This window comes from Aythya fuligula, chromosome 1 (assembly GCF_009819795.1).
Source record: "Aythya fuligula isolate bAytFul2 chromosome 1, bAytFul2.pri, whole genome shotgun sequence".
Taxonomy (NCBI): domain Eukaryota; kingdom Metazoa; phylum Chordata; class Aves; order Anseriformes; family Anatidae; genus Aythya; species Aythya fuligula.
The window spans coordinates 55,017,548-55,086,829 of NC_045559.1; the positions used below are offsets into that span (position 1 = coordinate 55,017,548).

The 69,282-nt window shown below is 44.8% G+C and overlaps 6 protein-coding genes across 11 annotated transcripts in view; 2 read left to right on the top strand and 4 right to left on the bottom strand.

Moving 5' to 3' along the window:
• The window catches only part of KCTD17 (potassium channel tetramerization domain containing 17), a 7,867-nt gene extending 5,367 nt beyond the window's left edge, over positions 1-2,500 (bottom strand). For 2 of the 3 annotated variants that reach the window (XR_004254546.1, XR_004254547.1), the window contains exons 1-2: positions 2,046-2,500; positions 1,001-1,109 (exon numbers count right to left, since the gene is read on the bottom strand). Coding sequence is in view for 1 of the 3 variants with exons in the window: in XM_032207963.1 (XP_032063854.1) it covers positions 1,001-1,109; positions 2,046-2,252 (316 nt within the window). In the remaining 2 variants the exon portion in view is untranslated. The remainder of the gene's footprint in view (positions 1-1,000; positions 1,110-2,045) is intronic. The other variant, XM_032207963.1, reaches the window with a different exon arrangement.
• Positions 2,501-8,365: 5,865 nt separating this feature from the next.
• On the bottom strand, positions 8,366-11,111 carry MPST (mercaptopyruvate sulfurtransferase). Its single transcript, XM_032207681.1, has 3 exons — positions 11,052-11,111; positions 9,953-10,605; positions 8,366-9,350 (listed from the first exon to the last, which is right to left on the bottom strand). Exons 2-3 carry the CDS (start codon positions 10,545-10,547, stop codon positions 9,052-9,054), a joined length of 894 nt encoding a protein of 297 aa, XP_032063572.1. The 5' UTR covers positions 10,548-10,605; positions 11,052-11,111; the 3' UTR covers positions 8,366-9,051.
• A 180-nt stretch (positions 11,112-11,291) lies between these two features.
• On the top strand, positions 11,292-18,612 carry TST (thiosulfate sulfurtransferase). The gene is made up of 2 exons (XM_032196447.1): positions 11,292-12,004; positions 18,144-18,612. Exons 1-2 carry the CDS (start codon positions 11,419-11,421, stop codon positions 18,440-18,442), a joined length of 885 nt encoding a protein of 294 aa, XP_032052338.1. The 5' UTR covers positions 11,292-11,418; the 3' UTR covers positions 18,443-18,612.
• Positions 18,613-19,275: 663 nt separating this feature from the next.
• Positions 19,276-24,517, top strand: TEX33 (testis expressed 33). The gene is made up of 6 exons (XM_032207889.1): positions 19,276-19,293; positions 21,080-21,155; positions 21,757-22,403; positions 22,904-23,051; positions 24,109-24,219; positions 24,432-24,517. The coding sequence occupies exons 1-6, from the start codon at positions 19,276-19,278 to the stop codon at positions 24,515-24,517; spliced, it is 1,086 nt and encodes a 361-aa protein (XP_032063780.1).
• Positions 24,518-27,414: 2,897 nt separating this feature from the next.
• Positions 27,415-43,532, bottom strand: LOC116502140 (cytokine receptor common subunit beta-like; the record flags this gene model as incomplete). Its single annotated transcript, XM_032207893.1, is given in 15 exon segments — positions 27,415-27,436; positions 29,419-29,702; positions 29,704-30,061; positions 31,559-31,656; positions 34,072-34,201; positions 34,485-34,575; positions 35,432-35,585; positions 35,673-35,815; positions 38,036-38,196; positions 38,298-38,436; positions 38,717-38,882; positions 39,434-39,579; positions 40,389-40,561; positions 41,986-42,115; positions 43,445-43,532. Coding segments are annotated over 15 exon segments (2,283 nt in total), but the record flags the coding sequence as incomplete, so codon positions are not given.
• Positions 43,533-53,047: 9,515 nt separating this feature from the next.
• On the bottom strand, positions 53,048-68,807 carry LOC116502317 (cytokine receptor common subunit beta-like). 4 transcript variants are annotated; one of them, XM_032208173.1, is made up of 15 exons: positions 68,768-68,807; positions 68,568-68,682; positions 67,505-67,657; positions 66,887-67,016; positions 64,713-64,894; positions 64,255-64,400; positions 61,242-61,407; positions 60,358-60,496; positions 60,096-60,256; positions 59,108-59,253; positions 58,833-59,004; positions 57,696-57,786; positions 56,573-56,642; positions 55,455-55,555; positions 53,048-55,162 (listed from the first exon to the last, which is right to left on the bottom strand). In XM_032208173.1, exons 3-15 carry the CDS (start codon positions 67,572-67,574, stop codon positions 53,959-53,961), a joined length of 2,778 nt encoding a protein of 925 aa, XP_032064064.1. In that variant the 5' UTR covers positions 67,575-67,657; positions 68,568-68,682; positions 68,768-68,807; the 3' UTR covers positions 53,048-53,958. The 4 variants fall into 4 exon arrangements, with proteins under 4 accessions (XP_032064064.1, XP_032064065.1, XP_032064063.1 ...); XM_032208174.1 differs by having other exon boundaries at positions 68,759-68,796; XM_032208172.1 differs by lacking the exon at positions 68,768-68,807 and having other exon boundaries at positions 67,505-67,600; positions 68,568-68,766.
• Between the last annotated feature and the right edge of the window lie 475 nt (positions 68,808-69,282).

A 69,282-nucleotide genomic window follows, 5' to 3' on the forward strand; every position in this document is an offset into this window, starting at 1 on the left:
TCTGAGCACTCAGACCCCTTCAGAGTTACCTCATTCAACCATGAACCCTCTAATGGGTTAGTTTTATACCAGCCTGTCTGAGCAGGAACAAAAGGCAACATTAAGCTGTGAACAAGACTCCTGTTAACACTTCAGATCTGGTGCTAAAAGCTGTGGCTGAACTCTGTCTGACCTGAGGATTACAAGCAGGAAACATCTCTGAATCACGTTGATTACAATTCTGTACCATTGCTTATAAATATTTTCTTTTTGAATTATAACTCATGAAATGATTCTGAAGAAAACATTCCTTGGTAAAAATATGTAAGAGAGAGGGACAAGAAGGCTAATGAACCTGCAGAAACTGTGGTTGGCAAGGGATGGACAGCACAGCCTGCCTTTGAAATTGGCTGCTTGTTAGACCCAAACATCCAAAAAAAATAACGAGGCATTGGGGATCATTGGCTCGTAACACCATGACGATGTTACTGAGTTATCCTATTGGACTCCCTGTCAACATTACATGAGGGATTGGTTTGTCTGGCTTGCTCCGCTGGAGCTGCTGCAGTCCACAACCCAACAGAGCACTAGCAGCATGCATCACATATCGCTGATGAATGATGGTTTTTATTAGTCAGTAGAAGAGACAAGCCTGGTCTGTTTGGTCTTCTGGGTTTTCGATCCAAATTAGAAACAGGCATTAACAGAAAGCTCAGTCACAAAGCCTGATCAGGAAAGTCTACAAGGAATAGGCAATAAAACAGTTTATTGATGCTGGTAAACCTTGCCTACTTCTGTCTCAGTGACACCTCTCCTCAACTAACAGTCACAAAGCTGCAACACGTGCAGGATGCTCCATACCCCTTTAGTCAAGGAATTACTGGTATGTTTTCCAAGAGCTGCAGTGAAGACCCGCTTAAGTGCCCCACACCAACCTTCAGAAGGACAACGAGAGAGAAGAAGGCCAAGTCCAGTGCTCTGGCTGCCTCCGCCACATTAAGTGGGAAGTTTCAAGACTCACCCTCTTCTGCCATATCTTTATCCAGGACCAGCTTCCCATGACGGAGGAAATTCAGGATGGGTCCAAAGTAAGTGGGGTCCCGGTCTATTAGGTATGCACCAGTCTCATCCTAGCAACAGAGACAGACCATGCGGTGAAAAAATGGATGGTAAATGTGTCACCAACCCTCTAATGCTCCAGACTAGAATTAAATACACAGCCAAGTAAAAATGTTAACTTTTCTAAAACTCCTTGGAAACCATGGGCCCTCGGTGTAGCTCCTCTCTGGTATGATCAGTTAGAGAGTGCACATAGCAAAGTTCTCCAGCTGAAGCAGATACCACCCCCTTGTGAGATGATCCAGAGCATAAGGATCCCAAAGCACATGCACACAGAAGCATTTGCGCAGGACAACAGCCAGGCACCGTGCAAAGCCACAGCCAGGCAGGGGGACATCCTGTCCTGCACCCACAGGTGAGGTGGAGAGCAAGTTCACCACAGCACCACAGGGTTTGGGGTAATGAGCCACAGATTTTTAAGTTTTGGTGGATCTCTGACTTTCTAAAGGTTTTATCCCCGTGGAATGAACACCTGCAATTCACTCTCCTGAGATATACAATGGAGAGACCATAGTCACGTCAGCCCTGCTTGGACCTTAACTCCTGCATTATGCTGCCCAGCATATTTATTTCAACATGGACCAATCCAGCTGAGAATGCCAAAAAAACAGACCTCAGGCTCCTCCCGTAGCTGTGTGTGAGGCCTGGCGTGAGGGAGCAGAAAGGCCCCTTACAGGGCACAAGGCTGAGTCAGGCGGGTGCAGCTGGGAGGTAAACCCAGAGGATTGGCGTGATAGAGCAGCAGGGGAGCAGGGCTGGAGCAGAGATGGCCTCGCTTTTCGCCAGGCAGGGAAATGGGGTGCTGTGCTACGGGTAAGGCATTTGGAAAGGGTTACTCCTGCTGCTGTCGGGGTCTGGCTCCATCCCTGCATCCAGCCAGCCAGCCCTCCTGCCCTCCCCGTGCTCGGTGCAGGGGCACGGTGCAGGAGGCGACCCAGCTGCCTTACCCGGTCCGACTGCAGCTCCTCGCCCTGGCACAAGCGACAGAGGAAAGATTTCTGCTCCCGGCACAGGGTCTGCCTGGTGGTGAGGAAGACGGTGCCCCCCACATTGAGCCTCACCCACTTGGCCTGGGCGCCAGCTGGGGCTGGGATGTCCCAGCTGCAGCGCAGCCCCACGGCGCCCTGCATTTCTTCCCCGCCTTCCATCCTCATCCTCAACCCCCTCCAGGCACGCAGGGACTGCTGCAGGTACTGCCTGCCGGGGGATGCTGGGATCTGTAGTTTGGCTGCCTCTCCTTCCACTGCAGCCGTGGTTCCCTAGGGGCCAGGATCCTCCCTGGGACCACCAAAGAGGGTCCAGAAGGGAGGAAGGATCCTCCGTGCAGGAGGATTTGGCTGCAGCTACTAGAGGTGAGCAAAAGCACAGCCCCGACACTCCCTGGTTTCCCCCTCTTCCTGGTTTCACCGAGAGGCACGGAGCATTATGCAAAATTCCTCGGCATGTATTTCCATGTCCACCCTCTCCAGCTCGTGAAAAAGGTTCTGGGACCTGTAGTTCACAAGGATGTGCACAAAAGGGTGCTGGGAACTGTAGTTTTCCCAGCCTGCCCTCCCTGCATGAGAGGATGTTGGAAGGAAGGGGGCTGCCATACGTGGCCCCCGCCTTGCAGCCAGCAGTTTGCCTGCCTCCAGCCCTGGGTCTTGCAGGGAAGCTTCCCTGGAGTCGGAGAGAAGAACCTGCCCTCTGGCAGGCAGCAGATTAAGCCCGTCAGCACTGTACTCCACGGCTTTCCCTCCAGGAGATATATTACCCCAGGCTCGCAGCTCGGCGCTGCATCAGTCGCCACACTATTCTTGCTGCAAAATGTGCAGACAGCTGCCTGCTTGCTAACATATGTAGCGACACTTCTGGGAACTCTGTCTTGGATCTGCATGAAGTGCTGGCAGGGGGCAGGAATAATTTTTCTTCTGGCTCGGAGGAGCCGCTGATTCAGCAGATGTCCCCCCACGCTGTCCTAGCAGCACGAACCACACCAGGCAGAGCCCCCTGTCTCCTTCCCCTGTGCTCCCGCCACCCAAAATGCTGTTTGGGCAGCAAAGAGCTTCGGTTTTTACTCAGTTCTGTACAGTTTTACCTCTGCCCCAGGCACGTGTCGCCTGCTGAGGCCAGTCCCTCCTTGTGGAGTCCATTCCTGCCTTGGTCACCCCTCCTGCCAGACCGAGCCTGGAGCTCAGCAGCTCATACCCACGGGACTCTGTTCAAATGCAGTCCTTGGCATGGACACAACCTGAGCGAGAGCTCTCTCCAGCAGCTCCGCTTTTCCCACTCCCACCTAAAGACCGCCGGGCTTGCCAGCAGCTCAAGCAAATTGGGGATGGAAAGGAAAGGCTGATGTTTCGCCTGAACGTGGCCCAAAGTCTTCCTTCACCTAAAGCTGCTCTGTGGCTCTTCTTTGCCAGGGCAATGCAGCACTGCAGAGAGACTGTGGTGCCTTATTGACACGTTCTTGCACCTAGATCCTGGGTCTTTTGAGGTGGGACTTTACTAGGGAAGAGAAAGATGACATTTTACTCACATTCCTTCTTTGTCTTTTCTTCCTTCCCTCTTTCCTTTTGCTTAAAAATCACTCACATTTATCCTCATGGCACATGAAAGCAGTGTTACCCTTCCCCCAAACCATGCAGGACCTTCCTGACAAAGACAGTATAACTGTGTGTGTACTTTGCTCCTTGCATGGAGGAGTGCAAAGGGGAGGAAGGGAAGAGAGGGCAACACGGAAAAGGTTTTGAGATTGCTGACCTCCAGCTAATTTAAGCACAGGAACAATTTAGCTGCTGCAGGGTGTAAATTCAAATAACTCTGGATCTCCTTTAATTTATATCAGAAGCTTGGCAGCACTGTAGTGACCATTAATAGGGAAGAGGATGAAAAACTATTTTTTCTCCTACCTGTATGAAGCGTTAAATTAGTCCTGCATTATTAAATTAGTCCCCAGCCCTGAGACCACTCTCCACTGAGCAGAGGACATCAAGGATGTTCAGACTAACACTGGCCTGAGCTGAAGCATCACACAGAGCAGCACACTGTGGGACTGCTGCCTTTCTACTTCTGGCTCTGAGTCAACCCATGGCACATTCGAGAGCTCTGTCCTGCACCCTAGTGTGTAAGGGATGCAGGACCCTGCCACTGCTGGCTACAGCTCCAGCAGAGACACAGAGGGAGGACTGTGGCTCCCTGATATGAATGCAGCAGTTGAAGGTGTAGCCTATAGCCCCTTATCTTCCCCTCCAATAAATCTGCCCTGCCTTTGTTTTCTCTCTTCTTCTATCAAGGGTTTAACTTGCCTCCCTTTCCTTCAACCCTGTTTCACAGCCCCTCAGCCTCTCTCTCCATTTTAGGTCCAGCCTCTTGGTTTTGATGCCTTCTTCCCTCACCTCCTCCATGCCAATACTGCTTACAGTTCAGGGGCAGCCCGTATTCAGGGCACACCTTATTTCATCAACTCCAGCCTCCACCCGTGGCCAGCTCTTCAAGGCTTGCTCACCCCAGGAAAATGGGATTAAAGGCAAGTTGGCAAATCTGAAGAAATATCCTGCAAGTAAGAAAAGAGGTCAAAGTACACCACTCCCACTCCCCAGAGACTTGGTTTTTTTTGCAACATACAGCACCAGCTTTACTGGAACCCCCCCAGGTCAGGGAGTTTCCCATAGTAAGTAAAAATCATCTTTAGGAAGAAGCCAGTCCAAGGTGAGTTACCATCCTGCTTAGCTGGGCTAAATAAGAGCCTGATTTGCACCTCGTCACCAGACATAGCTCTGAGATGCCCTTGTTAAGGACCATTAAAATTACGCAATCGAACAGGGGAGAAATAAATTTCAATAATAAATGCCTGTTCTTCCTGCTTTGATGATAACTATATATAAAACACTCGCACAGAAACAGCGAGAGAGCAGCAAGCAAGAGCTGCCACAGGACAGCGTGACTGTGTATTGCCACACAGCCCCAGCGATTACCCGGCTGATTAAAGGGACGGGGCTAATTGCACGCACAGACCAGGGCTTGGAAAGCTGGGCAGCCACCTGGTAGATAGGTGGTGGGGCTGAACAAAGGCGGAGGAAATATGGGGAGGGGTAAAGGGCGAGCTCTTTGTTCAGCAGCCAGCAGGCCTGCTGCGTAAAGCTGCAGAAAGCTGCAGACACTGCAGCATTCGGCACGTACATCGCAGCCTGAAGAGCCCAGCTGGGTACACGGCGTGCAGCGTGCCACTGACGTTGCAGAGCTGCTCTTAGGGAGCTGCTGAATTTTGGAGCATCAGTGGGAGCAGGAGTGACCACGTGTTGGCAATGTCACCGCTCTGGCAGGCTGGGAACACATGCCTGTGTGGTCGTTTAGTTAATGAACATACAGTGACATGGGGCACTGGAGAAGAAACTGGCTCCTCTCTCTTTTCTACAAGAAGGGAAGGACAAGGTAATGCTCTGATATTTGCCACTAAGCCCACAGTGAACTGGGCAAAGAAAACTCCCTAGATGGGACACGGTGTTGGCAGTAGGACGGCTCCTGTGTAGCCAACCACCACCACACCCCTGCAGGCTGAGGGATGCTCACACTCTTAAAGCTGAGCTGTGCTCTGAAAAGAGGAACAGAGTTACCTTACCCGTTGACCAGACTGCTTTCATAAAGCCCCAAACTGCTTTTACTATCTCTAAAATGTAAGTACCAATAAAGCGATGAAGAGTTTACGTGTTGACTCAGGACTCTCAAATTTATATGGAGCTGGAAAAGCTCCAGTCTCAGCTTAGCCACAGGTCAATATGACCTTCCCACATCCGGACTGTTTTTTAGGCTACTTCTCATCCACCATGAGACCTATCCCACTCAAGATGCTATTTCCTAGTGGCAAATTCTCCACAGGAGAGTCGTGAACATCAGCGATTTGCACGCACATCCACTTCTCCCCTTCCTCATTTGCAGTTCCCATAGGAAACCCACCCACTGAGTCAGAGACATACAGATCTGCAGACCATTTATAGTCCTGGTGCAAGTCCCCTCAGCTGTTCCATATGTCCAGTAGCATCTGTTGTGGCTCAAAATAGGCTTTTGCAGTCTTCAGGCTTTGAAAACATTGTCTCAGTCCCCTCAGTGTTCCCAGTGCTTTGCCTGCAGCGTGTGAACAGATCTCAGCTGAAGGGAAGTAGAACATCAGAAGGCTCTCTCTCGGACAGATTTTTGATACATAACAGGGCATACACCACAAAGACAAAACACCTTGGCATGGGGAAATCAAGGCAAAGCTAAGTGCCTTGTAAAAGACTTGCTGAAAGCTGGGAAACCAAAGAACTGCTGGGAAGATTCTGTGATTCAAAAGGCAGCAGGGAAAAGGGTAGTTGAGTACTGCCAGCCTTAGCGCACACAGCACAGGAGGGAAGGGCCCTGCTGGATGCCGTCGAGTCACTCAGTAAAAAAACACAGGGAGAAGGAAGTCTTTTTATTTTGCCATTCCCAGGTGGCTTGCTGGGCTGCACCAGATACCTTCCCCTGACACACGTGACAAAGGAAAGCAGCTCAGCCTCGACAAGAAGCAGAGAGATTCCTACTAACCCCAAGGACTGCTCTGTCCTAAAAAGAAGCAGTGCTTAGGCAGCACTGCAGTGTGCCAGATTCTCTGGGAGGATGAAAGCCCACGCCAGCCCTCCTGCATCCACTGAAAATGATGAATGAAGTCTGAAAGAATGTGTCCATTTTCACTAATAGCTAAATCTTCCTAGAGAAACAGGGCAGGCGCAGCATTCCTATTTGTCCATTTGTAAATATTGACAAAATCTGCCTCACCTCCCCACCACACCCAGGGTGTTAAGCCTCAGCGACCTACCACACATAAGCCTCTCAGCTTGCGTGATGGTGGGAGAAGCGAGAAATCCTGAACTGAAAAGATGTCACAGGTCAGATCCTGTTATAGGATCCCACACCAGCCAACACTGTCTGTACAAATATCTTTAAAGTGTCTTAAAAAGCAAGGCCCTGGTTGCTCACATTGGGAGTCCCCTCCACAGAGGGTTTAGAACCAGCTGCTGATCCCCACCTGGGCTTATCCTTTTATTTTCACACCACCAAACTTCAGCTAAAGAAGCATTTTTTAAGTGCCTTCAGTCACAGACCTCAATCAGATGTCCTACGTGAAACGTCGACCAGTTTCTCCCTTTCTACTGCAGGAAAGGCTTGTTAAAAAATCATCCCACTTGGAATAAAGCAAGGTGTTGCTACCAGTCTTTACAACACAGCGATTAGATGGGTGGGGAAAAGTCATAAAGCATGGGACTAGAAAATCTTTCCCTAGCCGGAAGAATAAAATCAATTAAACAGCCAATTACATCAGAAGCTGATCCAGAACGGAAAGCCTCCACAATTTGCAGGGTGTGATACAACCTGTGAAAAGAAGAGCTTTGGGGAAGTTCAATCCCAAAGAGCTAAATGGAAGCTGGCAAAGATAAAGCGTTGTTATTTTACCCAGATCTGTGTCCTGCACTGTCTACTAAAGGGTCACTCAGTTCAGACCCCTGTGCACTTCTGTATGCCAGAATCACAGATGCAGGGAATAAACCCTCTCCAATGGGATAAGATCCAGCCCTTGTAGGGGAACCTACGAATCTCTGATAGTAAGCATCCCCTAGAAAGGATGACTGCATCACCCCCTGATGTCCACAGGTACGTGTTGCTGCATGCCCAAGAGCAAAAGCTGTCTCATTACCTTTCTAAGTCACCAGTGAGCCAAAATAGGGGCAGGCATTCTTTTTTCCAAAGGAGAAAATCCTGGAGAAAACAAACAGTTGAACATCGGCAGGGATAACTAGGGAGATTTCAGCTCTGAAATAGAAGACGATGGTCTCAGGGAAAAAAAAGTCTTGCCATTTTGGGCTATTCCTCTTTATGTCTCAGTTCCCCTGCTTTTAGTTTAAGGTTAAAGGGTAAGTCTCAAGGACAGAATGGGAACACCCATGCAGTCCAATTTTCACCATGTGAACTGACATCCGCCCTTTGAAAAACAGAGCTGACACTGCCTAACACGGAGTTTTAAACCAAAAAGCAAACAGGCAAGGACTAAAAGTAGGAACACAGTGAAAAGTCCCAAGAGAGAGGCATGCCATTGTCTTTCGTCAGCTGAAGAGCTCGTTGAAGGTAAGAGAAGTAGTTCTGCTCATGAAAGAAGACTTCTCATTTGAATCATCTAGACAAATTGATCCTATAAAAATCGATTTCCTGGAAAGGACTCGCCCAAGCAACATTCACATAATCTCCATTCAGCAGAAAGACCTTGAAACAAATGTTTATTTAATTCTTTTTACTTCCAGAATCGTTTTTGTTTTTGTTTTAAGGGGGGATTTGGTGCCATGAGGGTACAAAATTGGCTAGGCACACATTGCAGTTAAGAGTCCAAGTGCAAGAAGAAATGCAAACTAAATCTCTAAACCCACAAAGTGCCAACCTCAAAGCCATATCTCCTTCATTAAGTGCTATATTTTTTCCTTGGGTTTTGCACCCAAAATAGCCCTAGTGTGCATGGCTGGCTTCTAGGATAGAGGCAGAGTAAGACCATGAGGCACAGTTATACAAGTATGACCATCCTGTGACTAAACATGGTGGAATGTCCTGAGTCATAAGCCTGGCTTGACTCAATTAACATCTCCACAGTGCCACCAGCACTCTCCCTTCCATCTGACACTGTAAAATGGTCACAGAATCACAGAACAGTTGAAGTTGGAAGGGAACTCTGGAGGTCATCTGTTCCAACCCACCTGCTCATGCATGGTCACCTAGAGCAGGCTGCCCAGGTCGTCTTTATGCTCCTAAGCAGCAGGGGTTGAGGAAGGAGAAGGTGCTGAAGCACCATGTGCCCATACTTGTTACCCAGCACCTTCACCTCATGATACTTGCCCAGGAACATTAAACCCATCTTTTCCAAACTCTGTTTCAAGGCAAATTATCTGTACGACTGGAAGATGAAGCAGCTCATTACATAGTCTTCCCCTTTCCATCAGAAACAATATTTTCAGGATCTGCCCGCATGTACCATTCCACCCAGGCCCCATCATACACGGCGACGTCTGGTTTGCCACAGAGGTATGCCCCCAGAGCCACGTGGCAGGCAGTGACCCCAGAGCCACACGTAGCTACCAGAGGCTTTGAGAGGTCCACTTTCTTCTCTTGGAACAGACTTTTGATCTGCTCAGGGGTCTTCTCTAAGCCGGACTCTGTGAGGAAACTGGTGAAGGGAATGTTCACGGAGCCAGGGATATGACCAGGCTCAATTCCTGAAAGAAAAGCAGTACAGATAGGAATTAACCTCTACTGTCCAGGACGAATCCATCACAAAACCCGTTATCTGTTTCTCTAGGAGGGGTATTTACTGTTTAGCGTATTTTGTTAAAACATATGCATTTATTTCTGTTAAAGCTTGCTTTACTAGATTACTGATTACTCAGGAAGGATGGCTGTAGCCTTCAGGCTATTACATGCACAGAAAATCCTGTTATTAAGTTCTATTCTTCCTCCCAGCTCCCTCCACCAGAGCAACCCACTCTGCAGAGTTGCTCATTGAAGCATTTCCACGGGTTCTTCTGATGGAAGAGAAGCCACTACATGGAGAGATTAATACACATCTTTGAGGTGTATGAAAGCTACTTACCTCACCCCAGCCCTTCATAAGAAAAAAATTCACAGTTTTCCCACCCCTGAGTTTTCAAACAAGCACTAGGCAGTCAGTGGGAGAGGAGAACAGGTGGATATATTGTATTAAGTTCCATCCCATAAAGGGCAACAATATATCCCATCACTACTTCCACAGGAGTCAAACTTACAGACAGGTTACATATAAGCCCTTGTAACTACCCCAATATCTCAGCAGGCACATTACCATCTCGGGGCTCTGGCTCTATACCCTGGAACCGTCCTGCAGCACGCGCATCCACTACTTGGAAGCGGTGGGAATCCAGGTTATCTAAGATGTCCTCATAGGTTTTCACCATGCCCTTGTCCAAGGTAGCGTGGAACTCAGAGTGAGCTACTGGGTTTTTCCCAGAGCTCAGCGGAAGTCCCTCTCGCAGCCAGTTCTTCAGGCCACCATCTAGTAGGGAAACTGCTTCATGTCCAAAGATCCTGAACATCCACCAAACTCGAGGTGCTGAGAAGAGGCCTTGGTCGCTGCCATCGTACACCACAACATGGGAATCATTCCCTACACCCAGCTTCCCCACGTACTCAGCAAAGTCACTGGCTTTAGGCAGCATATGATCGTAAGGTGAAGTACGATCGCTGCACTGGTCAATATCGAAGAAAACAGCACCGGGGATGTGGCGTTCCTCAAACTCCTGCTTCGGGTCACGCTTCATCTTCGGCAAATACCAAGATGCATCCACGACTTTCAAGGCCTGTCCAGCTTGCTGGGACTTGATGGCTTCTGAAAGCCATTTGGCAGACACTAGAGCACGGTAGAGGAGCTGTTGCGACATCGCTCCTGAATCCTGGCCAAGATTACCTGATCTCCGGGGTTTGCTTCAATCCACCTGTCTGCAAAAGGGAAGAAAGTCAGGAATTAGAGACCAGCCTCACAATAAGTGACCAGACAAAGATGTGTTTTGGAACCAGAGCACTGTACCCACACTGAAATGAGAACTTAAAGCCTCGAGTGAGGGGTTTGCAGTGCTACAGCCCTGAGAATAGGGATTTCATGGAGCTCAGCCTAAACCCTGCATGGAGAGGGGCAGCTATGGCAGAGCTCCACCCTACACCCAGCCACCACAGCCCACCAGCCCTTCCACACCCAGCACTGACAGCAACACGAGGACAGCAGGACAGCCTTGGGACCCCAAAAAATGAGGATTTGAGCACCCTGCTGCTCCCACACCCCCCTCCAGCCCACCTCCAGCCGAGGCCGCACCCGGCCACCACCGCACGCCCCAGACACCCCCCACCCCATGCAGGGGAAGGGAGGGGAAAGCCAGGGGGCCCCGTACCTCAGTGCCGAGCAGCACCAAGCCTCGGTCCCCTCCAGCCGGGCCCTACACCGCCTCCGGGGCCCTCCCAGCGGGCCGGTCCCGGGCGGTGCCGCCCGCCCCCGCGCCGCCCCTCGCCACCCCGGGTCCCCCTTGCTGCGGCGCGGGGCCGCCATTTTGTGTGTGTGTACAGGGTATTGGGGGGGCAGCCCATTTTCGGCTGTCCTTCGGCTTCCCCTCGCTATCAAGGGGGGATTTGGGGATCTCAGCCCCTTCCCCTCCGCCCAGCTCGGCAGCCCGAGGGGCCGGCACCGGCCTGCCCCGCCCGTACGGGCTGATTGGCCGTGTCCCGGCTCCGCCACCGCCTCGGCTCTCTGTGGCTTCCGAGATGGCGGCGCAGGTGCTGGGCAAGGCGCTGGTGTCCTCCAAATGGCTGGCCGAGGCCGTGAAAGCCGGGCGGGTCGGGGCCGGCTTGCGGGTGCTCGACGCCTCCTGGTACCCTCCGCAGGAGCGAAACGCCCGGCAGGAGTTCAGGGAGAGCCACATCCCCGGGGCGTCTTTCTTCGACATCGAGGAGTGCCGGGACAAGTCGTCCCCGTACGACTTCATGCTGCCCAGCGAGGCTGGCTTCGCCGACTACGTGGGGCAGCTGGGGATCGGCAACGACACCCACGTCGTGGTGTACGACGGGGACAAGCTGGGCACTTTCTACGCCCCCCGCGCCTGGTGGATGTTTCGGGTCTTCGGGCACCGCCAGGTGTCGGTGCTCAATGGTGGTTTCAAGAACTGGGTGAAGGAGGGCCACCCCGTGACGGCGGAGGTCAGCCAGCCCCCGCCGGCGGTCTTTAAGGCCAAGCTGGACAAGAGCCTGCTGAAGACCTTCGAGGAGATGATGGAGAACGTGGGGTCCAAGCGGTTCCAGGTGGTGGATTCCCGCCCCGAGGGCCGGTTTCGGGGGACTGAGCTGGACCAAGGTAAAGAAGGGGGAACAGCACCCGACCCCTGCGCTGGAGTAGGATGAGTGTTGATAGTCCGAGCATAATAACACCTCGCAGCCAGCGGGCATGCATCAGCCTAACTCATGGATTTACCTTAAGGCATATGCAGCTGAGCAGTCGGATCCCAGCACCCTCATGGGATGCTTTTCGTGTAATTCGTTGTAAAGCTGCAGGAGAAAATAGCAGACAAAGGAGCAGGAACACCTGGAGGTCTGCAGTCTGGCTCCAGGATCCTCTATCCCACATCCTGCAGAATTTAATCAAACAATGCAAACATGGGAGATGAGAGCTTCCAGGGGGTTCTTTAGGGCCCAGTCTAATAGTAACAGGCACATACAAGCAGTATTAGTACAGGCACCTCTCACAGAAGTGAACACACCAGCAAAAGCCGAGGTTGTTTTACATAGTGCTGTAACCCAAGAAACATTTACCTTTTTGCTCTGGTTCCCAACAAACAGAGAACTTGCTGGTCCTGATCAAAGGTCATTTGCTCTCTGCCGTAAATCTAGCAGGCTTAAATAAGGAAAGCCCCAAACCTTTCCCAAACGTTTGTGCTGTCACCCTGTCTCTTCTTGAGAGTAAAAGGAATAAAAATTGATTTAGTTACCTCAGTCCCATGCTGGATATGCAAGCAACAGAGGTGGGAGAAATACACATGCAGTGGGGACAGCTGGTACGGGAATGTGATTCAAATGAAATTCAAGTTGGTTGCTAAAGGAGGCCCATAGTGTGTAATTTAAGCCTTGGTATATTGCAGAATGTCTTCCCCTCCAAATCAGTATCAGAAATGGCTTTAAAAATCTGGACATTTAAAAACAATATGAAAAACTCAATAACAGGCTTGTCTTGAGTTATGATCCACTCCATCAGAGTGGGTGTGCAGCAGGTTTCTGTGGTCCTGGGGCTGTGCTGTGCCTCTGTGTTGCAGGTGCGCTGTTACTCTGCCCTGAACATTTCATTATGTACGTGCTGCTTCACAGCCATCAAGTGGGACACTGCGCCCCAAGCTCTGAGAAACCAATCCTGAAATAAATTCCCCCTGCCAAACCTCAGGACTGTTTGGCTGTAATGGCTTTGTGCACGTGGTTTGCCTATGTGTCTGTGGTGCACCCTAAACACTTGACCTGTGCTTGATGCTGCAGAAGGTGGGAGTGGATGGGAGTGATAGCAGATATTGTTGCAGGGAGAGAGTGGAGTTAGGCTTATCACTCATTCCGTTTCTTCCCCTATTGCAGCCCATCAAAGTGAAGGTGGAATTTTAATCTTAAGACGTGAATAAAGCCCTCCTTGCTGATAGAGCTGATGGATTTCACGTTCTCTTTTCCAAAGTGGAGTTGTCACCGGGTGACAAATACCGCAGCCCCTGACATCATCTTGAAAACAGATTTCTCCTTTGAAATGAATCAGCATGGAACAGTTTATTTGTGGTGGTCCAGTTTTGCTTCCCACAGCAGATCCAGCAGGGTAAGCACTCCAGCTGCAGCTGCTCGTTCTGCAAGAGCTCGACAGCTTTCTGAGCCAGGCCAGCCAATAGCTGTGCTACAGCCAGTGGTGGGTAAAAGGCAGTGCTTACACCTAAAAGAACAATTTGAAATCAATGCTGATTAATTACAGGGGTCATTCCATCAGGGAGAAGAAACATAGCCTGCAATTTAGAAAAGAAGAATGGTCTTGAGGTTAAGGAACTTAATGTGTTCTCAGGTGATTTCAGTTTAATTATTGCCTCAGCTCTTGACTTCTTAATTAAGTCCATTAATCTCTCCAGTTCCATGAACTCCATCACCAGAAGAGGCTAATTTCAGCTGATGCTTTTGTCTGCTTAGTTTTTCAGCTCCTTATGGTAGGAATTAGCTGCCCCTGCTTTATTTTTATGCAGCAGTCACCTTGGTGGTGACTTAGATCTTGTAATGTTTAATACAAGTCACGATACATACTTCATTTTCCGTTGCTGGTAGATATCTACACACATTGACAGGGTGGAGAAAGGTAGATGTGGTGTCTTCACGCTGGATCTCAGAGGTCTTAAATACAGATATGGCTTTGCATGAGAAAGAAACTCTGATGGTTGTGCTTGGTGTGCATCCCTGACCTGTGCACAGAGTGGGTAAAGTTATCTCTCCAGAGTGCTGTGTCCCTGGAGGAGCTGGCAGCTCAGGACTAGCTTGGCTCATGAGCTGTTTTCAGCAGCAGCCAAACCAGCATATTCACACAGGTGCTGCTGGGTGCAGATCCAGGGAACCAGCCTGAACAGAGGCCATCCAGGGACAGATGATAAAAATAATTGCAAGGTGGTTACCAGTGCTGATTCTCTCTATTTTTCACAAAAAGAAATGAGGAACAGGAATTGTGACTGAACAGAAGTATATAAAAAGAAGGGAAACTTGCCAGACAACAAAATCTGTTCTCTAAAACATAAAGTAAACCCTAAACTGCTTAATGAACATCCAGCCATTTTTATTTCTCATTCTCAGACATTGGGTAGTCAGTGTCTCCCTTGCTTCCATCTTCCGAGCTCTTATTTTGACCAGCTCCACACAAAAAGCTTTTGCTCAGCTTGAATGATCAGTAGCAGCGGGAGGGAGAATGAAATGTCGCTGCTCCTTCCTCTAAGTGGAGTCTGCAGCTTGGAGCAGACTGTCTGTATGTTGTCCGTGAAGTAAGTCTCAAGGCACAACATAGAGAGTGTGACTTTCAAAGTCTGTTTCATCCCTCAGGAGCTTACAGTCAGAGCTGTCCATCTTTGTGACAAGGTTGACAAACAGAAGATGCCAGGCTGGAGGTCGTGCCAGTTCTTAGAGTTGACTCTTCTGGCCACATACACACGCAGTATTTTGACATTGGTGGCAAAGGCTTATTGATCTGAAAATGAAGATCTGTCAGGCCTGGACAGAGCTTAAAGTGTTCTTCCAATGAGTTCGCAGTGGGTCAGATGAGATCTTTAATGGTCTGCTTGAAGACATACAGTTTTAATGAAAGAGAGAGGGAAAAAAGGCAACAGAGGAGGATTTGGGAGAGAACAGCTATTTGCAGTCAGCAAACTCCAAGACCACAGGGAGTTAAATGTGAACAAGGCACATCTTTTATCTTTTTGCCCTTAAGAAATTCCATTTGGAGCTTTTGTCACAAAGGGAAAGGCTGGAGAAAAGAAACTGTAGTCTTAGCTAGACAAATAGCCAATGAAAAAAAAAAAAAAGATGTTTAAGCAGAGAACCTAACAGATGTGGAAAAGGGGATTAAACAGTGAAGAAGATAACATATTACAGGTTACAGAGTGTGAGGGAGGATTGCCAGAAGCCCAGCTGAGTGAGACTTGGCAAAGGAAATTAAAACAAATAACAAAAACTGCTGGAGCAAAGTGTAAAAAGCGAACAAGGAGAGCAGGAGTGAATAAGGTCGCTATGCAGTTAGCAGGGGTTCTGGATGAAAGATCGTGTGCAGCCTCCGAATTGCAGCGAGTCAGTGCTGCTGGCTTTTTGTTTTTTCCTGAGGATAAAGTCTTACAGAGTGAGGGGTAGCAACAGGAAGGGGAAAGAGGAGGAAATGATCGTTTCTAAACAGGGAGTGTAACCAAAAGCTATCCATGTGCTCAGATCTGTGAGGCAGAAGATCTCTATCCCAAATACGTGTCAAAAATCAGTCGTGACATTGCAACTCCATGAAGCAAGACATTTACTAAGTAGATCGCATCAGAGCATGATTTTATAGGACCGAGACACTAGCAAAGCTTGTGTTTTTAATTTAGGATAGGAGGTACAACATAACCCGTGTGGCTTTTGATCTATTAGCATAACATCAATAGATTGGAAGGCTTTCCAAAGACTTTTCAAGAAAAAGTATTTGAATTGAGGGCGATATTGAATTAAATACCTTGATAAACTTGCGCTGCAACTAAGGACTCTGTTTCTTTGACAACAGAATTGATTTGCCAGATAAGAAGGAAGGGAACATTCATGCCTGGATGTTGTGCCTGTTTACTTTCTTCCAGCTATTGAAAGCAGCCACAAAGTAGATTTAATCCATTTGAACTTTGACCCACGCTTGGAAGCAACAGAAGAGGATGGCAAGAACCTCAGATGTAGTTTGGCCTTGACAGCAGCAGTTATTAACCTCCTGTTTATCAGTCGAGATGCTAGGAAATGACACTTTCTTATCTAGTAGACAAGGGAACCTATAAAGCGATTCTTGTAGTAGCTGGGAGTCAAGCTCTGTGATCCTAGGGTCCCTTCCTTGAGTTACAAGGGTGACTGCATGATTCTGGTGTGGAGTATGGCTTTGTGTCATCTGAGGCTCAAGTGGATGCATCTTCTCTTCTTCAGATCCTGCTCTGTCCAGCTTTGCCTTCTAGTGCTGATAAAACTTCCTCAGCCACTCCAGAGCACTTCGTAGGCAGTCCAAGGAGCTGTGGTTGTGCAGTGTCAGCTAGTTCTTTCCGCTCAACACCCACATACATGAGTAAATGCTGTTTCTACAGAATTCCCTGTCTTGAGCTCTGGTCTCTCTGACAAACTTCAGAATGTCTGGAGCAAGGAAATCTCGCTCTAGATGAAAGCCAAAATACTCAAATGAGACTGTTCTTTTCCGAGGCTGTTCTTCTCCTAACTAAAGATTCATTTAAGGGTGGTAAGTGTAGAACATGGAGGGATACAAAGCTGTGTATTGTGGACAATCACGACCATGGGGCCTGGAACGGCTAAGAATTGAATCAGCGACCTGGCAAGCTTCTTCGAGCAAGAGCTGGCTCCTCTTGTTCAGCCCCCAGGACTTCTTGACCTCAGCAGACTTCCCCAGTGTCCCCCTCCACTCAGGATGAATTAAGAGACAAAGATAATCCATCTCAGACAGAGAGGGATTTTGTGAAGCAGACTAGGGGCAGCTTTGCATGTCACTTTTGCCCAGTTGAGCAAAAATCCCCTCCTTGGCACCCCTCTGACATCCTGTTTTCCCCTCGTGGCATGTCTCATCACGTCATGACATCACTCGGCATGAGCGATGACATTGCGGTATCATCACGACGATGCCAATCTCTGACCAAGTGTTACTTTAATCATTTGGCCCTGACAAAGGCTCCCTGCCCCGATCTTTCCCCATCTCTTGGGATCAGCTACCCTGATGACTGAGGGAATTGGAAAGCTATAAATGAAACATTACCGTTTCTGTAACTTTCCCAGGGCTGACTTGTTAGAAATTCAAACCTAGCAAAGAGCCATTCCCTGAAATGCATTTTCAATGTAATATTTAATATTTCCTGCTCCGATGGGGCTCGATCTAAAGCCTCTCAAAGTCAGTGGAAAAACTCCAGTTGAGTGTAATGGATTTCAATTAAGCCTGTAGTGACAGAGATTGAATTTCAAGGATGTGATGAAAGTCTCATTCATCGTATCTTTATATCTGCTTCTCTCTAGAGACCTTGTTCGTGAGATGTAACTTTCAACTTAGCTGAAGTGGTCAGCTGTACCGGTAGAAAAACAGGACCCATGCTGAGTTTATCCCTGGAGTGGATAAGAAGTGTTACAGAATCTAAATTCTCACTTCCCTGACCCTATTGCCCTGGTGTGGCTGCCTCAGCAGTAATGCGCATGACGTTAAGGTCGCTGTACTTTCCTGAAGCGTGATTTTAATGTGGCACAGGAATGAGCTGTGAACAGAAAGCTACTTTCACAAATTTCACCTACAAGCCACAGCTCTTGCTTCTGAAAGCTGTCACTACACGCTGCTGGCATAGGTGGGTAAGGTCAGAAAGACGCTGCTATATTTCTCTTCACACAGATCCCCTTAATGCCTTTGCTAGGATCCGTCCTGTGGTGGCTCTTTGATTCTTGTCACATCCAGGGCTGCCAAAGCCTTCAGATTCCTACCTCCTATTGCTTTCAGGGCGGTAATAGCTTGCTAAAAATCCTGGAAGTTTTGACTTTAGCAAAGTTGAATAATCGTTGTCCTCCTCTTTTTAGCCCCCTGTTGCTTTGCATCATCGTCGTATCCTGAAACAAATGAGTATCCTGGAGAGACTGGGAGTGTCTGCGGTGATGTCTCTGCAGTGTCTCTTTTTGTAGGTGTCTTTCATCAGCTTCATTAACATCTCCCTGCTAAAACTTTCTTTTCTTGTTCCCTCTTGCAGGGCTGGAATCTGGTCACATCCCCGGTGCTGTGAACATACCCTTCCAATCATTCCTAACAGAAACTGGCCACGAGAAGAGTGTCGAGGAGATTCAACAGATGTTCCGTGACAAGAAAGTGGATCTCTCAAAGCCGCTGACGATCACGTGCCGTAAAGGCGTCACGGCGTGTCACATTGCCTTGGCTGCCTACCTGTGCGGCAAGCCTGACGTGTCCATTTATGATGGTTCTTGGTCGGAGTGGTTCCACCGTGCCCCACCTGAGTACAAGGTCTCTGAGATGAAGCGCAACAAGGCCTAGAGGGAGCCTTGTTTCTTGGGCAGCGAGATCCAGAAGCAATCTCCAGCCCAGGCGAGGGGGGAAAGTGGAAATAAAGAAAAATCATGCCGATTTGTATTTTGCCAATTTTTCTAAGAATAATTGTTATCACTTCTTACACTTTCTCACAATGAAATAAAATTTACTTCAAAGATGATGCGTTTATGAACACCTCTAATTATTCTCGGCTTCCCGTGACCTCTTTGTACTGGGTGGGGAAAACAGTTTTGCAGGATGAGGGAGAGTTGCACACTTCCCTTGGTGAGAGCTCAGGTCCATGGTACAGTGCAACAGATGAGAAGTCTGGAGCTAAAACACAGCACTGGATGCTGAACGCAGGAGGGCCAGGCTTTGGTTCAGCATGAGACCCTCTGCCAGCCAGCCATCTCCATTTTCTGTTATGGAAAATGGGTGCACCTCTGATGGGGGGTCAATGAGAGAATGTGAAACATTTGCAGATGCTAGAAGATCCCATTCTGCTGAAATACAATCTTGTTGATTATCGTTGTGTTATGGAAGTGTCCAAGAACTCATACACATGTGATGAGGACTTACGGGCACAGGCACTTCATGAGATGCGAGCCTTTTACTCTCTTTCCTGTTTCTTTTTTTTTTTTTTTTTTTCCTTTTTTTGATGAAGGATGACCCTGATCTCTGCCATGTTTCTTCTGGTTCCCATGGTGACTACAGCTCATAGAGGGAGGGATGTTCCCTAGCAACTGTCCCTGCCGTTCAGCCTTCACACCACCTCCGTACCTGGACTTCAGCAGGACCTGTCTGCTTGTAAGAATCACTGTGGCATCACGTCAGGGGCCATGGAGCAGGTGAGAGAGGTGGTTATGGAAGAGGCTTTGCCCCACGCTAAATCCTGGATCTTTTCTATATGAAAGAAAAAAAAGAGAAAATTTCATTTTAACCCAATTCATTTCATTTTAACCCAAAGGGGCTTCTCAGATCTGGAAAGTCATTAAAATATTCATATATTTTGGAGGTCCGATCAGATGTGGAAGGCATATGAGACCATTACTGATCGCATCTGGTCATACTAATCCGTATACCCGTCTCTCCTCCATGGCTGGTTGTCAGGAAAGTCAAGAGTGCTAGGGCTGTAGAAACACTTTGTTGGTGGTGTTTTTCAGAAAGAGGTATCAAGTTTAATCGTTTTTAGCTGTTTGATCAAGATAATGTCATTTCTGGTGTGTCATGTGTTGTCCCTTACAGAATTGGCTTAACAAAGGAGTAAGCAGGCATTGTTCTACAGCGTTTGTTACCCAGGAGGATGGTACAAAGATCTTTGAGTCCTTCTTTGTATTGAGATTCAGGCATCTCAGGGTGGAACTTTGGCTGCCTGAAAAGTGAAATGAGCAATAAGCACTAGCAATAACATCAAATCCAATTACAACCTAGAAAGTAGGGACAGTGGCAGGACTTCAGCGTCATTTTGTCCAGCGTGAATTGGGGAAATGATGGTTGTCATTGAATGGGATTTGGGAAATGAGCACTTTGCCTCTGTACGCAGAAATTCTGCTACACTGAGAGATGGGCATTGAGATGGGAAGGGAGGAGTCCAACAGCGGACTGGAAAGATGGTGTAAAACAAGCTGCTGGCTTAAATCAGCCCTGTTGGTTCTCACGAGCTAACTTTGAAGCTGTAGGCTCCCTGCCCCCTCGGCTGATATCTGTATTCCAATAACCAGCCTTCAGAGCAGAACCTAAGCACATAAATCATAGGCTGAGCTAATGTGACAAATGTAGACATATTTCTCTACCTGATCCAGATCACATTTGTGTTGCTGCTGGTGCCAGCGGGCTCACAAGTAACACATTCACCAGCACGTGTCGTGGCTTCAGCTGGAACCTGTCACAGGTTTCACTTGGGCTCAGCCTGCAGGGCCGCGTGAGGATGAGGAACAGACCAGCAGCGTGCCCAGCTGAGGGTTACACAGACAATCCCTGTGCAGGGAAGGCATGAGCTCCCTCCTAGTGGAGGAGGCAGGTTTCAGAGGCTGTGTGTCAGATCACCTCATCAGCCTGAATAGCAAAGTAAACCAGGGAAGAGTCTGGGCCAGAATTAGGGAAGAAACCCCTTCCTCAGCCCATCTCCTTCTGCAGAGCTATCTTTGCACGGGTGTTTTCTGGCCTTCCTTTAACACACCGAGGGAAGGAGCTATTGTAATTGCACAGCACATGACAGACCTGACATCTCTGGATGCTTCAGAATAAATTACGATGTTTTCACTGTGGTGTTGTTGGTTTCTTTTTTTTTTTTTTTTTTTTTTTTTTTTCTCTTCCATTTTGGCTTCTGTCTGCACCACTGCCTGTGAAAACTCTTGCATCTCAGTATTGTCCAGAGGCGCTGGCTGGCCATGTCCTAGTCGGGCTGCCCCATGTGAGCAGTTAGTGTGAAATCCTGCAGGATTTCCGTGCTTTTTTAATCTCAGAAGATCATGAGTTGTAGGACCGACCATCCAGTCAAGCATGGAAAGCTCTGTCATGATCTGGGGAGGTTTATTTGCTTGAGAAAAGTCTATGTCAATAGAAAGATGAGCAGGTGAGCAAGGCCACTGTCCCCTTCATTCACTTCTCTGGGCCTGACACAGCATTTGTTTCTCTTCCAAGGGGGTGCTAGAGGTCCCACCATCCCCTGCACCTGATGTGGCAGAAAGTGACCCTGTGCTGGCCAGCAATACATCAGGTAAGCAGGATGGCAGAGAAGCTATCCCTCCTTCAGAGCTTGCTTTGCAGTACAGCTTGTGATGCAGTGGGTGGTTCCCTCCCTCCTTCCTGAGAGAGCTGATGGGTTAAAATCCCCTCGGGTGTGTTTTCCCCCCACTGGAGCACCTGTCTCACCACCTCGCTGCACAACTGCAGGGAGCCACCAACAATTCTGTAAACTCACCAGCAAATAGCAGTGAGCCACAGAGGCTCTAATTGCATCTTCATGAGTGTGACGGTGCTCAGGGGTTGGAGGGGCCACCCACACATAGGAAAACACAGACCTTTGTGTGCATGTTTGACCACAAAGTTTTCACTTGCACATTTCTGTGCCTGTTCATGTGGCAGAGGCATGTAAGACTGCTTAGGAACTTTCATCTGGTCCTACAGGAAGTTTGGCATAAAGCTACAGGGTTGTTGTTCTTTACTGCTTTCTTTCCCACTTTGAGACTTTAATTCTTCTTTTGTTGTCTGCCAACAACACAGTGACCTATCAGGTTGTTTCCAGCTCCATTGAAGGTACCACCTATCAATCATCCAGACAGTATTGAAATCACTGAGCTGTTCTTTTTGTCTTTAAGTGAAACCTGAGGAAGAAAAAAAGGAGCATCTTCCAGCAGGCTTATGTCCCAGCAGACAGAGAACATCCCAAAGGAGCTCCAGCAGAGCCTCTTGGAAGACCTGCAAGAGCCCAGCAGCTCAGGGAACAGCAAAGACCTCCACATCTATTAAATGCCGGGCATCCTTTTCTGCAAAGTGTATTCAGATGAAAAGACAGAGCAAACAGAATCTCCATGCCAAAACTCCCCCCGTTCAGGGCCATCATTCAAGAAAACTTGAAGAGGAAAGAGAAGATGGCTCTGCCACCAAAGACCCCAAAGCAGGGCATGAGCCAACGAGGAGGAACAGCACTAACTGCCTGTGTGCAACACCCAGGCAGAGGGAGTCGGAGGACACCAAACCCATTTCAAATGCCAAAGAACCAGTAGCAAGCCAGCACCAAATGCCGGGCACTAGAGTGCCTGGATCTCCCCAGAAGACCACCAAAGCTAGCTGTGAAAAAGCCAAGGAGACCTCCAGCAGATTAAGTGCCAAAGAGTCCTTATCATCACTCGGGCCAGATATGAAAGCAGAGTGGAAGCTGCTTCTGCAGAAGAGAAACAGCTTGATCCATGAAAACAGCAAATATAAATTTTCCAGTGCAGATGAACTTGCCAGCAGTGAAGAGGTATTGGAGGAAGCTGTTTCATGTCTCCTTTGTGGCAGATTGGAGGATGTTTTCATGGTGTACTGGGGGGCTGAATGGGTGGGATATTAGCGGTTTAGAAGACACGTAGAGGGATGGATTTGGGCTTCACAGTACGAGGCAGTGACACACTCCACAGACAGCCTTTCCCATCTCTTTTCAGTTTGATTTTCCATCCCCCTTCCTTTTGTAAGGTTCCTGTAGCCAGGCAGAGTCTAGCTCAGCGAGGCAAAATGTGCAACCTGGACCTAATCCAGGGCATGACACCATCGTCCCTTTCTGATTTGCACCCTTTTTTACCAGTCCCAGTTGTTCTACACAATAATAATGACTACAGGACCTGCTGGGGGAGACTCAAGGACAGACCCAGTCCCCAGGGGTTAGTCGTAGCTCAAAGGTCTGTGCAGGGATGGAAATACCAGCAGTTTGCTGCACTCGGAGAGCACTGAATGAGAGTGGTTCCTTCTTGTTCATGTTTTCAGGAACGGCGAGCTCTGTGCAAGGCAGCGCTAATCATAGGACAGAAAAGACTCAGCGACCGCACCGAGATGCTAAAAAACCCCCTGGAGTCTTCGACATTTGCTGATTACAATGAGCTGGGTTTTAACCTGAGGTCAAACATCTTCCAAGGTGAGGGGATGCACGTGCCTGTACCTGACCTTCAAGCTTGTTCCATCTGCACTGTGCCTGGGCTCGCAGCAGCCACCTTAGTTTGGATAGAGGTCTGACTGTGGGTTACCCTCACTTCTCTTCTTACTCCTCCATCCACAGTCGCTCCAAGGCTGTGGTGTTCGAGGAGATGAAAGCCAGAGCCTCCCTTCCTACACGTGCTATCCCTTTCTCTTCTCTTCTTTCACTATTTTTTCTGAAACATGAAAAGCAAAGGTGTATCGTGACCCCTATCCTCCATGTGCAGAGCTGTCTAAATAGACACCATTTGGAATTCAGTGTCCCCTGTCATAGCCAGTCCCAAATTACCCCCAGGTCCAATACTGGCATTATTTCTCGTTAAGCCATTTAGAAATGCGGGCCTCTCAAATTTCTTCCCAAACCTCTATCAGGCATTGAAGATTGTGTTGTCCTGGTCCTTGTCACACAGAAAAGAGGGACATCTTAGCCCAGGGAGCTCAAAATCATTATTATCAAGGAGAAGGTACAATAAAAAGGAAGGTGAGGAGAAAAGGATGAGAGATGAAAATAAAGCACCCCCAAAATGGCTAGAAGTCAAGAGGGAATAAACAGAAAAGTCCCAGCTGGGAGCTAATTGTAAGTATCATGGCAGAGAAGAAGCTCAAGAAGGCCTGGAGTGGTAAGATGGTGCTTCTTGTGGAGCTGTACTGTTGAGTAGGAGGTTACTCAGATGGATGAGGAGATTCAAGGGGGCATCAAGTGAGCACATGAATAAAGGAAGGGCTGTGGGATACAAATAAAGGTGATACCCTTGCTGTACCCTTTACGTATGTCTCATGCTTGGGGATGAAAAGCAGATAAATTGGCAAACGAGCTCCCTCCTGGGTGATGATGAAGCTATTATTCAGCACCTAGCCACACACCTGATCAAAGGTATCGCGGTCAACGCATGACTTTTCCCGTGCCCTTGAAATTGCTGGTGGTGCTCCCTGCTTCAGTTCCAGGACTGCAGTAGGGTGTTTTCTGCATGCATTTTCTCATTCCCTCTTCCTTTCAGGTGGCCCACTGGAGACCAGGAGCTTGATGAAAGATTCCTACACCCCCGATGTAATTCAGAAGGCGATCAGGGATCCCAAAAATTGGCATGGAAGGAGGACTGATGAACTAGGTATGGCATCTGCTGGGAAAAGTATATTGCTGAATTCCTGAGAAAGATGCTGCTTCTGCCAAGGATAACGGATGAATCTGGACAAAGCGGGGGGAGGAGGAGGTGCTACAACTTGGCGTTTTCACAGGAGAGGAGTTCTACAGCTAGAAAAATCCCTGAGGGATAATAGTTTTAGAAGTGAGGCTGATGATTTTCTATGAACTTCTTTACAGGGAAATGGCATCAGAAAAATGCCCTAAATCTCAACTTGCAGAAAGCGTTGGAGGAGAAGTATGGGAAGAAAAAAGGCAAGCTTTAGAAGATGAAGGATAGGAATTGGAGTGCATTCAGCAGGGGATCTTCTTCCTCCGCCATCTAATAAACCTCCGTATAGAGCACCAGCTCATTGCTGTTGTCAACAACAGATTTGTTGCTGGTGCGCTGTTCCCTGCTCAATTAGGGTATCTTTGGGGAGAGCAATGCAAGATAAATCTGAATGCAAGAAAAGAAAAATCATTCTGTTGGTCACTGGTAAGATGGGCCTGCCTGGGGTGTGGAGCACACACCCTTGCTGAGGGTAGAAAGTCATGGTGGTGAGAGGAGGCCGTATAAGCACATAACAGGATTCCTGATGTGTTTTTCTCACTGTATATAATGGTCCCTATTGCAGGATCCTGCCTTCCAGCTCCATGAAGTGTACCAGTTTGGTGCAGCAACCATAAAGTACGTGTCTGGGAGCAGCAATGCCCTGAACCTTCCCCCCTGGTCCCAAGCTTTCATAGTTTTAAAAGACTGATGCTTTTCTCAGTGATATGAAGTGTTTGGAGGCAGAATTAGGATTGTTACTCCACCCTTCATTGGTTGGGGGTTAGGTAACAATATGCTGACTTCATAAAAGCAGTGAAGGATGTTAAAATATAACTGGCAGTAATCAAGTGATTATTTTCCACCAGCAATAATTAACCATTCGGAATTCAGATATTGCCAGGCACACGCTCAAGTCTTTCAGCTATGGAGAATGGCCAAATGGCAGCTTGTAGAAATCTCCCTGTAGGTTTTTTCCTTGTGCATCAGTACCAAGAGGCTCCTGCCTGAGCACACACTACTCAACTGCAGCTGAACAGCACGGCCCTGCAGGAACACCCTGTTCTGTTGCTGCTTCCAGCACTGATGACAAACATGTCTCCAGGTACATAATAAGTGCTGTCTTCTGAAACTGTGGCAAATCCTAATCCAGAAAACACGGAGATGAACAAAAATCTACTGATACTGTTTGGCATACTGAAAGCAGGCAGTTCAGGGCACAGTTAGCTAATATATACACCACATAACGTGGGCTGAATCAGCATCAGATTCACGGGTCTCTTTCTAATGTCTGGGCAGACAGACTGCAGAATTATGGTAAAGCTTGAAGCAAATGCCCTTTGCTACCCATGAGAGGCTAATGAAGAGACTAGATCAGAAGGGAAACAAACAGACTGTCAGGTCTTGCACCACTACATCCTGCCACAAACCATGATGTTTTTGCCTTCTGCAGTGAAGAGCCGTAAGGTCATTTTGCACATTTTTTACAAATTAAAATGCTTATAAGCACTTAAATAATACATAGCAGATTGAATTGTATAATAGCCTCAAATGAGTGACAGCCCATTGATGACAAATGAACACATACATGTGCAATCCCCCTTCATCTTCCTTTCTGCTATGCCAAATGACAGAGCACAGCCAGGGGCAAATGCTTTCTGATGGGCGGTACATTGAAAGCTGCAGAAATAACTGAGATAGCTTTCAAGGAGATGGCTCAGCTTCTGGAACTGATCAATACCTGAAGTCTCTGAGTGCTGAACAAACTAATTTAGACAGAACCTTGGCTAGGAACACCAACAAGTGGCACTCCATGATGACTTTGAGTATCCAAACATGCATATTTAAAGCCAGCTTTGAAATCTCCAAATAGCATGTCAGATACAGGTAGGCAAGAACTGGGCTGAAATGAGCACAAAATGCAGCTGGAAGTCTCCCTTCTGCTCATTCTTCTCCTCTCAGCTGTTTTTCGCTCCTGTTTGCTTACTTACCTGCCCACACTGAAATGATTCAACTTGATAAATCAGCAGAAATTCAATAAAGAAGAAAAAAGCAAAGTTAACAGGTTAACAAATGTCATTTGTTAAGTAAAAGACATTGCTACAGGCAAGGCAATGAGTGGTTGGCCCTGCAGATGTTGGGGAAGGGGACTACAAAAGGAGTGAAGAGGAAAATATCCTTTCACTGCTTTTTTCTTTTTTTATGCAGCGAGAAATTAGTTGCTCTCTTCTAAATAGTCTCACTGAACTCAGCACTTCACAATGAAGGTAGTCTGTATTTAAGTGATTTTGCCTGTTCTTATCATTGGGTGGCAGCTCTGAGCCAATGTTTTATCTAGCACACAAGAATTCAGAAAAGGAAAAAAAAATAGGTTCTTCTCTGGCTTAGATAAATCGTTCACTAAAATAGCTATTTAAGAGCTGTTTCAGTCCTCTATAAACAGGTAATGTGCTTGAAATATAGATAATCATATGTGGTGGTTTTACCTAGCTGGGCAGCTGAGCTCCACCGCAACTGCTCTCTCACTCCCCCTCCTCAAACGGAAAAAGGGAGAAAATATGATGAAAATGCCTCAGGGGTTGAGGTGAGGACAGGGAGATCACTCAGCAATTATTGTCACAGGCAAAACAGACTCAGCATAAGGAGATTAATGAAATTTATTACCTATTACTAACAGGCTAGAGCAGCGAGAAACAGAAGCAAACCAAAAACACCTTCCCCCCATGCACAGTCTTCTATGTCCTCCCCCTGAGCATTGCAGGGGAACAGGGAATGAGGGCTGTGGTCAGTCCTAACACTTTGTCTCTGCTGCTCCCTCACGGTCCCTCTCTGCCCCTGCTCCCCGTGGATTGGCGTGGAATCCCCCTCCCACGGGATTCTGGCACCCCCAGACCCCTGCTCCTGCATGGGCTCCTCTCCACGGGCTGCAGCTCCGGCCCAGGGCCTGCTCCTGTGGGGGCTCTCCATGGGCCGCAGCCTCCTCCAGGCCACATCCACCTGCTCCACTGGGGGCTCCTCCACCCATGGGGGGGCTGCAGCATGGAGATCTGCTCCGTGTGGGACCCATGGGCTGCAGGGGGACAGCCTGTTCCACCAGGGGCCTCTCCACAGGCCGCAGGGGAACTGCTGCTGCGTGTCTGGAGCACCTCCTGCCCTCCCACTGCATGACCTTGGGGACTGCAGGGCTGCTTCTCACTCTACACTATGCTATGGTTCTCACTATACACCATACTATAGCAATTCAATACAGAAGAGACCAATTGCGTCTAAGTTTCTAAAACCCTCTCCTCCTAGCTTTTAGTTTTTCCTGCAGTGAAGGATATTTCCTGGATTAGGTTTATGCATCCCTGTAATTGAGAAACAGATTATTGTGCAGGGTATCACTGTTAAGAAAGATTTCCTGTTCTCCAGCCAACCTGTTTTTCTTTTCATTTAGCCCTCTGACTTCTGCCTATTTTGTGCTATCCTGAATGATTCCAATCTCTGATATCTCCACTGCAAGCGATTTTGAACGGCTCACTAAAGAAATGGTAACTGTAAGAACAGGAGATAGTGCAAAAACTCTTATCAAAGTCTTCAGCCTGCTATTAAATTCATTCCTTTATGCAGTAAAGCTTGCACTACAATAAAAGTTAAATTCAGAGCTACATCTATCCTGAGGTAAGCCCAAAATTCCTGAAAGAATGGAGTACTTATTGCTGATCTCGCTTATAATGGGATAAAAGGGAAATCCAGAGCTGTTTGAAGTGACTTGAGATCACAACAAAGAGGGTGCAAGTGCAGTGCCTTCAGTGGATTTCAGTCTTTTGCACTGAGACTGAAATGCAATTGTGTCCGAAAGGTATTTAAAAGGTATTTAAAAGGTATCCAGTAGGAGAGAATGGTCTTTTGAGCATTAGGAATTGCCTGTGTTGTTGATACTGGTAGAACAAAAGAGCTATGAAGTAAGAAATTTAAAAAAAAAAAAAAGAAAAGAAAAAAAAAAAAAAAAGGTATTTTTCTCAGGGTTGTCTTTGGGGTTTGTTTGCAACTGGCTCCTTTCTGAGCATTTGAAATGCTGAGGTGGCAGTGTGGGGACTGCAGGCAGAACCAAGGTTTCTTGGGCTAAAGCTGCTAAAAGCAATGACCCAGCATCAGAGGTGGAAACACAGCACTTGGGAACAGTGAAGAGAGGTTTGGGAGCAACGTTTTACAATGTTTCCTTACACATCAACAATGGACTCTCAAATCCATGTAAAATGTGGGAGTGGGCTACATCACCATGACTTTTTCAGGTTATATAGCTGACTTTAGTAAATAGGCCTCCCAGTGCTTATTTTGAGTTGCTATTTCATCCCTTTTAATAACATTCCTTTTCTTTTAAACACTTGAGTTCATTGCTCTTGAGCAGGAAAACTGATTATCCATGCTTATTATGTGCCCAAGCAAAATCACTTTCTTTTCCTATATCCTGAGACGCTTGAGCTGAAATTGATTACCTATTTTTAGAAAGGAGCCCTAGCTAAATCTGGCTTCTTGCCCTGCCAATCATATCTATCAGTGGAATGTGAAGCAAGCCTATATAAATGCAGGTACATGAGAATCATGGCCTGCCCCTTTTACCAAAAGCAGTAATGTAACTAAGAAAGGGGTAGGCTCACCTGGGATCTTTCGCCATGTTGGACTAGAAGCTGCAGAGAAGTAACATTTGTGGAAAGAAAATGGGATTAAACAATATAATTTTTGAAAACTTTGTCTTAGTTGTCAAATACCCCTGCAACTCCAGCAGGCTCTTCTGAATCTCAAAGCTGGCTGCTTTCATTTCTGTAACACCTTCAGTTTTCTGAAGATCTGGATGACCTCGATACTCTGTACATTTTAGTCCTTGCCGCTGATGGATCCTCCACCATGTATAAATTATCTGATACTTAAAATGAATTTCTAACACTTATTTACTACGGGATCTTTCTGACTCATTTGCACCTTCTCGTTAGATTTTAGGCAGGGAACAAGGCAGCAGTTTCCCACAGTGGAAGAAAACTGTCATGGTAGTGCCAGGATTCAGCATGATTGTGTTGTTCTCCAACACAGGCTCTTCAGAAAAAATGGTTCCATTTCAAGAAATAAGTAAGGACACTTTTGTGGGTTCTTTTGTGGGTGGCAAGTGGCAGATGTGTGGAGTCATTGGCTGATGGCAGTAAGAGGCTGTCTGTGGCGATATACTCTGAGGGGCACTGCTGAAGGGATGTGGCATGGGCAAGAGCCTTTGGAGATTTCTGCTTTTCTGGTTTCACATTCGTGCCTTGCCCACCAGCTGGGGGGAGTGGTGAGACTTCTTTCTCATTGCTGAGGTGCTGCATCATTTCCTACTAATCTGGGAGCAGGAAAGGCTGCTGAGGACCTGCTCTTCTTGCCTCCATGGTGTCTGGGAGCAGACTCATGCCCCTGAAGGGACACTGATTTCTCTTGGTTTCCCACCAGGTCCACTTGAAGAATTTGATGCATCTCAGGCTGGGAGGACATCACTGGGCTGTACAAGTATGGACCATTGAAAGCGAAGGAAGTGGTTGCTGTCTGGGAAGCAGTACTTGCATCAGCAGCACTCTTGCACAGAAGCCTGGCCAACAGGCTGGACACTTCTGCACTCTGATTCAGTGGGCTGACAAGGGCAGCTGTTAGAAGTGAGGTTTTATGTGGCACTTCAGAAGTCTGACAGATTTGCGGATCCAGTGTACCATGGGAAACATTCTCTGTTGCAGACTTAGCTCCATGAAGCTCTGGTGAACTGTTCTTAATCATCCTGTTTTGGTGAAAAGCACAGGATTTAGCTGCTACTGACAGCTCTCTAAATGACAGCTCTCTAATGTGATCTCTGCGTACAAACAGGAGCTGCTGTACGGGGGTGCACTGTATTCCAGGAAGGTAGTAAGAATCTTTGGCTACATCTCTTGTATCTTCCTCAGAAGATGCAAGCCTCAGCCTTTCCTGTGCCACAGCAAGACACCAACTGTCTACTGCCAACTGCAGCTCAATTACAAGTCATGCAAGCAGCAATTAGCTATTGAGAAAGGCTGTGCTTTTACTGTAAGTAAAACAGAGCCAAGGACCATTCTTTGGCCCTCAGGTTAAATGACGTAGGCTGGCTGCATCCACACTGTACAGCCCTGGTTGTCTTGCAGGTCTCCCCCAGCGTCCCTGCAGTCTAAAACACAGCTAAGTTTTGTTGTTGTTGTTGTTTGTTTGTTTTTTCATTTCAGTGTACACAATGTAATGTGAGTGCTGTGTTACAGCTGTATTCATAGTATGAAACTGAGGATTCATAGTATGAAACTGCAGGGCCTGGTTGCAAAACTTGCTAGAATACCGTTGAGGGACACTGAACCTCATACAGGCATTTCTGTGTTGCCCACTGGGAATGATTACTGCCCTGTGCTATTGCAAACTGTGCCAGGATGTTGCCTTGGAGAGCACTAGTTGGCACAGGCCAAACCATGGCCAGGAGAGTGCTGACAACAAAGCAGTGTGAGCAGTTACAAGACAGATCTCGATAGTACATCTTGGCCCTGATTTATTTAGCAGTATAGACTCAGGCAGAGTGACTGCTAGCATCAGCATTTATGCAGCTCTAGACCTCTCAGTGATATTTTACAGTTACTTCTTCAAAATAACGGGCCTCTGTCTCAAGGATCTTACAAGCACTGAATGGGAAGTTAGATTAAGGGAGAAGGCAAGGTAAGATTTCAAAGAAGTAACAAACATAAGCCATCTTCCCCTAACATGACTCACAAAAGTATTTATTAGAAAAAGCTGACCCTCTCTTCTAAGAAGCAGATAGTTACAAAACCCAAGAGCCTGTTTAATTTTTGTCAGCTTCCCCCCGACTTCTGTGAAACCTAGGATAATTCCTTGAACAGAGCACTATGGTCACCTCTCCATCTTTGAAGACCTGGCACAAATTTGTATGGACAATTTGGAGCTATTTCCGATCAGCCTCACACAGGCCAGGACCACTGTAAACAGCTTTTTGTTAATCCTTCACTTTCAAAGTCAGACTTTGCTTCAAGGAGAAGCAAATACGTCATTTCTAGAGGATGAAGAGGTAAGAGAATATGCATATCTGCACATTTCATTGCAATTTCTGTAGATGTTTGGAAGGTGTATGCCAACTTGCAAAATATATAGGTGAAAATTCTTTGTTCTCTCTTTCTCAGCAAGTGAATCTATGCACAGTCTGCTCTTCCCCAAGATTAGTAAGGAACCTTTCAAGAAAGGAGTCAGGAGTGGGCTGCTTACTTACCCATCCAGCATTTGAAGGCAGTTAATCTCCTCCACCCCCTCAGAAGTGTTCTGCCCACTGAAGCCCACCTGGCTGGCTGGCAGTTGGCTGACAGCTTCCTGGGAAAAGCAAAAAAAGAACATGAAAATTTTAACACTTCTGAGGAAAAAGAGATCACTCTAAGGCTGGGAAGAGACAGGCACCATGGGCACAAGCATGCTAGTAGCACATCTGTGATGGACATTTATGATAAGAATGAGTTTCCAGGCACTTATCCCATATAATTAGTTTTAACAGTTTATCAACCCATACCTCAAAAGTAGCCTTTTCAAACTTTTGTTGAAACGACCTTGGTGTTCTCATTTTAAGGGCTGTGCTGTTTCCCCATCTAAACAGAGCAGTAACATTGCTACAGGCCATCTGTAATAGATTGACACAGGCTTAAAAGCTGCCAGTCTGAATGTATTCCTGGCACCTTCGTACCTCCTCAATTCGTTTTAACATTTTCTATCAGCTTTTCCCTCCTTCATTCTTGCTCCAATCTGCAGATCCTCTTCACATTTCAACTTTCATTCTCTAGTCAAAACAAGCTGAGATCTGTTTGTCTCTGATCTTCAAGTCACAAAAGATGGTAATGCAGAAGCAGTCCCACTGCTGTGGTTACAAAGTATGTTCTGTCCTCCAGAAGACTGTTCCTTAACTTCCATGTTGTCTACTGAGCTGTCTTTATGTAGCATAACAGTCAGGGGCTGCTGCACCTACAGGTTCAGAATAACCACAAAGCTACAGTTTTATGCAGTGCCTACTCTGAATCAGCACCATAAGAGGACACTCTGGGCAGTATCTCACCTGTAGGACTAAAATGACAGTCCTTCTCTGCTGGCTGGCCAGAGAAACAGAATTGCGGGGATGCTTACAAAATTTAAGATAAGGTAATTCACTACAGGGATGGAAACTCTCAAAACCATGAGACAAAGAGCAGACAGCACTTGTGGATGGACAGCTGGGTATGAAATGCATAAAAAAGCTACTGTGATGCCCTTTAGCACGTGGGATGGCCTTGTACCAGTGATGATTATTGTGTGGACAGGAAAAGAATTTGATTAAGTCTGCCAATAGCCAAATTAATCAAAAGGAACTTTAGAATGGTAAATGATCTGCAAGGGGGGATTTATCAGGGCCTGCAAAACATGCAGCTGTGCATCATGTGAAGAAGTCTGGCCTACCACACTTCCCCTGTATCAGCTGCTGACTGGATGCATGCCTGAGATACACTGCTTGATGACTGAATAAGGGGCAGAGAATGACTGAGTGCCAAAGAGTTAGCTGAAGGCCATGACAGCCCACCATGTGGTCTCAAAAGCAATGCCAAGACCAAGCATTGCACTGAAGGAGAAACTATAAAGTGGGACAGAAGGACTTGAAAGATAGGGGGTGAGGCTGATAGAGATGATAGGGGTAGAAAGTAAAAATGTTGTGATTGGAGAGGTAAACGAGAAGTTAATCTTTGTAAAGACCGCTCTTCCTTGGAGATCTGCATCACTGACTTACACTGCAGGGAGTCAGAGATGAGGTAGAAGTCAATTAGCTTAAGCAGAAGATAATACAAAGTGGCAAAAATAGCACGAGCTCTGTCTGTAGAATGGAGATTAGCAGCATTGCCTTGGGGAGATAGAGACATTACAGATGTGAGATCAAATACAAATCCAACGGTTTCAGGGGAGACTCACAGATAGATAAGGCTGTGGAATTGTGATAGTGGGAAACTGAAACATGCAAGAGTCAGCTCCAGGAAGGAACCCAGTCACTATTTTCGTAAAACTTGAAGTGTGTTTCATGCCATGCCTCTTTTGGTGATATCCACCTACTGGGATATCACTTGTTTGGATCACAAGATTTGCATAGGCTTCTCAGATGAAATCAAGAAATGGGCGAGGGAGAGAGATGGAGGAAAATGAAGCCATTTACTTTTAAAAGTGCTCCAAAGATAAGACTGTGTCAACTGCACACTTCTCTTTGCCCTCTCCTTTCCCACATGGAAGAAAATGTCCATGTCCAGGAAGAGTACGATGTGGGAGGAAATACATCTCTCACAGTATGAAGTCAACTTGCAGCAACTGCAGGAGAGTATAGAGGGAGGTAGTCATGCAGTGACTATAGAAGAGGGGCAGGCAACACTGAAAAGAGTCAGGAGACAACCTAACTAGTAACAGAGAAAGGCCAAGTCAATTTAGAGACAACAGATTTCATGTATGAGGAATATGGGAGGCATTTTGGAGGCAGGTGATGATAAGCCTTACCAGATGCATCAGAGGGGAGAGATGGCTTTACTTGTCAATTCTCACACCTTGGCTACCAAAGTGGGAAAATAGGCACAAGATCAAAGGCTGTAGTGAAGGCTTTCATGAGGCTCACCCAGACCCTGTACTCGTCCTGAACAGGATAGCAGCCTGTTCAGTGACAGCCCGGACCCTGGTCTGGAAGCTCCCCCTCAATAAGTTATCCCACTACATCCTTCCCTTCTTTCTACTCACCTTAGAATACCTCCATGTTGTACTTGCAGAGGCACCCTGCAAGGTACAGGTCCCTCTTGCCCCCACGTAGCTCTGGACCAGCAGACTCTTTCCAGGATTTGGAATCTTTTCCTCCCACAATTTCTTCTGCCTGTAACAACGACAACACAGAGTTTTCAAGATTTGCCTCGCAGCGTGGCTGCAAGGGGAAGGAACTGTGAGCCATACAGCATGCTGCTGTGCTCAGCAAGGCACTGCCAAGGCCCTGGCAGGCCACCACCCAACTCTCATCTGCACACAGACACTCACCAGGCTGCCCATTGCACATCAAGGCTCATCTCTCACAGACCACTTGCACAAGCAATGCCTCACAACCTTATTCCACTCACATGGCTAACACGCTGCTGAATCTTCTCCTCATGATACAAACCTACCTGAGGAAATACTTATAGCTGTAATGTGCAACTATTAGTAAAATGACGGTGAGAGCTGTCAGCATCACTGGTAGAAGCGCTGGTGATTGAACTGAAAGAGAAAAAAGAGAAATCGGGAGGCATCAACAAAGGGGCTGCTTCCCATAACAGGTTTTGCGTTTCAGACTCTCTCCATGCAAGCACATCAGGGAAATGCAAGCAGCACAGCACAGGATGTGAACATGAGGCCTTCTAACTGCTGGGATCCCCTACCAAGTGGGAGAGACCAAATGTGGCCTGAATATCATACTTACATCTTTCCCTCAGTAATTCCTTTTTTTTTTTTTTTTTTTTTTTTTTCCTGCTACAACAGTTTCCTCTCCAACAGAGCTTAGTCTGCTAGAGTTCCTGAGTACATGCATAAACACCCCTACCTCTGATCTGATCCACAAGCTTATCTGACTTCACACTGGCCCCCTTTTCATCCTCATAGCGTTTAAGATTCAGTATACCTTGTGCTTGAGATACCCAGATCATGTATGCGCACGTATGTGCATGTGTACACATTTCTGTGTGCCCAGGAAGATTAAAACCAAATGACCCACCACATATTTTTTCTAAATCTTGAAGCCAAAACTATTATCAGACATTTTGAAAGTGAAATATCTTTTTATTTCTAATCCAGCCTGTGATAGCTCCTCTATCATCAGCTTTCTCACACACTCCCAGGTCCTGATCCTAACACTGATCTAATGAAGCTTTGCTTTCTGTCTTCCCATGGTTTTGAGAACATAAGACCAGACACAGCCAACAAGAAGACTAAGAGGAAACCTGGCTTCGTTGTGCCTATGAATACTTTGTCTTGCACTTCACCCCCACCTGACAGGACTCTTTTCCTAAGCATCAGATTGCTTTTCCTGCCACTCCCTTACAATCTTGCACAGGAGGGAATACAAACTGAACTGTACCACTGTCAGTTTTCCAGGTGAACTCCTCACTCCATTCACTCCAAAGCCCTTCAAATCTTTGCACCTTTGCACGCATTTTTATGGTGTAAGATGTGGATGGCTCCAGCTTCTGCAGTAGGACGTAAGGATCATCATTGATAGTCATTCTGGTAACCTGAGAAATACAAAGAAGAAAACATGGAAGAAGCAATAACTTTCCCATCCATACTGCCCACAGGATGCCCCTGGTCCCATGTGTTACATCACCTACCGTTTCCATTTGGCTGGTTTTCCAGTACTCCAGTTCATAACACTGTTCCATACGGGTATCCTTTATCCATCTCAGCTCATACTTTCCATCTTTATTCATTGTCACTGTTAAATTTGTTGGGGGTAGCACCTTGACTGGAAGAAACAGTTTTGATATCAGGCATCACCTTCCTGAATACTCCTTTCCTTCCTATGAATCTTTTTCCTTTTCCTACACTAGGTTGTTCAGTAATCTCTAAAATTCAAAAGATGCAGGTGTGCTTCAGCTAGTACCTCACAGAATGTTTTTTTCCTGACATTAGTTTGCTAAGCAAGCATAATAGCCAGCTTCACTGAGCTCTTGAGAAAGCTACCCTTTTTCATATCTGCTATCCTCAGCCAAATCTAACAACCCTGCAACATAACTGAAGTATTAGCACTATTTTAGATATCTTAAAAATATACTAACAAGTACAAGAAAGGATTTATGAACTGGGGACAGTCCTGGAGGAGCGCACAAAGATGTTCAGAAGGGGATGGACCACATGACATATGAGGAGAGGCAGAGGGAACTGGGATAGTTTAGCCCAATAAAGGAAACACACTAAGGAATATCTGCTTAATTTCAACTAACTAATAGTAGAATTGTAGAGAAGAATAGTAGAATTGGTAGAGGTGATGGAGCCAGGCTCCTCTCAGAGGTACTTAGTGAAGGACTGGAGACAATGGATATAAGTTGCAACTCAAGATAATAGGGGGGAAAATGTTACCATGGGAGTGGTCAAACACTGATACAGAGACCCAGGGAGGGAGTGAAATCCCTGTCCTTGGAGGTACTCAAAACTTAACTGAACAAGGCTGTGAGCAACCCAGTCTAAATGATCTGCTTTGAGCATGTGCCTGGACTAAATGTTCTCTGTTCTGTGGATGCCTGATTTATGAGTCTGTGAAAAAAGCTGTGAAAAAGCCATATATAATCCATGTCCTCGGAACTTCTTTAAGGTATCACCATCTCTCTACACAGACTGCAGCCCTCTCCTGGATCATTTTAGTGTGACTTCTGTACGGATGCTGACTTCTTCATTACCTGTGGCGTATGCAAGGAAGGACATACTGCATGGCTTTCAAGTATCTGGGTGGGTTTTTCTGTTGTTTTGTTTTGTTTTGTTTTGTTTCAGCAGTAGTTGCTTGACAGTTTCCTCCAGACTCCACATTAATTTATGTTTTTTTACAAAAACTTTGTCAGCATGCATGCTTGATGCCTTTACTTCTAGGCATGTGCTTGGTCATATTGTACCATCACAGTCTTTCAAAAAGAAGCCATAGGCATGAGATCATCAATGGAAGGATCAGTAAAACTGCTATAGGGAAACAATTACAGTTTCTTTTAACATAGAAAGCATTAGAAAGGTTACTCTGTATGAGTGAAACACATAAGAGGCAAGACTGGTGGGTGCTAAATAGTCCTGTGCCATGAGGGCTAAGTGCTTCTGAGAGACTTTTTAATCTGGCAACAAATACGGTCTTCACAGTGTGGATGTGATTTGCCTGAGAACTTTTTGGCCATGAGCAGTGAAGGCATAGTCACTTCACCACCAGTTGTTACAAATTTCCAAGATCTTCTTTCCAAGATCTGGAGTTTAAAAACTGATTTGTTCATCTTTTGATATTCATCTGTTGCTGAAGTATGGTGTTACGGTCACTGTCTTTGTTCAACATCTATATAACCTACTCAGGCATGTAAATTCCACTAATTCTCTGGATGCTTTTTCAGATCTTATGCATACTTTTGGTAAGTTTCCTACAAAGTGATCATTTCCAAGGGCATGTATGTGGTCTTAAGTGCACAATGTTTTCTGTTTCAAATTTCTACTCTTGTTGCACTATAGAAAGTCTGCAGGCACACTTTCAGAGCACTACTCAGACTCCCTCAACTTTGAGATACAGAAGTGTCTTCTGTATTTTTTGTTTGTTTGTTTGTTTGTTTTCATTACAGAACTTCATACATGATCAGCTTCCTGTGCTATGCTTCTTCGTAAGCATAACTGACTGAATAGGTTCCTATTTTATATTACTCTAACAGGTTTCAATAACTGCTTTGAAAAATCCAAGATGGTACCATGTACTAAACTGAATACATGAAATCCACAGTAGTTTCCACTACTGCCACCATCCTGAGAGCAGCAAGAGACACTGAGAAACTGCACACCTGCAAGCCACATCTCCCAGACCTTTGCCCTGTCACAGCATCCAGACTCTCTCTTCACCAGCTCAGCTCTTCTCCTTCCCACCTGCTTTTTCTCACCACCACTTGCCCACACAGCCACCCCTCCCAGAAAACTCCCAGCAGAAGCGAGACACAACACAGCAGCTCACTGTTCTTGTAGGTTTCAATCAGTTTCTCCTCCGTCTTGGTCCGGACATACAGGTGGTACCGGCTCTGACTGCTGATGTTGCTAACAGGGATCGCACAGCTCTGCACCACATACGGGATGTGGGGCAAGGCCTTCTCATACACGGGAGAGCACTCCTCTTCCCTGGGGGGAGAAAGGAGGCTGTGCTGAGATCAGTGGGAATGGGACAGAGCAGAAGCTCAATGGGAGACGCATGGGCACTCTGCCACTGGCAGATCACATACGCGGATGCTGGAGTGGCCCTGAAGAACAAGCCAAAGATGACAGAGGTGGTGATCACTTTCTTCACTTCCCAACTGCACGTCAGAAGATTTGCACCATTGAAGAGGCAGCGAAGGTTCCTGGGCTGAATGGGTTCCTGGCCTACACAGAAGATCAGAGCAAGCTAAGTGACAGGACAAGTGCAGTGACAGCCTTTGTCTGGGTCTGCGTGAACAAGGTCTGTCCAATGGGATGGAAATGCCAAACACTCTGGAAGAGGCAACATGGAGTATCCCAGTTCTGGGGCTTTGCAAGAGACAGCAATGACTAGAAACGGCCACCCCATGATGCTCTTCCATCATCATGCCAAACTACATTCCCCAGCCCTGGCTTCTCCGCCAGCCCTCCCATCCCTGCACGGCCCCACTCCAACCCGCGCTACCTTCAGGGGTCTCCCAGGACACATCCGTGCTCCACTCGCTGAATGGCCCAAAGAAGCCTTTGGCCTGCTGCACTCTGGCTCGCACACGGGCAATGTATCGGCTCCCTGGCACAAGGTGGCTGAGGTGGCAACGTGTGGTGTTGGAGAGCAAGCGCGATGCATCCTTCTGTTAGCAGGGAGGACAAATGGGGAACAGAGAAGAGGTGGAGGGAAGGCAGGGAAAGAGCATGAGGCAGCTCCAGCCCAGGAGATGGACCAGCTCCTGCAGCTTACAGAGCTTTGACTGACTCCAGCACCAGCTGCACAAGAGTCACAGCACTGCCCAGTTCAGAACTGTGTGGAATCTGCCCAAGACACTTGTCATGGTTTCAAATGTATTTTGCCTTTCTCCCACATGAGCCCTCCCATGGACTATGCATGAAACGTGCTTTACTTTCATTTGAGAGGGGTTCAGGGTAAAATAAATTCCAACTCAAAACCCAAGTGCAGTGCTTTTTTCAGTGGAGTGCAGATTTTTGCATTGAAGTCAGGACGAATGGTATTTCACCAGGAAGGTCACTTGCAAACAGAAACGGGGTCCCTTCCACCTGACCTGAAACAGCATTTGTTGTGTTTCTTTCGAGTACCTGAGCACGGAAAGGCCACTCGTTTGCACAGCTTTTACCACAAGCCCTCAACTGCCCAAAGTTGGAGTCAGCCCAGCTTGTCCACTCTTACCTCCCAGGACTCCCACTCCCGCTTGTAAGTGACTTCATATTCCAGTGCATTGCCCAGCCCTTGGCTTCCTTCAGCTGCCGTCCAGGTCAGGAAGAAGTCTCCTGAACTATTTTGAACTTCGAGGTTTTGTGGCGGAAGGGGCTGAACTAGAAGTTGAAGGTGCAACACATGAGATAGTGAGTGCAGGAACATGAATAGGGGAAGAAAACAACTAGCTGACCTCTGAATGATAGGATCTGGACATTTGACAATTTTCTTTCAGCTCTGCAAATAATCCATGACTAGTTTTCAGCACAAAAGGGAAATGGTACTAGACCCGGGTAGTATATTCCTGAACAGAATAGGAAAGTAGGAAAAGCAGTGTTCCTGTGCAGCTCCATAACAGCTTTTTGTGGGAGGATACTTTAGAGAGCATAGTGCTAAAACTGAAGGCTTTTTTGATATCTCCCCCCTGCCCTGATTAAGACATTGGTAAGCTGAAAGGTCTAGCCCCATTTTTCTATTGTAGCCAGGTACAGTCATTTCTGTCTACCCAAAATGCACAGAATCCAGTACTTACTCTAGTTAAACTTCATGCAGTTGGTGGTTGCTCAGCCTTCTAGTTTGACCAAGACCTCTCCACAAGGCCTCTCTACCTTCAAGGGAGTCAACAGCTCCTCCTAATTTAATATCATCTGCAAACTTAGTAGGCATTTGAGTCCTGTGTCCATATTACTTATTAAAACATTGAAGAGAAGTGGTGCCAAAATGGAACCCTAGGGAACCCCACCAGTGACTGGTCACCAGCTTTATGTAACCCCATTAATTACAACCATTTGAGCCTTACCCATTAGCTGATTATTCACCCATACATAGTATTATGTTCTTGTATCTTTTTAGGATTAGATATTCAAAACATAAATGACATTTTTTAAATACTCAGGAATAGAGACAAGACGTAGAGGCTCATGCTTACCATTCTGAAACAAGTAGACATTTAGCTCTGCCTGCAGGTTCAGGTCAGGTTTAAACTTGTACCTTTCTATATTACTTGCTCTCAGATGGCTTTGACACACCCAGTGCATTGTGAAGTTCTGGCACTTAGCATGGTTTTCCCCTTTGTGGAATGTGCAGTTCATTTCTTTGTTCCTGGTTACACAGAATAAAAAGCATGAGTATTTTAATAGGATGCTGATAGATGGTCTAAATTATGGGTTTCTTCTCTAATATCAAGCACATCTAGTTTGTTCTCCCTTCCTTTCCTAAGGGGAAGATACATTCACAATAACTGTCTTGGGTTGGTAGCTGTCTGAGCCCTGAGCACATTTTTCCCCTCCAGGGATTTGGTTCCGTATGGTCAAGACCAGCTTTGATGCTAAATTGGAATTGGACTGACTGAGGACTTCCCCACTTTCACTCAGAAGCTGCTTTTAAGCTCCTCAGGCCCCTGCCTGAGTTATGACACAGTCATATCTGTGCCTGATGATATATGCTGCTGATTATGAGCTTGGCTCCTGGCTATGGACTTCCCTGGAGATATGGACGTCTGAACCCGGTCACTGTCAGTGTTTTTACTTAAACTAGAGAAATCAAAGAAAGTAAGGCAAAGACATGCAGCTAGCAGTTGGAACAGAATATTTGAGAGGTTTATGGGACTTAGTCATCCTACAAAAATAAATAAATAAATAAATAAAATTTCCAGGCAGACTTCTGGAGTCTACTGGAACACTTCTGAGGTTTGTAGATTTCAATGCAGAGAAAATTGCTCAAATATTCAATGGGATTCAATACTCTATAGACTGTAAGGGAACTATGTCCACTGGCTTCACCAAATTTTGGGTCAATTCATGAATAAATCCAACAGCTCTTTCTCAAAAATAAAACCAAGACAACTTCTCCTCGTTCTCATTTCACATGTTTTCTTAACACCCTCCAATCTGTCTGCTGTTGACCCTCCATCCCTGCTTCTGTTGTCTATTCTCTTTCTTTTTCCCCTATATCTTCCTCTTTCTGTGGCCCTTCCTCTCCCTCACAATCTCATGTTCGATGGTTCTGTCTGTTCTTGAAAGGAAGCAGAAGCAGTAAAAAGATAATGACAGACGCAACCCAGTATCTCTGAGAGGAAACCCAGTGAAATAAACACATAGAACTTCTATTTTTGTCACAGCTCGTTCTGCAGAAATTATTTCAAAGTAACTATTTCTTACCAACATAAGGAGAAGGAGCCTTTTATGGCATACTAACTAGGTGTTATCACCATTGCATCTAGTGTTACCTTCACTCGGGTGCAATAATTAACATGTCTTGCACATGTAGTCTCACAGCAAAAGCAGGGGAGAATGATTGAAAAGATCATGAAAACAACTCGATTACCGTGCTTTGCTTCCTTCCTGTTCTTCCTTATCCTGTACAGATCCAACTTTCTCCCCAGCCTGGACATAACACTGGTGTCTGCATGCTGGATACTACACTGGCTGCAAGCTCAGACCATTGCCCAATTGCCCTGCTCCATCTCTTAGTTTCAGCAGCCAAGTCCCTTTGAACTCTTCAGAGAACACCAGCCAGTCACTTACTTTTCATGGCTGTGGTTAAAGTTCAAAGTCATATTCAGGAACTGATGAGCCTCTGAGCATTCCATCCATGTGCAAGTTGTAAGAGAGTTGTAGTCAGGATAGCAGTGTAGAGTCTGCATTGGGATGCTCTCTGAAAAGAGAAAACAGATGAAGCATAAAGAAGGCAGTAGGAAATGGTAAAATGAACACAAATTCTGCTACTGTGCTTCAGAAGGCAGAGAAGTGAAAATATTCCCTACGTAGTTCAGCTCACACTGCACAGATTTCACAAATAAAATTTAGTCCTTCATAGGACAGCCCGAATGCAAGAAGTCTCCAACAGCAGCTGCTGTTCTGAGAGTAGGGCTGACTTGTATTACATTGCCATTTATCTGAATTTTATTGTGAGTCTTAGGACTGAGAAAGTCTCGAATTTTTGACTCTGCCTGTCGCCTGCAAATCAAAATGGTTATGCAATAAAAATAAGAATTTGATCTACAAGCTCTGAAGAAAAGATGGAGTTTTTTTGTAGCTAGTAAAATTAATTTTACCAGCAATTACCAGGCAAGAGATGGCAAGGAATGATTTTGCCATTTCTAGCAGGCCTGGGGCAGCTGATGCCTGGTCTTGCAAGGAAGGCCTGTGGCCAAGCCAGGCCACTTTCACACCCAAATTGTGGAACATGATTAAAAGAAAAAGTTGTTTCAGTCTTCATGGAGACAAAGCTTAGAGAGCAGAGAGCCCATGGTATTTAGTACTGCGAATTACATGTATGGCAAGACAGCATAATTCTCCCAAGTACCAGATATGTGTCTCTCTGTGGAAAGATAGGTGTGCAAAAGGTATGTTTTTCAAGATCTTTTATTTAATTCAATCTCAGGACTTCTAACACTCGGAGTAATGAATGAATAATTCCTTCACTTAACAGGTGTGCTGTGGGACAGCCTCTGCTCTGCCAGCTGTGCTACCAACAGGCTCTCAGTTCCCTGTCCCTTAGGGTGCAGCCAGCCCTCACTGTAACTCTAAAGAAAAGGAGAGTATCACCTGGAGGCAGGACAAGTCAATAGACATAACAAAGAGCCATTGGGGGAAAATGGCGGGTTGGAAAAGAATCTTTCTGGTATAAACAAAAAAGGTATCTAATTATGGGACAGGCAAAGTCACAGTTCATGAAAGTAATAGTCAGGCCTAGTCAAATGTTAAACTTCATGACTATTCAATTTAAATAATATTAATAGACTTTGAACATCATTTGACCCATGCAGTTTGGAGTCTTGCCTAAATACCATTCACAACTTTGCCATTGATATACAGCTGGAGTACTTGTTATAGTTCTGGTAACCATGTGTGTACACTCATAAAGTCTCCTCTTCCTGTCACCAACATGAAAGCAAAAAATAAAGGGAGGGTGGAGAAATGTCAGACTAAAAGAAAAAGAAAGAAGGAAAAAAAAAATAAAGGGAAAGATTCTGAAACTCACCTTGCATTGTTCCAGCTCCCCAGACCAAACATGGAGCCAGAAGAAGACTGATGAACTCTGGCATCTTCACACCTTTGCACACAAGCATGATCCTATGTCAAGCAACAGCTCCCTGTATCACTGGCTGTTCTTCCTCAAATACATGCTTAACAGCTACTGTACTTCTTTCTTTGTCATCTGTTATAGCTGGAAGCAAAACTCATTAGCTGGAAAAGTCTTGGGCCTTCTCTTGGCCACAAACTACCTCTTCATCAACATTGAAGTGATCTTTCAGAGTAGCTTGATATGGGGATAATTTATTAAGGATAAAAGTTTCCACCTCTCCACCAGAGAACAAAGACAAAGGTTGTTGTTTGGAAATAATGACAAGATTTTCTACCTCCTTCCTTCACCTCAAAAGAAACAATCCCTGTGTTATGAGAAGGAATTAATTATCCATGTTGATTCACCCTTCCAATCCATTCAAAGCACACTCTCTGTTCCATTGAATAATTAAGGTAACATAAAGGAAGTACTTCCTTATCTTTCTTATTACTCCCACTAACAACAATATACTTCTGGCGATCTGAGAGATCCAGTCCCTCTATTTCTTCACTTTACAACTTTATTCACAGGGATTTTAATCCTTTGTTTGTTTGAGGGGAGAGGGTTCATTGCCAATTCCTTCTCTGCAGTAATACACTTGCCTTACCTGAATACTGAGTAGTCTTAAAGGCAGGTACTTCAGAGAAAGTGGATTTTTCATTTATCACTCACAGGAAGCTGGTGCAAATACAACTGCTAGTGGGACACCCACAGTCTTAGCCCTCCAAATAAGCCTGTACTCTGTTTTTCTCACAGTTGTGTTGTTACAATCTTTAGTGTGAGAGGCACGTGTGTGACTTGCTATCTGTAACTTTCCCATTTATAGCATAAGTTAAACAACTAGGTGCCGGATCAGACATCATGCAGTTAAGAGGAAGAGGGAAGGAAGTACTTTTCATTGTTACATTTTGCTTAAACACTTTCCAAGAAAGAGACCAATTTTTCAGCAAATAAGATATGATGATCTCTTCAACAGATTCTGAACTTTGCTGTTTGTTCTGTCTTCTGCTGAGCTGTACTCAAAACCTCTCCTTTAAATCATCATTCTCGAGGAAAGGCAAGGAAAATTCATTGCCATCAAATCAAACAGTAATTAAATAGTTTACATTGTGAATATAGTCTTAATGATGCATTGTTGCTGCTAAGCCTGACCTGCGTAAAGCTTTCTCCATCCAAATAATAGCATGAGAAATGTGAATTATATTTAAATGAAAACCACAGTTAAGGAATTAAAATTCAAGCCATGCTGTAATTTAAGTGATAATATCATACTGCATCGGTAGAAGTGAAGAAAATACACTCTTATGGAGACAATGTAGTTTAACATATATTTAGATCTTTTTGATCTTATGAAGAAGAGTTGTAGCATCTAAAGAAGTGGAAGGAAGGGAAGATTTTTATTGCTTTCTCTTAGCTAGACTGTGCAGTCTCTGGGAAGGGAAAGTTTTTCACATTACCTTTATCCACTGAAAGTATCAGAGTTCAGGCAATTTTAGATTATGTACTCAGCAGCATATACAATTTCTTATGAATCAGTGACAGCTGAAAGCATATTAAAATACAAAAATAAAAAAAGATAGGGAAAAACACAACACAAGCAAAGAAACAAAACAAAACAAACAAACAAAAAAAAAAAACACAAAACAAAACAGAGTAAGCCAACGAGAAGCAGAAACTACATGGCAGTAATTTTCAGGGTATGCTGAAAAGGTGAACATTGCACACAGTCTATATGCATGAACTTGAGGCTGGAGATGTTTTATCTTTGCAGTCCTACATGTACTCTACTTCCCTTTATGGTCTTTTTACAGATGAAAAAGAGATGTAAGCTTATCCCTTCATGTTTTTTTCTTAGTGGGTAGAAGAATTATCCCACTTATGTGCAGAAACTTCAGTGGAGAAAAATAAGGATTGGTAATGAATGCCCATGGACTATGTATCTTGATGTTCTGGTCATTCACAAGTAATTGCTTTTTTTATTATTTTCATGCTTTTTATTCACACTGTGTGTGATTCCAAGCAATACTTCATTATTCCTCTCACTTAATTTACTCCAAATTAGATTTTGGCCTCCCTAGGCATGAAGGATCTCCCCATCAAATGGATGCCTATCATGGCTTCTGCAATGCTTGGTGAAGTTGAGAATGAAAGAAAATATTATAATTAATTCTTTCAGAAAACGCAAGACCATGAACTATTAAGACACCAAAAGGACATTTGCTAGTGAGTTAAAATCTTTTAACCCAAAATAAGATATACCTTGACTGATTAGATAGCCAAGTCAAGGCCTTTCATCTCCAAGTCAGGATATGGGAAAGAAACCAGACCATCCTTTAGATACCGCATGGGTCTTATCATATCTCTGTAGGTCCTCCATAGCTTACCTTGCACTCAAGGGAAGTTCTGTCTGGCATGTGATATCACAGGCAGGGCAGTAGCCAGATATCCCTGGGTGCACAGAGTGAACCTAACCCACTGGAACTGGTCTTCACCTGCAGGAAACAGGTCTCTATCAAAAAGTGATCCTGTTGGATATGAGTGCTAGCCACCGGTTACCCAATAGGTATCATGGTGCGGAGGTTGATGGGTGTCTTTACTTAGAAGGGCTCCCTTCCATGGGAGAAAAAGGAAAATATCTCCTTCATTGCTAACAAATTTAAACAGGATCATGACAAAGTAAATTAAAAACGTGAACAAACAATTTACTTAGGAAAAAGTCTACACAGTTGAAAAGATGGCACTTGTCATGAGGAATTTAGACATTTTCTGTGCTGAGAAAAAAAGCAATGGTTATGGCCCAAATCCACTCTAGCAACAGAGGATGAGCAGGTGAGAGGTCCTGAAAGTAAAGCTTAAATCAAGAGTCTAAAAATGCAGACCTACAAAGGAGCATTTTTCAAAACGGTCCTAGTCACATAGACTGTGTCAGACAGCAGGGGCTCAGTGCATGATTGATTAAACTGTGTAGGGAAAAGGGGATTATATTTACTAGTATCTGGTAGATTTTTGAAATAGATTGAGCTTATAGAAGATGGGTTCCATCCAATCAAGATAGAATCAGTGCTGCTGACATTTAAGATTAAAAATGCTAGGAGAAAATTTTAAACTGAGAACCAAGAAAAACATGGTAGATGTGAAAAGTAAATTGTTCAGATGAACAAAACAGAGTGTAATGGGTAAAAAACACACGTACACACACACAAAATAAAACAGCTAATATTCCAGGTAAGCAGAGCATATAAAAACAAGCAACCGGATCAAGACAAATGTCCAAATACCTTCATACAGATGTTTCAATTTTAAAGTATGCTTTAAATGGCAGAACCATTGGGGAATACCCATTTTTTGTTTTAAAACAAAACTTTGATTGTGGAAGTTTGATAGACGGAAGACATTCAATCAAACATTAATACAAGAAAATACACTTTGTACAAGAAGACTCATTTTAATTTACACACAAATGCTAAAGAAAACACTGTGTCTAATAGAATATATGTCTACAGTTGTGTGTTCTACTGCAGAACTTCAATGTCTGTGGAATTTCATTCCACATTAAAAGGAACAATATGCTATCAATCACCTGACCAAAATGAGATGAGTGAAATGCCAAAGACAAAGAGCTTGAAGGACAGACCAGCAATAGCAATGGACAACGCAATCATACAAGACTAGGTAAATATCATAGTGCACCATGGCACAGGCTTTGTCTGCACTGGTTGACTAAGCCTGGTCAAGGCAAAGGCTTGAGCTCTGGAATGAGATCACAGGCTCCACTCAGTTGTCAAACCCTTTAGTACCTCTTTTATTCATGTCAGTGAGCAAGTCAAGGATAGTTTTCACACATGGTGTGAAAAAGGTCACCTCCTACTACAAGAGAAAAGAGGCTGTATACATTGATGTTCCATGACTACTCCATGTCATTTGCCCTTATGACCAGAAATCAGCCTTGGCACAGTTTATTTCCCAGAATGGATGTAGGCACAGATCAGCCACTATAAATGATTGCTTCCTGAACAATATACAAGACCTAGTACAAGTTGAAACAAAAAATGACATAAGTTTACTACAATAATATTTTGAGGGCATACGTGAGAATAATGAAACTGGCAAAAAATAGGCCCAAGAAGCTGTAAAACAGGTCAAATGTTTGCAGTGACAAAGGATCTGTTAAAAGAATCATTTAAAAACTCAAAAATGAACTTAGGCCTTTTGAAAATCAAGCTACACTATAAAGGCAGGGTTATTGTAGCCTCAATCTTCTGAAAAGGTAAATGAGGCAAGACAGGTAAAGAAAAATGATAACTTCATGATTATTTCCAACTAAATCTATTGGTTTAATAAGACATAATTACTTTCTTTACAAGCCTTGCATAACCTACAGTCTTACCAATTTGCTTTCTTATAATAAAATCTATAAGGAAATTTAAAATGCAATTGCTGAACAAGTAATTGCAGCAAAAAATCAAAGGCTTTAGTAGCGTAATGGGTTTACATGTTAAGCTTTTGGTAGTGGGGGGCTGTAGAGCTGGCCTCTATGAGAAGAGTCCAGCAGCTGCCCCTTACTAGATAAGGGCCCGTTTCAGCCAGACCCAAAGGGACTACCACTGGCCAGAGCTGAGCCAGTGAGCGATGGTGTTTGCATCTCTGGGAGAGCAGACTTAAGAAATGGAAAAAAAACTTCTGTGCAACAGCAGCTGGGAGAGTGAGAAACTGCCATGAAGGTCAAGTGGAGTAGGGGCAAAGAGTGACCATGAAAGAGTGGCAGAGTTGAAGTGTCAGGGATTGACTGCAGCCCCCATTCCCCTGAGCCACTCGGGGGGAGGACGTAGAAGAGGGTGGATGGTGGGAAGGTGTTTTCGGTTTCCTTTTTATTTCTCCCTGCTCTAGCCTGTTAGTAATAGGTAATAAATTACAGTAATCTCCTTATGCTGAGTCTGTTTTGCCCATGGCAATAATTGTTGAGTGATCTCCCTGTCCTTATCTCATCCCTTGAGGCATTTTCATCATATTTTCTTCCCCTTTCCCTTTGAGGAGGGGAAAAAAGAGATCAGTTGTGGTGGAGCTCAACTACCAAGCTGAGTAAAACCTCCAGAAGTAGGTCTCAGTATCAGAGAAAAAGAAGCACCAAATGAAACTTTTTGAGAAGCACTCAGAGGTGAATCCAGGGAACTACTGACCAATCTGTCTAGATTTTGTACTGGATACCTGATATAAGCCATGATATAAAATAGAAATAGTAGACAGAAATCATCTGGGAGGAGTTAACATGGCTTTTGTAGAGATGTTTCACAAAACTAGAAGAGCTCTTGGAAGAACTCCAGGAGCAAACAAACACAAGGTTATGCAGTTAGTATATTAGATTTCTAAAAAGCATCACAAAGGCCCTCAAAAATGCTGTTGCAAGAAACTAAGGGATAAAAGAAAGGCTCCCACGTGGATTAAAGTCAAACAAAGACAGAAAACAAGTGAGAGAAATTAATGGTTAGTTTTCATTTTGGAGAAAAGCTTTAAGTGAGTTCTTCCAGGAATTTATAATCTTCAGCATAATTATAAATGATCTGTAAGACAGGGTTACTGAAAGGTTTACTGAAAGCTTTATCTAGGGTACTCAAATCTAATGATGATAGAGAAACTGAGTTACTAGGTATAAAAAGGATATGAAATTCAGTGTTAATAAATGCATAGTAATTAATGTGACAGAAAAATAATTCTAACTTTACAACAAGATCAAAGAATGTGTAAGAGCAGAGTAATAATAGTAATGAGAGAGTCCAATTATCACTGACTGGTTAAATAACATGTTTTTTGAATACCATACTCAGTTCTTGTCATCTCATCTCTGACAGAATATTGTAAAATACTCTGTAGAAACAGAAAAGGTGCAGAAGGGCAAGTAGCGTTATCAGGAATATGGGTTTAATATGAAGAAAGAATTACTCTGCAATTCTTCAGCTTGGAAAAAGAAAAAAGTGAGAGGTGATAAGACAGAAGGTTATAGCATCACAAACAGGAGCGAGATAGTAAATAAGGAATGATCATTCACTGATTCTTATAGAACAAGAACAAAGGAACAATTTACCATGCAACTGGCACAAAACGAATCAAAAAGAAAAAAGAAAAAAAAAAAAAAAAAAAGAGGTTGTTGTTTTGTTTGTTTAAGTGTTTTTATTTATAAAGAAATTGATGAAAGCTTTATGAATAGACATTATGAAGCCAAAAATTAAGCGGTTTTACAAAGCTCAATCTCTAAAGGCCAGAGCCATAAGTACATACTATCTTCAACAGCTTAGATGTAACCTCCATCTCAAGAAGGTTCTGGGCCAGACAACAGGCAAAGATATCATTTAAGGATTTAATGATTTTCTGTATACTTTTCTGTGGCTACTATACCCTTGTGTTAAGCATCCACTGTAAACTATTGGCAAAGACAGACTACAGCAAGATGTAATGCATGTTTAGACCCAGTGTGTTCATCATTTGTTCCTATACTACAACCTTTGCTCCATGTAGAAGGGAAGAATCGAGTGTCTTTAGATGCTGAAACAGCATCATGAATCCATCATGAATCTCCAATGAGTCTTGGCCCTGGGCAAACTGATCTAGTGGGTGGCATCCCTGCCTATGGCAGGGGGGTTGGAACTAGGTGATCCTTAAGGTCCTTTCCAACCTGAGCCATTCTCTGATTCTATGATTCCGTGAATGAAATAAATCTGAAAATTTATTGATGTTCATCAACTTCCAATGGACTTCTGAATGCAGAAGAAAGACAAACAGGTTAGAAGTACACTGCAGCAGATGCAGAAAGTACTCAGCTCAAAAAGTGCGCATTGCGGACATAGAGCTGGAACATTTTTAAAAAGAACAATAGGAAGTAGTCAGCCAATTATTTCAGATAGTTTTACACCTACTTTTTTAAACAAAAAAATTTAGCCTTCAACAATGGGGACTGTACATTCCTCTATCAAAAAACTGTAAAGGACACAAAGCTTTTGACCTAAACATGTCTCATGGGTAGCAAGTTTGCAGAGTTTGGGTCCACCCACTTAACCCCACGGTGAAGCATCCACAGTGTAATATGAGGAGAAGTTATGATTGAGATTGGAGAATACCAAATCCTGCCAGCAACTAAGAAGGAGGTAAAAAGGGCCAAAAACATCACTGAAATCATTGTGCTAGATATTCTCCAGATACAGAACGTGACTCTGAAGATTTCTTTTCATGGAAATTTCCACTCTGTAGTGAGAACAGAGGGAGCATGTGGTGAGTGAGGAGAAGAGGAAGAGTGCTCATTGGAATTGTATAGGAATAAGACTGTGTGTACAAATGTGTTTGACAGTGTATGAATAAGAAACTATACAAGGATTGGTGGGATGGGTTGGATTTGTTTCCCATTACCCTGTAGAAATACAGGTTTCTCAGAAATTCTCCAGCTATTGTTCTTTGAGGCCATGAAGGGCTTTCCAGTGTAGTTTCCTTTTCTAGTAAACCATTCGCCTTCATTTTCCTTCCTTACATAAAAGGCAACACCCAGACTAGCAGAAACAGAACAGACTAGTTCAGCATGGACCTTAGTTAGAACTATTGAGGTCACAATATACTTACTACCCTAATCTCATGCAAGTACATGAGATTTGTAATACATTTCCAAGTAATACAAGTAATACATTTCCAGTGGACAAAGATTCTGAAAAAAAGGAATAATAAACTAATTACTTGAAAGCAACAAAGAGAAAATTGCCTGCTGTTAAAACACAGGAAGAATCTTTGATGCTTGAGCATACAGTAAGGAAAGGGTGGCAATGATTTTGTGACTATATATTCAGTGTAAATAGTCAAAGAGTTGTAAAAGGTGATTTACAGTATTAATTGAGATGCTTACCTCTCCTTCTTTGGCTATATAAGAAACATAAGTGAATTGCCTCTCAGATATACAGGGTGAGGAACCCCTCTGGAACTTCTTACTGGGAAACCCTGAACAGAGAAGCATGTTGTAATTGGCTCCTGAGTCATCAGAATGATGATTCCTCTCCCTCATATCAGTACCTAGCATCACAGAAGGCAGCAGCAGCTTCCCTTTGCACAGTAACTTTGTGGCTTCAGCTACTGATCAGGAAGTTTAAGACTGAGGACTCGCAACAGCTCCTAAACCACCAGGCTGCAGGATTGCAAAATGCTTTTTATCACTCTCACTGCAGCTAGGCCTTGTGCAGAAAGGAATGTAAGATTCATATGATCAACAGCTAAAGTTTATGGAAGCTTTAATTCTGTAACCCAGTAATAAATGAACTCCCCTAGCACAGGGTAGCCATAGGTTCTGCTTCTGTTGTCTGTTACATATTTAATTTAATGGTGCTTAGGTGGATATTGCACGAAGAGTTCCTAATGCAGAAATCCATTCTGTTCTAAATTAATCTTTATAGTTGCTGATGAAAAACACTGTTCAGCTCCCCTAGCCTGAAAATGGCATGTTACTCTACAAGTTCCAAGCTCCTGTAGTAATCTTCAGATCATAAATGTTGCTCTGTGGGGTCATGTTCTTGAATCTATAAATGTCCTTGTGTTTATAAATCCTGCCTCCAAGAGCAGCCTCTGGAAATGCCCAATGAAGTACATAAGGACAGAAAGAACAGATAGCATTCAGAGTACTGATCACAATGTAAATGAACTTCATCCAAAAGGCCTGAGCAGAGTAGAAGTTCTCCCACTGTCTATTGTTCTTGGTTATTAAAACCACAGCCATTCAAGGCCCAGCAAGGGGATGCATATCTGAGATTTGAATCCAGATACTAAACCTGCATAGAACATCTCTTTTTAGTACCCTCCTATATAAAGCACAGTCATACGGCTTAGAAGAAATTGGGTTTGCTACTCATAAAAGGCCAAAGAGACTACCAAAAAAAATAAAAATCCCTTAGGGTGCTCCTCAGTATTCTCTATCAGAGGCTGCAACTGTCTGCCTTCTGCCGTTAAGAATATCAAATTGAATTTGTGCATCTTTCAGATTTAGAATATTATTTGTAAAGGTTTAAATTATGAAAAAATAATGCATTTCTCTGCAATTTCTGATCAGCATTGATCCATTAAACCAGCAGGAGGAATCAGCTGGCACAAAGAACCACCTCTCATTAGCTCTGTCAAATAACATAGCAAAGTCAGGAGGAAAACATCCTACCTCACAGGGGACATATCTGAACCAACAGAATTTTTGAAGGCCTGTTCAGATGAGCTAATAGTAATGATATTGTAAGCACAGCATTCTTAATGTATGAAAGGAAAAAAGTAGTAGGAAGTAATACAATTTTTTATTAGTTCAAGTTATATATTTGAAAAACAGACATATTTTTTTGAATGCAAGCCCACATTAGTTCTGAAACCAAAGCCTTTTACCTATCACAGAGTGGTAATTCTGTGCCCCTATTGTGCAACACTTACTGGACCAAAAAAAAAAAAAAAAAAAAAGTCTCTTTCTCAGTACGGTTTATTAGGAAAAAAAAAAAAAAAAAAAAAAGACATCACATAGTTAAGATTAATTATATCATGCATAAACAACAAATGAACTTAAAAGAAAATAATACATGTATAGTACTTTAACATTTAAAAATTAAAAAGCTGAATCAGACTCAAGCTTACAACTTTTCTCCACTGTCATTCTCTGTTATTGACTCACTCCCTTCCTTTCATTGTATTGCAGCGTCCTTGGGTTTTTCTCATGTAATATATCTTCCCCATGATTCTCTAGAGCAAATTTAATGTATCTCAGTAATGTCTCCTTCTTATTCTTAGAATACACTGCAATACATCGCACCTTAGCTTTAAGATAGTTTTCCTGGACTTCAACAATTTTTTCTCATTTTTGACTTACACTTCTATTACTGCCCGTTGTTTTTTCATCTTGGATACTTATTCCATGCCACCAGTGGAAAGGTAGAGATAATGAAAGCTACTTGATGAATTTTATATCTATTTCACACAAAAGATAACAACATTGCTCGAAAGAATATAAGTTTTCTTTACAAAGTTTCCAGACCAATCTTAAGCTGATAGCATTTTATGCTGTAAAGGCTGCGTTTCTTGCCATGAGTTTTGCTCCAGGCAATCTGGTATTATGGTAAAATGATTGTGACCTGTCACAGGACCAGGAGGAGGCTAATGTATTCATTGCGTATAAGCCAAAAAGTTCAAAAAACACCAACTATCTCAAAACACAAATATCTGGGTTGTTTTTCGTGCCAAAACTGTGATGGACATTGAGAATGAGATCAAGCTGAAATTCACTGAAATGAATGAAAGTCATTTCCAACACATTGGATTGGAGGCTGGAAGAAATAATTGCTGTGTATTTGCTCCTAGCTTGGAGGGTTCCTTTTTATCAGATAGTTGCAATCTCTTTTAGTTGCATGTAGCCTTGGTATTTATTGATATTTGCTCCTTTAACAGATTTCTCTGATCCTCAGAGATTGTTGCCAGGAAAAGTAATCATCTGATTTCAGGCTTTTGAAAAGCTGAATAGCCTGCATTTTTGATACATCTTCCTTCTTGCCAGCGTTAGATTCATCATCAGATAGAGGTTTCCCAGGTGCTGTCCTGGCTTCATCCGTTTTCTTCACTTGGGGGTCTTCCTGGCTCATATGCACCTTCTCACTGGATTTCAGGCTGTGGAAGCAATAGTCACCAACCTGGCAAAGGAAAACTGGCTCAGTGCTGTCAGGGTTTAACACCACCAAATTACCCTCCAACAAAGGCAGCTCATTAGGAAGAGTGCTTCCCTTCTGTAGGACAGGCAAAGAAATCTTTGTGGGTTCTGAAGGTCCATGAGGACCTGAAGGGACAACAAGGTAGTCCCCAAATGCATTCAGGTGAGATTCAGGAAAAAAGACTGGGGCTTGACCTGAAACTGGGACCGTGACACCAGATTTCCCAGGAGCAAACTCATGGCAAGAGCGGTCACTGGGGAGCTGGGGCTCCTGTGGGTCACAAGGCAACTCCCCAGCAGTGGCAAGTGGCAGGTGTGTGGAGTCACTGGCTGATGGCAGTAAGAGGCTGTCTGTGGTGATATACTCTGAGGGGCACTGCTGAAGGGATGTGGCACAGCCAAGAGCCTTTGGAGCTTTCTTCTCTTCTGGTTTCACATTTGTGCCTTGCCCACTGGCTGGGGGGAGTGGCGAGACTTCTTTCTTATCGTTGAGGTGCTGCATTGCTTCCTTCTGATCTGGGAGCTGGAAAGGCTGCTGAGGACCTGCTCCTGGTTGCTCTTGTCTTCGTAGAGCCTGGGGACAGACTTCATTTGGGAGGGTCACATACTGTAGCGACACTGATTTCTCTTGGTTTCCCACTGGATTCAGGGTCACATTCAGGGGCCGATGAATCTCAGGCTGGGAGGACATCACTGGGTTGTACAAGTATGGACCATTGAAAGCGAAGGAAGTGACTGCTGCCTGGGAAGCAGTACTTGCATCAGCACTGTTTCTCCTTGAAACAGAAAAGGAACGACCAGCAGCCCGACTTAGGCAGACAACTGGGGCACGCTCTGTCACATTTAAAGCATGGTATTGGTTCTGTACGTCCAGTGCAGTAGGTGAAACTTCTGTCTTTCCAGCCTGCCCCTCAGGAGACTCTGCCAAAGTCTTCATCTGCCTGAATGGGAGAGTTAACAGTTTCTCATGAGAGATATTCCTGTGGTAAACATTAAATATAAACACAAGCTTAGTCAAAATTTTAAGTAGCTACACATATGGTTAGAATAATCTTTCTTGGTTGACTTGGCTTCTATCTTGACTAAACTAGATAGCAAAAAATGGTATCCCAAGCTCAAAAGGAACTGGCACAGGCTTTTTGATGACAGAACACTTAATTATATCCTCCCACGAATTAGGGAGCTCTTTGAGAATCTTATTCACAGTGTCACTATAATGTGCTGTTCATTCACCTGTCCACAACTTGAAGGAAGCTAGGCTGATCCATCTTCTCTGCAAGGTTGTATTTGAAGTCCAGCTGGCTGTTTGTCACCCAGTTTCCTAGATTCACTTTCTGAAAAAAAAAAAAAAAAAAGAGAGAAAGCAGACATGAGGAAAAAGAAGTGTCTCACCAGCAGCTGAGTCAAGAAACATACAGTTCTCATGGACAACAAAAACAAGCAGGAGAAACTACAGCATCTGGCAAAATGCTGTAATATTACTAGCAGGTGCTTTCTGTTTTCCAGAAGAACGTTGCTTAAAACCCACTTTGAAGTGAGTTTTGAAGTGGGTTTTGAAGTGGGTTTTAACTGACTTAACTTTACATAGCTTAGGGGTATGAAGCTGTTCCCTTAAAGAACTCATAGAATGTTGCAGGTTCTCTCCACAATAAACATCAAAGCTATTGTTTTGCTTAGTGTCTGCTCTATAGCATCATATGTGACACTCTGGGCAATATTTCACCTATAGGGGTTTAGTGTCTGTCATGTGTACTAGCTGACCAGACAAACAGAATAATTGAGATGTTTACAAAATTTAGGATAAGGTGATTCAGCGCAGGGATGAAAAGTTTCAAAACCATGAAACTAAGGCAGCGAGTGCTTGTAGATCAAGAAACAGGTAAGGAATAGAAAACAAAACTATTAAGGTGCTTCTTAGAGTGGGAAAAAAATCCATTTTTACTGAAATATCAGGCAAAAGAAATTGACACGAGACTTTAGTATAAACATATCCATTTTATCTGGATATATAAAAAGCATAAACAGAAGCATCCATGTCTAGTTTTTTCCCATCTATTTGAAAATGATGTGTTGAACCATTACAATGCAATGATGTGTTAGACCACTGCAATGTCTAATTCCATTTTATAGCAAAATAACAAATGTGCAATGTTTAACAAACACATATCTACTACTACAAATGTATGATTACACATGTTAAATAGGATCTGAACTTCTCCTAAATAATGAAGAGACTAATCAAAGTATTTGTTCATTATAGGTGAGGAGACAAATAAGAGCTCTTGAGATTATTGGAAGTCATGAATAAAAGAGAGAAAAAGTGAACTTTTAAAGGTACAGGTCCCTCTTACCTCCAAGTAGCTCTGGATCAGCAGACTCTTGCTGGGGTTTGGAATCTTTTCCTCCCACAGTTTCTTCTGCCTGCAAGAAAAACAACAACACATTTTCTCAATGTGACTGCAAGGGGAAGAAACTGTGCCCCGTACAGCATGCTGCTCTGCTCAGCAAGACACCACCAAGGCCCTGTGTATCGGGTCTGCATGGCAAGGTTTTGGCAGTGGGGGGCTGCAGGGCTGGCCTCTCAGAGCAGAGTGGAGTGAGAAGCAGCCCTGCAGCCCCCATGGTCAGTGCAGCAGGAGGGCAGGAGGTGCTCCAGACACGCAGCAGCAGTTCCCCTGCAGCCTGTGGAGAGGCCCCTGGTGGAGCAGGCTGTCCCCCTGCAGCCCATGGGTCCCCCATGGAGCAGATCTCCAAGCTGCAGCCCCCACATGGGTGGAGGAGCCCCCGGTGGAGCAGGTGGATGTGGCCTGGAGGAGGCTGCGGCCCATGGAGAGCCCCCGCAGGAGCAGGGCCCGGGCCGGAGCTGCAGCCCGTGGAGAGGAGCCCACGCAGGAGCAGGGGTCTGGGGGGAGCTGCCACCCACCCGTGGGAGACCTGTGCTGGAGCAGTTTGCTCCTGGGGGATGGGACTGACCGCAGCCCTCAATCCCTATTCCCCTGCAACCCTCAGTGGGGAGGAGATGGAAAAGGGTAAATGGGGGGAAGGTGGTTTTAGTTATATATATTTTTTTCAGTTTCTCACTGCTCTTGCTTGTTAGCAATAGGTAATAAATTTCATTAATCTCATTGTGCTGAGTCTGTTTTGCTCATGACGACAATTGTTGAGCAATCTCCCTGTCCTTATCTCAACCGTTGACGCATTTTCATCATATTTTCTCCCCCTTTCCCTTCGAGGAGGGGGAGTGAGAGAGTGGTTGTGGTGGAGCTCAGCTGCCCAGCTGGGTAAAACCACCACACTCTGGCAGGCCACCACCCAACTCTCACCTGCACACAGACACTCATCAGGCTGCCCATTGCACACCAAGGCTCACCTCCACACAAACCACTCTCATGTTGCACAAGCAGTGCCTCACAACTTTATTCCACTCACATGGCCAACACACTGCTAAATCTCCTCCTCACAATGCAAACCTACCTGAGGAAATACTTATAGCTGAAAGAAGCAATGATTAGCAAAATGATGATGAGAACTGGCAGCATCACTGGTAGAAGCAGTGGTGACAGAACTGAAAGAGAGAAAAGAGAAATAGGGAGCCACCAACAGAGGGGTGCATAACAGGTTTTGCATTTTGGTCAGTCTCCACACAAACATATCAGAGAAATGCAAGTGGCACAGCACAGGATGCAAACAGGCCTTTTAACTGTTGGGATCCCCTCCCAGGTGGGAGAGACCAAATGTGGCCTGAACACCTTACTGATGACCACAGAAGTTCATTGTTTTCTTATTGATTCTATTTTATTTGTTACTGACATCTGAGAAAACAATTTATGCTAATAAAAAGCTAGTTAGGTACCTTACTGCACTATGAACAGTAGACGGATCTTCAGACATCTTAGGTCTGCCCTATTGTGTTCAGTGCTGGAGAGATGGGAGTCTCAGAGATTCTCCTGAGCTTCCTCTGCTAATAGCTATAGCTGAACATCAACAAGACACCAATTTCTTCAAAAGTAGTAGACTTTGCCCCAGCTGCTTTCTTATTACTTCAAGCTTCATCAGGACAAAATACATAAGATCCTATAACTTGGGCACAAGACCATTCTGATAGCAGACATTCTGCTTTTAAGTTGACAAACTACAAAAAACATGTTAAGGTCTGTATCTCCAGCACACTGTACTAGGTGTTTTACACAACCCCATATTCACTCTGTAAATAGAAAAGGCTGATGATTTTCATCCCTCTGTCTTCTTGCAATTGCAGGCTCTTCAGTCCCTGATAGCAGAATGGACTATTGCAATCAAGAATCAAGCATGATCTTTTGTGCAGGATCTTTATTTGATTCTCAATATGGAAAACTTTACAGCTGGCAGTATTGGTCTTGTGAAGAGAAGTAGGAAAGATGATTACAAGGTTAATTCTGCTCACTGTGTTTATTAGCATTACTGCTGTTTTGTAAGGCTGCACACAGGAAAGCTATCTCGTTTAGCAAGCATACCTATTTCATGGCTGGGTCTAACTTCAACATCCACTGAGAGAATCATATATTTCTATAGAGACATTTCATCCACTAAGAGGCCAGAAAACCTTACAAAATCAGGCCATATGAAAAGTACCATTCTCAGTTTCCCAGCTGAACTCCTCACTCCATTCACTCCAGCTGCTCTGGTAGTCTACACTATTCACCATTGCACGCATTTTTCCCCTATATTTTGTAGATGGTGACAGCATCTGCAGGGTGAAGATGAAGGGAGGTTCATCATTGTTGATATCTAATGTCCGCAAGGTCTGGGGAGAAGAAAGAAACACAAATGACAGAGGTGAGAGGAACTGTCATTCCCATTCACCCAGCAAGGAGAAATCCAGGACTACTGCACTTCCTGTGACTTACCTCATTATACTGGTTGTGTATCCAGTACTCGACTTGGTATTTCTGTTTTATGAACTTGTACTGAAAAGTGTGTTTTTTCCACCTTAGTTCATACTCTTGGTCCTCTGTCGCTTTCACAGACACATTTGCAGGTGGTAAGACCTTAACTGTAACACAGAAGAGATCTTAGAATACAAATCAACATCCAGATCCTGCACTCCCTTTCACCACTGTGAGTAGTATCCGGAGACTGAAAACCAGGTTGTGTCGTGGAATGCAATAAGTCTCAGCTTTCTAACACTTCTTAATTCCCCATATCTCCATTTTTAAGCCAAATATCATAAACCAGTGCATCCATTAAATAACAGAAGATCCATATCCATTAATGCTGACAGTAATTTCTAAATGTAGAAAAGCAGTGAAATGATATTTCAAAAGTCCGTACTCATCCACCATGTTCCCAGAGATTTTCAGCTCTCTTGGAGCTATTAAATGGTATCTTCAAACACTGCAGGGGCTCCCCCCAGTTCCGGTCTGTAAAGAACAGCACTGGTACCTCCAGATGCATGCAGGCAGAGATGATCACCTGGCGCACCTCACTCAGCAGAGCAGCCCTACCTCATCCTGTGCTCCAGGGGACACTGCACCCCAGGAGCTCCACCAGCTTCTTGCAAAATTACACAGTGACACACTTCCACAAAACACCTCTCACTACAGCTCCCTCATACCTGGGACAATGGCAAAGGACAATGACATTCTGATTACAGAGAACTCAGTGTGGTGACGATTGTTCCCAGAAGAGCTCTGGGATTTCTGCACAGCAGTTTCTACTACTGCCACCATCCTGAAAGCAGCAAGAGACACTGAGAAACTGCACACCTGCAAGCCACCTTGTCCAGACCATCTCTTCACCAGCTCAGCTCTTCTCCTTTCCTCACCACCACTTCCCCACACAGCCACCCCTCCCAGAAAACTCCCAGCAGAAGTGAGACACAACACAGCAGCTCACTGTTCTTGTAGGCTTCAATCAGTTTCTCCTCCGTCTTGGTCCGGACAGACACTTGGTACCGGCTCTGACTGCTGATGTTGCTAACAGGGATTGCACAGCTCTGCACCACATAGGGGATGTGAGGAAAGGTCTTCTCGTACACAGGAGAGCACTCCTCTTCCCTGGGGGGAGAAAGGAGGCTGTGCTGAGATCAGTGGGAACGGGACAGAGCAGAAGCTCAATGGGAGACGCATGGGCACTCTGCCATTAACAGATCACATACGCGGATGCTGGAGTGGCCCTGAAGAACAAGCCAAAGATGACAGAGGTGGTGATCACTTTCTTCACTTCCCAACTGCACGTCAGAAGATTTACACCATTGAAGAGGCAGCGAAGGTTCCTGGGCTGAATGGGTTCCTGGCCTACACAGAAGATCAGAGTAAGCTAAGTGACAGGACAAGTGCAGTGACAGCCTTTGTCTGGGTCTGCGTGAACAAGGTCTGTCCAATGGGATGGAAATGCCAAACACTCTGGAAGAGGCAAGATGGAGACTCGCTTTTATTTCCTTTTCAAACTTCTCCACAGTCTTCTGGAATAATATACATGTCCATCCAAGTGGAAACAAGACTGACACAACAGAAGACTATCAGGGGATATCTCCACAAGCCACATCCCAAAACACAATCAGTCCCCATAGAGAGCACTAGACCCATGGAGGGGCACAGCCATTTCATTATCGCTAGGCAGAACCCATTGAAACAAATTTTGAGGCTTCCTGAAAGAAAGCAATGACTAGAAGGGGCTACCCCCGTGACATCTGGTGCCATTCCTATTCCTTCTAAGTAAGGTTAAACAAAGAACAGTCACAGAATGACAGAATGCTCCAAGTTTGAAGGGACCCACAAGGATCACAAGGCCCAACAAAAAGTCTCCTTTGCTGCTTACATGAATCATTTTACTGTTGCCAAGCTGAGTTGAAGTGAACAAATTAAATGGACTGTAATGGGGGAAAAGATAAAACAAAGTACCATCTGCATCCTTCTCAGCAGATGCCTCAGTTCTCCTGGGTCCATACGCTCTTCCAGCATCGTGCCAAACTATGTTCCCCAGCCCTGGCTTCTCCGCCAGCCCTCCCATCCTTGCACGGCCCCACTCCAACCACGCTACCTTCAGGGGTCTCCCAGGACACATCCGTGCTCCACTCGCTGAATGGCCCAGAGAAGCCTTTGGCCTGCTGTGCTCTGGCTCGCACACGGGCAATGTATCGGCTCCCTGGCACAAGGTGGCTGAGGTGGCAACGTGTGGTGTTGGAGAGCAAGCGCGATGCATCCTTCTGTTAGCAGGGAGGACAAATGGGGAACAGAGAAAAGGTGGAGGGAAGGCAGGGAAAGAGCAAGGAGGTGATTGTCAGGATGCACCTCCAAGCAGTCCCGCACACGTGATGGCGACACACATGCTGCCACATAGTGCTCCTCTCTCCCATTGCACAGGGGTTCTGCCTGCATGCTGCCATCATGACATTGGAAGGGCAAGGCAGAGGCATGGCCAGCTCCAACCCAGCCCAGCAGATGGACCAGCTCCTGAAGATTGCAGAGCTTTTACTGACTCCAGCACCAGCTACACGAGAGTCACGGCACTGCCCAGCTCAGAACTGTGTGGAATCTGCCCAAGACACTTGTTGTGGTTTCAAATGTATTTTGCCTTTCTCCCACATGAGCCCTTCCATGGGCTACGCATGAAACACGCTTTACTTTCATTTGGGAGGGGTTCACAGAATCACAGAATTTCTAGGTTGGAAGAGACCTCAAGGTCATCGAGTCCAACCTCCAACCTAACGCTAACAGCCCTCCACTAAACCATATCCCTAAGCTCTACATCTAAGCGTCTTTTGAAGACTTCCAGGGATGGTGACTCCACCACTTCCCTGGGCAGCCTGTTCCAATGCCTCACAACCCTTTCAGTGAAGAAGTTCTTCCTAACATCTAACCTAAAACTCCCCTGGCTCAACTTAAGCCCATTCCCCCTCGTCCTGTCACCAGGCACGTGGGAGAACAGGCCAACCCCCACCTCGCTACAGCCTCCCTTGAGGTACCTAAAAAGAGCGATAAGGTCACCCCTGAGCCTCCTCTTCTCCAGGCTGAACAAGCCCAGCTCCCTCAGCCGCTCCTCGTAGGACTTGTTCTCCAGGCCCCTCACCAGCTTTGTCGCCCTTCTCTGCACCCGCTCAAGCACCTCCATGTCCTTCTTGTAGCGAGGGGCCCAAAACTGAACACAGTACTAGAGGTGCGGCCTCACCAGAGCCGAGTACAGGGGGACGATCACCTCCCTAGCCCTGCTGGTCACGCTGTTCCTGATACAAGCCAGGATGCCGTTGGCCTTCTTGGCCACCTGAGCACACTGCTGGCTCATATTCAGCCGACTATCCACCATCACTCCCAGGTCCTTCTCTGCCTGGCAGCTTTCCAGCCACTCATCTCCCAGCCTGTAGCTCTGCTTGGGGTTATTGCACCCCAGGTGCAGGACCCGGCACTTGGCCTTGTTGAACTTCATGCAGTTGACCTCAGCCCATCGGTGCAGCCTATCCAGATCCTCCTGCAGAACCTTCCTACCCTCAAGCAGATCGACACACGCACCTAACTTGGTGTCATCTGCAAACTTACTGAGGGTGCACTCGATGCCCTCGTCCAGATCATCGATGAAGATATTAAAGAGGACCGGCCCCAGCACCGAGCCCTGGGGGACGCCACTAGTGACTGGCCTCCAACTGGACTTGGCTCCATTCACCACGACTCTTTGGGCCCGGCTATCCAGCCAGTTTCTAACCCAACGAAGCGTGCGCCAGTCCAAGCCAAGAGCAGCCAGTTTCTTGAGGAGAATGCTGTGGGAGACGGTGTCAAAAGCCTTGCTGAAGTCAAGGTAGACCACATCCACAGCCTTTCCCTCATCCACCCAGCGCGTCACTCTGTCATAGAAGGAGATCAGGTTCGTCAGGCATGACTTGCCTTTCATAAAGCCATGCTGACTGGGCCTGATCGCCTGCTTCCCCTGCAATTGCTGCATGATGACTCTCAGGAGGATCTGCTCCATGAGCTTTCCTGGCACTGAGGTCAAACTGACAGGCCTGTAGTTTCCCAGGTCTGCCCTCCGGCCCTTCTTGTAGATGGGCGTCACGTTTGCTAGCCGCCAGTCGATTGGGACCTCCCCTGATAGCCAGGACTGTTGATAAATGATGGACAGTGGCTTGGCCAGCTCCTCTGCCAGTTCCCTCAGTACCCTTGGGTGGATCCCATCCGGCCCCATCGACTTGTGCACATCTAAGTGCCGTAGCAGGTCACCAACCAGTTCTTCATGGATAATGAGGGCCACTTCCTGCTCCCCATCCCCTTCCACCAGCTCAGGGTACTGAGTATCCAGAGAACATCCGGTATTGCCGCTAAAGACTGAGGCAAAGAAGTCATTGAGCATCTCCGCCTTTTCCTCATCTCTTGTAACTAAGTTTCCCCCCGCATCCAGTAAAGGATGGAGATTCTCCTTAGTCCTCCTTTTTGTGTTGATGTATTTATAGAAACGTTTTTTGTTATCTTTAACGGCAGTAGCCAGATCGAGCTCCAGATGAGCTTTGGCCTTCCTAATTTTGTCCCTGCACAGCCTCGCTACTTCTTTAAAGTCCTCCTTAGTGGCCTGCCCACTTTTCCAAAGCTTATAAACCCTCTTTTTCCTCCTAAGATCAAGCCACAATTCTCTGTTGAGCCAGGCCGGTCTTCTTCCCCGCCAGCTTGTCTTTGGGCACGTGGGGACAGACCGTTCCTGCGCCATTAAGACTTCCCTCTTGAAGAGCACCCAGCCTTCCTGGACCCCTCTGCCCTTCAGAACCGCCTCCCAAGGGACTCCACCAACTAGTGTCCTGAGCAGCTCAAAGTCAGCCCTCCGAAAGTCCAATACAGCGGTTTTACTGGTCCCCTTCCTGGCCTCGCCAAGAATAGTGAACTCCACCATTGCGTGGTCACTCTGCCCAAGACAGCTCCCGATGATCACGTCCTCCACCAGTCCTTCTCTGTTTGTGAAGAGAAGGTCTAGCGGGGCACCAATTCCAACTCATTTGCACAGCTTTTACCACAAGCCCTCAACTGCCCCAAAGGGTGCCACCCAAGTCAGGACAGCCCAGCTCATCTGCTCTTACCTCCCAGGACTCCCACTCCCGCTTGTAAGTGACTTCATATTCCAGTGCATTGCCCAGCCATTGGCTTCCTTCAGCTGCCGTCCAGGTCAGGAAGAAGTCTCCTGAACTCTCTTGAACTTCAAGGTTTTGCGGTGGAAGGGGCTGAACTGGAAGGTGAAGGTGTAACATGTGAATTGAGACAGGGACATGAAGGGAGGAAGAAAACATCTAGATAAGCTTCCCCATTTCCACAGTATCTTATCGTATTTTACAGCAAGTAGTTGCTTGTTGAGAGCCCCTTCCATGTCTTGCTGCTCCCAGAGTCTTGCCCTTTCCCCTCCCTGCCACATCCTCTCAATGTAGAACTGTTTGGTCGTTTTCACAGTCTAATTGCAATTCACTTCCTGACTGATCTGCAAAAACATTCTTAAAGATCTCAAATATTCATTGGAAAATAGAACTTGGCATTAATTCCTTACCATTTTGGAAAAGATGAACATTTAGTTGTTTTTCAAGACTCTTGTTAGGTTTGAAGCTGTAAATATGCTTTATCCCTATTCCAAAATATTCTATATTTTTCCGACAAACCCAGGAGATGTAGGGGTCTGAAGTCTCAGGTGAGGCACTTTCTGGATCACGTACACAAAGCATCTTGCTCTCGCTGTGTAAAGAGGAAGTGATCTATAAAGATCTGATTTGGAAACATATTATTCATGCAAAATTAAATGTCTGAAACCAATTCCATCCCATTCTGTTGTTCTAATTTACTTAGACACTTATATCCTCATTATCACTGTATCTATTATTCTTGTTTTGCATCAATTAATATGACTAACATTTTTAACACCAGGATTTTTCTCAAATGCCTTCACATTTCAAAATATGTAGTAAAATCTTATATTTTGGTATGGGTCTACTTTTGTGGGGTTTTTAGCCTAACTCTTAATAATCTCATATTTTTACGTGAGAAATAATATGGTGAAAAATAGTATCATGAAAATGCATTTTTACTTAGAGTGAAATGTAATAAAGTTTCCAAAGATCCTTAGCTTCTTGAAGAAATTCATTTTGCAGTCCCGGAAAGACACATAATTTTTTTTCTACAACCAAAATGTACTTCTATATCCTGTTCGGTTCTGTCAAGGGACCTTATGCATTCGTTACAGATTTCATCACGAATATTAGGTGTCAATTTAGATAGCCTTTTTTCAGGCCAAGGAACATCATAAAGATTAAAAACAATACTTTAAACTAGTCAGAAGAGGATAAGCTTTGTGTGCTTGCAGTAAGCTGAGCTGCTGGAGAGATGTGTTGCTTCTCTTCATACCCTCTGGATTTTTGCTTGAGCCTATGGCTTCACATGCAGTATATTACATTGTTCCCCTTCAAATGAGAAATATTGTGTATAACTGAGCTCAAATACTGTCTTGAAGGATAGGATGGAATCTCCTAGCCAACCATATGCCAACAAGGATTATCCAACAGTATTGATATCTTGAAAAGTTGGGTATTGGCAAGGAAACCAGGGATATTCCTGAAGTATGGATGGGATCAACCATACATGTCTGTGCCCTTAAACAAGAAAGTCAGCCCAATGGATGTGAAGCCTTGATGATATTTCTATCTGCCCATCAGCACCAGCTTATAGTTTGGGATTTAGTCAACTACTGTTCATCTGTGAGTTGACCATTGGCCATTTTGATTTCAGCTGTCCACAATTAATAGCTGCTTATCTGATTAGTTCACTTCAGTCATGTTTCCTGTATGATCCACACAAAACATTCTATCATATAAGCATTACAGAGCATTTCCCAAAGGTACAAGAATGTTATATCATTTTTTTTTTTTTTTTTTTTTTTTTTTTTCAGAAATATTAGCTTCAAGGTCCTGTTCCAAAGCCTTCAACTGATTTCAGCTCTTTTAGGTATATGAATTCTCTCTTACTTACAACAAAATCAAGAGTTCTTTCCTTCCCCTTTCCTTCCTGTATCTGCAGATGATAATTTGTTTTCTTCTCAGCTTTCCATCTTTATCTTCCTCTCTTCCTCGACTATTCCTCCCTCTCTGTCCTTTCTTATCCTCACAATTGATTGAGTCTGGTGATTCAGTTCCCTTTTCATAAGGAAACAGATGTAGTAGAGAGATACTGATATAAACAGACCAGTATCTCTGGGAGGAAGATTGATAGCACAGATGAACTTATCAGTTTTTGCTGTCTCACAAACACAGTCTATTCAAGTTCTTCAGAACTGATCAAAAATATACTCGGTGATGCTCCTAAGTAGGCAAAGCAACTGGGGAAATGTCTCTTCCCTGCTAGTTTCATGAACAACCCTCAAGCCCACTCTTGTTCTGACACAACCTTCCCCACGCCATGAATAGCAACATATACACCCCATCATATTTTCTATCCATGTTCCACAACAAAATCATGGAGAAATAATTGAAAATATGATAAAAATTGCTCCCCTATCACAACCTAATAATTTCTTCTCTTTTAGAAGACAATAGCAAGCATGACTTTTACTTCAACTCAATGACAGGAAGAGGTGAGGCCACTTTCCAAAAATCTGACTGCCAACCCCTGGGATTCCAAGTTGTGTCTGAGTTCTCACTGGACTTTTATCCAGCACAGTACATTTCATGTACTTACTTCTGAATGCTATCATTTTGGTAAAGAGTTATACGAAGGAGGTCATGAGCCTCTTTATGCTCTTTCCATTTGCACGTCACGTGTGTGCTGTAGTCATTGTAGCAGCTCAAGCTCTTCATTGAGACACTACCTGAGAAAGGAATCCAGGAAAAAAAAATACCACTGATTACAAATAGAAATAGTGAGAGAAAGCAGGAAGTACCAGCAGTTCCACAGGAAGATCCAGTCTTTAGGATGTTGCTGTTGGTAGCCCATGCACCCACACCCTGTTCCTGCCCACTTGTGTCTATTCTCATACTCTACCATCTGAACTATGTACCCTTATGTCACGGTCTAGTCCTCCTTCTTATTCACTCATTAAGCAACAAACTTGTTCATTTCCTCTGTTTGTTCAGCGTTTCACCTGTTCATATCTCCAGCCACAATATAACCTATATATTATATAACCTAACAATCTGCAGACTGTCTGCATTTGAGCAAGACACCTGTTCTCCTACAGCACACAAGACGGTAGCAGAAGCAAGTAGAAAATGAGGAACACTATCAGCTGAAAGGAGACAGATATAAAAAGAGAGGGAATAAAAGCAGAATAAAAGAAAATATAAATTTGAAACTCACCATTAATGGCTTGGTCACTGAAGACCAAAGACAGATTCAGCAAAATGATGAAAATCTCTTTCATGTTCATAATGTTCTTTGCACATAAGTTTGATCCTAATTCAGAATATAAATGATTTAATTACAAACTCTCTTCTTCAGCTTATTGTGGAGCTTCTCGTTTTCATTTCATGTGAAGAGAAGTAAAACTGAATTAGGGAACTTTAGTAATTACGCTGTGCTGAAGTGACATTCAGAAAGAACTCCTACAACACAGTTATTGTGAAAAAAAAAAATCAGAAGGAGCTTTTATAAAGTCTTTACTTTAGGACAAAAACCTTGTCTTATTTTGTGAACCTGAAAAATGACCAGAGAATGAAAAGGTAAATGTGCATTTCCAAGGAAGTGCAGGGATTCTTTCAGCTAAGACTATTAGCCAGAAACAGTCCTAATCTGTGAAAAGAACTCACCCTTCAAATTCATTCATCCTGCTCTTCATGCTTAGAGCCTTCATAATGAACCCCAATGTTGCTCTGCTTTCTTACTTTTCTTTTCAAAAAAAACATTTTCCAACCGCATACCACGGAGTTGAAATTCCATATTAATTCACTTTCAGGTTTCTCTTCAATATGCTACTGTTTCAGCTACTCCCCAAACAAGCTGCAAATTGTACAAATACATCAAAATAAGCTATTTCTCTTGCTTTGGTGATTGCCAAGATCCAGAGTAGGTTGAGTGGTTGAAAGACCATGGACCACATTCTTTAATACTGAAATTTGAGCACTTTTGGCTGTCTCTCATTGCTTTTTCAAAAGTATAATCAGCTCGCAAAGCTGACACTCTTGTACTCAGGGAACATGCAGTCCCTAGCTCTTTTCTACTTTAGGGAAGCGTGGAGAGAGCTCCTTTTAAATTCTTACACTGACTTTCAGATTCCTGAATGCTGCTTTTTGACACCAGAAACAGGTGGCTGAGCCCTTAAAGAATCATCACAGTTAAGAGACCCCTTAACATCTTCCAAGTCTTTGAATGAGAGCAGACCCTTCTATTTTGCTTTCCCCAGAAAGAAGTATAATTCCTTTACCTGGATCCGGAGCTGTCTGTTAGGCGATGATAAAACTTAATGGTAAGTCTTCCTGTCCAGCTTTCCCCAACAGCATCAGAATCTTCTGATGAAGAAATCAGCAAAAACACGCTTCCTTAGAATTGGAGACAGAAGCTATAAACAATTACAGGATTTTCCTGGTGAATAAATCTTTAAAATAAGTGTTGTACCTTCTATACCTTCAAATGTCAGTTTTATAGAAGTAGACCACACCCTTTCAAGGAAAGGAGTTGCGTATGTAATTGCATAGCCTGTACTTCCTATTTTAAACCCACTCAGATAGGATGTTTAACTGGGAAGAAAGGGGAAGGAAGTATGCCATTGGTAATCTGCATGTTAACGATTAGCTGATCATGGTGCTAGTATATTTTCAGAAAAAAGGAGCTGGAAATGGGAAGATTGACTGAAACAGAAAGGAGAAATAATAGCAAATATTTCCCTGTTTTTTATTCTAGTGTTGTTTCTTGTTTTATTGTGGTCTAGACAATCTTCAAGGCTGGGATCATTTTGTACTTTTTGTTTGTATGCATATGTATAATTAGAGGGGGAGAGAATACCTTTATCTCTGTAATCTCCTAATTTGAGTAATATTTTAAAACCCTTTAGGTTTTTACTGATTTCAACAATCAATACTTGATTATAATTTTATAGTACATAGAGGAAACAAAAGAAAACTCATGAGAAGAGTTGATCT

Excerpts from the sequence above, each read along its gene's own strand:
- MPST (XM_032207681.1), bottom strand. The coding sequence starts at position 10,547 with ATGTCGCAACAGCTCCTCTACCGTGCTCTAGTGTCTGCCAAATGGCTT. Across the intron at positions 9,351-9,952 it reads AGAGCCAGAGCCCCGAGATG|GAATTGAGCCTGGTCATATC; the intron begins GTAATGTGCCTG and ends CTTTTCTTTCAG.
- TST (XM_032196447.1), top strand. The coding sequence starts at position 11,419 with ATGGCGGCGCAGGTGCTGGGCAAGGCGCTGGTGTCCTCCAAATGGCTG. Across the intron at positions 12,005-18,143 it reads GGGGACTGAGCTGGACCAAG|GGCTGGAATCTGGTCACATC; the intron begins GTAAAGAAGGGG and ends TCCCTCTTGCAG.
- TEX33 (XM_032207889.1), top strand. Across the intron at positions 22,404-22,903 it reads AACTTGCCAGCAGTGAAGAG|GAACGGCGAGCTCTGTGCAA; the intron begins GTATTGGAGGAA and ends TCATGTTTTCAG. Across the intron at positions 23,052-24,108 it reads GAGGTCAAACATCTTCCAAG|GTGGCCCACTGGAGACCAGG; the intron begins GTGAGGGGATGC and ends TCTTCCTTTCAG.
- LOC116502317 (XM_032208173.1), bottom strand. The coding sequence starts at position 67,574 with ATGAACATGAAAGAGATTTTCATCATTTTGCTGAATCTGTCTTTGGTC. Across the intron at positions 67,017-67,504 it reads CAGTGACCAAGCCATTAATG|GTAGTGTCTCAATGAAGAGC; the intron begins GTGAGTTTCAAA and ends TTCCTTTCTCAG. Across the intron at positions 60,257-60,357 it reads AGGGCCACTCCAGCATCCGC|GGAAGAGGAGTGCTCTCCTG; the intron begins GTATGTGATCTG and ends TTCTCCCCCCAG.